The 58,247-nt window shown below is 33.2% G+C and overlaps 7 protein-coding genes and 2 long non-coding RNA genes across 9 annotated transcripts; 6 read left to right on the top strand and 3 right to left on the bottom strand.

Annotated features, from left to right (window-relative positions):
* Positions 1-3,411: 3,411 nt before the first annotated feature.
* Positions 3,412-3,956, top strand: LOC111831515 (glycine-rich RNA-binding protein GRP2A-like). The gene is made up of 3 exons (XM_023786131.1): positions 3,412-3,426; positions 3,596-3,681; positions 3,743-3,956. The coding sequence occupies exons 1-3, from the start codon at positions 3,412-3,414 to the stop codon at positions 3,954-3,956; spliced, it is 315 nt and encodes a 104-aa protein (XP_023641899.1).
* A 1,977-nt stretch (positions 3,957-5,933) lies between these two features.
* Positions 5,934-8,690, top strand: LOC17891898 (subtilisin-like protease SBT1.8). The gene is made up of 2 exons (XM_006296980.2): positions 5,934-7,542; positions 7,659-8,690. Exons 1-2 carry the CDS (start codon positions 5,934-5,936, stop codon positions 8,321-8,323), a joined length of 2,274 nt encoding a protein of 757 aa, XP_006297042.1. The 3' UTR covers positions 8,324-8,690.
* A 200-nt stretch (positions 8,691-8,890) lies between these two features.
* Positions 8,891-10,051, bottom strand: LOC17891737 (F-box protein ETP2). Its single transcript, XM_006299916.1, has one exon. The coding sequence runs from the start codon at positions 10,049-10,051 to the stop codon at positions 8,891-8,893; it is 1,161 nt and encodes a 386-aa protein (XP_006299978.1).
* A 4,502-nt stretch (positions 10,052-14,553) lies between these two features.
* LOC17891908 (protein LURP-one-related 6) lies at positions 14,554-15,902 on the top strand. Its single transcript, XM_006298449.2, has 2 exons — positions 14,554-14,772; positions 15,371-15,902. Exons 1-2 carry the CDS (start codon positions 14,554-14,556, stop codon positions 15,728-15,730), a joined length of 579 nt encoding a protein of 192 aa, XP_006298511.2. The 3' UTR covers positions 15,731-15,902.
* Positions 15,903-23,598: 7,696 nt separating this feature from the next.
* LOC111831503 lies at positions 23,599-25,099 on the top strand. The gene is made up of 2 exons (XR_002834630.1): positions 23,599-24,351; positions 24,556-25,099. It is a non-coding gene; the product is annotated as an uncharacterized LOC111831503 (long non-coding RNA).
* A 7,958-nt stretch (positions 25,100-33,057) lies between these two features.
* Positions 33,058-33,837, top strand: LOC17891062. Its single transcript, XM_006299926.1, has one exon. It carries the CDS (start codon positions 33,058-33,060, stop codon positions 33,835-33,837), a length of 780 nt encoding a protein of 259 aa, XP_006299988.1.
* Positions 33,838-38,990: 5,153 nt separating this feature from the next.
* LOC111831506 lies at positions 38,991-39,510 on the bottom strand. The gene is made up of 2 exons (XR_002834633.1): positions 39,293-39,510; positions 38,991-39,140 (listed from the first exon to the last, which is right to left on the bottom strand). It is a non-coding gene; the product is annotated as an uncharacterized LOC111831506 (long non-coding RNA).
* On the top strand, positions 39,136-42,255 carry LOC17892310 (armadillo repeat-containing protein 3). Its single transcript, XM_006297241.2, has 2 exons — positions 39,136-41,112; positions 41,845-42,255. Exon 1 carries the CDS (start codon positions 39,368-39,370, stop codon positions 41,108-41,110), a length of 1,743 nt encoding a protein of 580 aa, XP_006297303.1. The 5' UTR covers positions 39,136-39,367; the 3' UTR covers positions 41,111-41,112; positions 41,845-42,255.
* Positions 42,256-43,940: 1,685 nt separating this feature from the next.
* On the bottom strand, positions 43,941-45,315 carry LOC17893041 (putative F-box protein At3g29830). The gene is made up of 3 exons (XM_006299208.2): positions 44,808-45,315; positions 44,490-44,660; positions 43,941-44,377 (listed from the first exon to the last, which is right to left on the bottom strand). The coding sequence occupies exons 1-3, from the start codon at positions 45,297-45,299 to the stop codon at positions 44,078-44,080; spliced, it is 963 nt and encodes a 320-aa protein (XP_006299270.2). The 5' UTR covers positions 45,300-45,315; the 3' UTR covers positions 43,941-44,077.
* Positions 45,316-58,247: the final 12,932 nt, after the last annotated feature.

The following is a 58,247-nucleotide window of genomic DNA, read 5'->3' as shown; positions in this document are numbered from 1 at the left end:
CGACCATTACCGGTTGAACCACGACCACCGCGACCACGGCCACCGGAACCACGACCACCGTTATTCTTTTCAGCTCGCTCAATCCACCAGTCCGGGAAGCCGACGAGCTGCCAACATCCTTGTTTCTCGTGACCGGTACGACCACAATGAGAGCAGGTGACACGACCTTTTCCTACAACCGAATCGGATTTGTTTACCTCGGAACGAGCAAGAAAGCCCACAGCCTCCTCCTTTTGTTCACGGAGTCGACCAGAAGCCAACCGTTGCTCTTCTCTAATAACACGACTATAAGTCTCTTCAAGAGAAGGAAGAGGATCCAAGGCAATCAAAGAAGAACATAGACTACCAAATCGAGACTCATCAAGATTTAAGACGAACTGATGCACCTTTTCGTTTTCCCAGTCCTTTGATGGAGCCGACGTTGCTCCACAAGTACACAAGCCACAAGAACACACGGTGATAGGCTTGTAGATTAAATATTCCTCCCACAAGGAAGATAATCTGCCAAAATACTCATCCACGGGCTGACCATCCTGTCGACACGTCGCGATTTGAGCTTTGAGTTGATGAAGACGAACATTGTTTCCAACAGAGAAACGTTGCTTCAAGGCATTCCACAATTGATGAGCATTAGCGATGAACGTGACAGTGGATTTCACCTTGGAGTCAATGGAAGTCCTAATCCAACCAACGATCATGGAGTTAACTGTCATCCAATCTTCGAACTTCGAATCGTTAGGAGGTGGTTTAGGAATTGAACCGTTGATGAAACCAGTTTTGCGTTTAGCTTGGAGTGCGTTCTTCATCTCTGTTGCCCATTCATTATAATTGGGACCGGTTAACACAACCGATGAGATCATAGCCCCTGGATTGTCGGAGCTTGACAAGGTATAAGGAGACACCACTGATGTATCCGGTGGCTGCACTGCAGGACGTGACGATGATGAATCTTCAAGAGACATCGTTACTTGTCACACAAGAAAGAAAATTTTGAACAAAGAACAGAAACTTTGAAGTTGTTTTTAGTTAGATCTTTAGCTCTGATACCATGTAGAATTAGATATCGAACCAACTTGACTTTATTGATGTATGAACTTGTGTATTTATACAAGAGATATGACCTCTAAAATAAGCCCTAATCCTATACACTTTCGGGCTGCTAATCCTTATCACAATAAGAAGATAAACATAACATAATATACGAACTTATCCTCAATATGACACGTAATTGTCTTTGTTGGCAACTAAGCAACATATGTCTAGTGATGATACATAAGACTTAGTGTGCAAGTCTAGACTAAGCTAATATAATTACTCTTCACTAATGCACATGCAATCATTCACAAGTTCACACATGGCTATTTTAAAGCTTAAACTTTCTAAATATACGTTTTTTTTTAGCTAATTATACTTAAATAGTTATAGAAATGTATGCACATGAAATTAATTGAAACAAATTTATAATCTGAATGTAATATACATAATAAACACTTTCATAATTCTACAAAGTTTAAAGAAATTTCTACGAAATCTACGAGTGACAATACTATTTAACTGATATTCCAGAATTTCTTAGATATCAAGATTTTGATCCATAATAATTAAAAATTATTATATAATAAAAAATTGAAATAAATTGCAGTACCAATTCCAAATATAAAAATAAAATTCTACAAAAATGTCATATTTTCAACCTGATTATTTATAAGTAATATTTCAAACATAACTATTAGAATAGTTTAAAAACACAAGTTATTATGGGATTTGATCACATTTCTTTTTTTAAAAATGTATATTTATAAGTGGATCCAAATTAAACCTAAATATCATAATTTAAAAATATCCAGATTCAGATATAAAATTTTAGTTATTTTAATTATTGGATTAGACTGGATCCTAAATCACAGGTGTAAGACACCTTATATTTTGCTCATCTATCATGTTACTCCATTATATTTGGACAAAAAAGAACCATATGTAGTTTATTATGAACTTAAACAATGATTTGCTTCACTACTCCTCAAATTTTCTACACATTTAATCTTATTTCTCTTTAATCTTTCTTAAAAATCGGATTGTTTAATAGAAAGAAGTATGATGCAGTTTTTAATAGAGAATGCAATTTTTTCTTATGGAGCTACATTACTACTAGAGTTTGGTTCTCTTTGTTGTTGCACATGGTTGTAACTATTATTCGATTCCATTTATGTTTTGTAACATGTTTTTTCATATTTTTCTTTTGTTATATCTTAATTTTTGAAAATAAATATGAATATCATGATTCCCTAAAAACAAAACCATGATTCATAAATTAACCTTTTTAATATTTTGAAATTTGTATATAGTTTAATCTCACCACTAAAACATTAAAAGAATATCATATACGAGAATTAGACAATATATCCATTAAAAATAATAAAGTGATAAAATAGACGAAAACATTCATTTGATCCATTTCAAAACATTACATTAATTTTCATAAGCATGTATAAAATTAAAGAGTTAAAATTAAAAATTGTATTGCTAGAATTTGAAAACAAATATTGTAACAAAAAAATATATATATATAACTACCCACCAAAAACATATATATATATATATATATATATATATATATATATATATATATATATATATATATAACTAAACTAAATGATAGTTGATTAACGATTTTTGTAAGACCATCTAGTAGCATTTACGACCATTAAAAACTGCATAACTTAGTTTAATAATAACAAACACCTGATTTCAGCACTTATATAAATATTCACAATTTATACGATTTATAGGTGTTTGCTGCCTAGGCAGATTGATATAATCAAATATTTTTCACTTTTATAAGAAAACTCTAGGTGTGAGTAAATAAAATTATATCTAGATCGAACCGTTTTTTATGTACCATTTACTAATTGTGTACGTAGTGGTCGGTCTCAAAGAAAACAAAAAAAACTATAGACCAAGTACATACCGTTTTTATGTACAAACAGAGTTGAATCGGTGCGATTTGTTATCCGTCCTACAAATAAAGTGAACTAAACCGCCACAGATATGTCCACTCCAACCGCTCTAACCATTCACACCCTCTATATATGAACTATCGACATAGTTCTTTGTAACAAAGGTCTTGTCCCTGTCGATAATTTTTATACAGACCCAAAAACTTTACATGGAGTGGGTTACTTACACGGCTCGAGTAGCAAGAAAAGAGCATGTCACTTTTATCTCCATCGTCGATAAATCCAAATATTTCAATCAAAGAGAATAACCAAAGGGAATATTAACAAAATAGGCACTTTTCGATTCCTTTCTTTCGAAGAAGGACCTCAATACAGTAGTCACGTACAACTCAGCAAAAATCCTCTGTTCATGACATTTTTGCCCTTCTTGGCACTTACACACAAACATCAAGCCATGGCCGTATCACGAGTATGTAAGGAGATAAAAAAAACTATACCCTAGTAGCAACTTAATCAACCCAAACCAATTTTAAACAATTTGTCATATATTACAGTCCGTTTCAGTTTTTCTATATGCGTTTGTTCAACTTCGTTAGATTGTGTTGCTGATTTGATTTGTTTTCTCTATAGTTCAACAGATCATCATCGACCGTAAGATCGGAAGGTCAAAGAGATTCAGATTCGTGACCTTCAAGGATGAGAAATCAATGGACATAACATCACCGTCAACGAGGCTCAATCATGAGGAAGCGGTGGCGGAGGCAACTGTGGAGGTGATGGATCAGCAGAGGCGGTGGTGGTTACAACGGAGGAGGCGGTCGATACGGCGGTGGTGGTGGAAGACGCGAGGGAGGATACAACGGTGGTGGTGGCGAAGGTGGTTACTCGAGAGGAGGTGGCGGCGGAGGATACAACAGTGGTAGAAGACGTGAAGGAGAAGGAGGAGGATACGGTGGTGGTGAAGGAGGAGCATACGGAGGTGGAAGCGGTGGATTGTAATTCCTTTAATTAGTTCGGGGATTATTACACAGTTTTCCCTAATTTTTCTTCCTTGATCGCCGAAGACTGGGATCAAATGACATCATCTGAGAAGAGGACATAACAGACTTTTTACACTGATTAAATACCTGTTTTGGAAAGAATTGTTGAAAATACCTAAAACGAAATGATATGTCAAGAAAAGTGCCTTATTTGTAATTAACTCATAACCAAATGTTACTTTACTTTACTTATCAATGGAATTTTTCATCATTTCGAAAAGTATTTTACGTAACGACAGTTTTGCATTTCCTCAGATTCCAAAAAAAAAAAAAAATCAGAACTATGATCAAATGGTGAAAAAAGTAACAAAACGCATGAACAAAAGGTAACGTTACATACTTACATATTTGCACGCTTTCACGTACGACTTAGAGCATCCTAATTTGTTATTTTCTTTTATTTTTATTTTTCAAGCATGTAAATTTCACTAATAACTTAACGGTCAATTAGTAACAACAATTACTTTTGGCAGTAAAAAATTTTGGTGTAAAAACTTTGACTAGAAATTTGAGTGGTTGAAGTAATAATTGGTAATAACATAAGCTATTTTTGTTATTTTTGTAAAAACTTGACTAGAAATTTGAGTGGTTAAAGTAATAATGGATTTTTGTGGCAAATCATTAAAAAAATAATTTTTATTAAAATAATAATTTACAAAATTACAACTCGTGTTTCTGTATACTATCATTTTTAAAAAAAGTTTTGTGGAACTAACTTGTATTTTTTTTATATACATAAAAACATTGACAAAATAAAATTTATTAAAAATAAAAGTTAACAAATTTACAAGTCGTATTTCTGTATACTATAATTTAAATAAAAGTTTTGGAATTATTTTATATTATTTGAATATAAATAAAATGACAAAGAACTTTTTTTGTAAATTATTATTTCCATTATGAAAAGACATTTATTTATTTATTTGTTAGTTGTTATCCTTAAATGATCATAATTCTATTAAAAAAATAGTCGAACAACTTAATTAGTTACCCACTTACCCTTCAATGATCTTAATTCTCAACAACATTCATCAAAATATACAACAAAAATTTTTAAACCCCTGAGTCCCTGACACAATATACACACATAAATACATAAATCATGAGTAATTAATAATACAGCCAAAAAAAAAATTGTTTCAAGTGTAAACAAACTCTGATGCATCAATTCTAAAAAACCAAAAAAAAAAATCTCTTAAACCTATAAATAAGGGATTATTACAAAAACTTGCCATTTTTGGCTTACCATTTTTTAATTTTGCTATTTTTCCAAAACAAATTCAAAATATACCATTTTTTACAATTCAAAAAACTAAATTTTTTTTTTGTCAACTCAAAAAAACTAAATATATGAGAATTTGTTTTTAATAAAATACATACTTAATAACATATACTACACTCTAGAAGAATATACAACTAAACTAAATCAACCCAAATATTATATATGAAAAATGGTAAATTTGAATTTTTTTTTTTTGAGAAAATAGTAAAATATATAAATGTTAGTAACAAAAGTCCTAACTCGCAATTGATCATACGTATAAACAAATAAACAAATACATTACCAAAAAAAAACAAATGAATAAATAATACTAAAAATAAGAAGAAAAAGAAACAAAAAGAACGTTGTCAAAAAAAAAAAAGAACAAAAGAACGTTTGGTTGAGTAAACCAATAAAAAAAAAAAAGAATGGGCCAACACAACACAACAGAGCCAATGAAGAAAGTCTCAATCGTGTCTCCAGCTGTGTTTTCCCACACACACTCTTTTCAAAAACTCCCCCACCACCGACGATGGCATTTCCGTAATTACTCTCCTCCTAACGGTCACACGTCCCTTACGTGTCCACTTCTCTCTCTCTCTCTCTCTCTCTCTCCCTTTTATCTTCTTCTTCATCATCACTCCTCAAAATTCTCTCACTCTCTTCTCCACAGTCATGGCCTCCTCCTCCTCCTCCTCCTCCATCACCATCCTCCTCCTCCTCCTCCTCCTCCTCCACATCGCCGCCGCGAAAAAAACCTACATCGTCCGAGTCAAACACTCCGATAAACCAGAATCATTCCAATCTCACCACGATTGGTACTCATCCCAACTCAATTCCGAATCCTCTCTTCTCTACACTTACACAACCTCTTTCCATGGCTTCTCCGCTTACCTCACCTCCTCCGAAGCCGAATCACTCCTCCGCGACTCCGATTCAATCCTCGACGTCTTCGAAGATCCTCTCTACACACTTCACACAACACGTACACCGGAGTTCCTCGGTCTCAATTCCGAATTCGGCGTTTACACTAATCAAGATCTCGTCTCCGCTTCTAACGGCGTTATCATCGGAGTTTTGGATACTGGAGTTTGGCCTGAATCTAAGAGTTTTGATGATACTGATATGCCTGAGATCCCTTCTAAATGGAGAGGTGAATGTGAATCTGGTTCCGATTTCGATTCGAAATTGTGTAACAAGAAGCTAATCGGAGCTAGAAGCTTCTCCAAAGGGTTTCAAATGGCTTCAGGCGGTGGTGGTTTCTCGAGTAAACGTGAATCTGTTTCTCCTCGTGATGTTGATGGTCATGGAACTCATACTTCAACTACAGCTGCTGGATCTGCGGTTAGAAACGCTAGCTTCCTTGGTTACGCTGCTGGTACGGCGAGAGGTATGGCGACTCGTGCTCGTGTTGCTACTTATAAAGTTTGTTGGAGTACTGGTTGTTTTGGATCTGATATCTTAGCTGCTATGGATCGAGCTATACTTGATGGTGTTGATGTTCTTTCTTTATCTCTTGGTGGTGGCTCTGCTCCGTATTATCGAGATACGATTGCGATTGGATCGTTCTCGGCTATGGAGAAAGGTGTGTTTGTGTCTTGTTCAGCTGGTAATAGTGGTCCGACTAGAGCCTCGGTTGCGAATGTTGCGCCTTGGGTTATGACTGTTGGTGCTGGAACTTTGGATAGAGATTTTCCGGCTTTTGCGAATCTTGGTAACGGGAAAAGGCTTACCGGTGTTTCGCTTTATAGTGGTGTGGGAATGGGAACGAAGCCGCTTGAGTTGGTTTATAATCAAGGGAATAGTAGTTCTAGTAATCTTTGTTTGCCTGGTTCGCTTGATTCGAGTATTGTTCGTGGTAAGATTGTTGTTTGTGATAGAGGTGTGAATGCTAGAGTTGAGAAAGGTGCTGTGGTGAGAGATGCTGGTGGTTTGGGGATGATAATGGCGAATACTGCTGCGAGTGGTGAGGAGCTTGTGGCGGATAGTCATTTGCTTCCTGCTATTGCTGTAGGGAAGAAGACTGGTGATTTACTTAGGGAGTATGTTAAGTCGGATTCTAATCCGACTGCTGTTCTTGTTTTTAAAGGAACGGTTCTTGATGTTAAGCCGTCCCCTGTGGTTGCTGCTTTTAGCTCGAGAGGTCCTAATACTGTTACTCCTGAAATCTTGAAACCTGATGTTATTGGTCCTGGTGTTAATATCTTGGCTGGTTGGTCTGATGCTATTGGTCCTACTGGTCTTGAAAAGGACTCGAGGAGGACTCAGTTCAACATCATGTCAGGTATTATTACACTTCACGGGTTCAAGATTCTCGATTTTAACAATTGATTTTGATTGCATAATTCAGAATTGTTAATTAGTTTGGGAGACTGATGAAAAGTGTCTGATTTGTGTTAGGTACGTCAATGTCATGCCCACACATTAGTGGTTTAGCTGGTCTTTTGAAAGCAGCTCATCCGGAGTGGAGTCCGAGTGCTATCAAATCAGCTCTCATGACCACAGCTTACGTTCTTGACAACACCAACTCCCCTCTCCATGATGCTGCAGACAACAGCCTCTCTAACCCACATGCTCACGGCTCAGGCCATGTAGATCCCCAAAAGGCTCTCTCACCGGGTCTTGTCTACGACATCTCAACCGAGGAATACATCAGGTTCTTGTGCTCTCTAGAATACACAGTTGATCACATTGTTGCGATTGTGAAACGATCTAGCGTAAACTGCACAAAGAAGTTCTCTGATCCTGGTCAGCTCAACTACCCAAGTTTCTCTGTTTTGTTTGGGGGTAAAAGAGTTGTGCGGTACACTCGGGAAGTAACAAATGTCGGTGCAGCAAACTCGGTTTACAAAGTGATGGTTAATGGGGCTCCTACTGTTGAAATCTCGGTTAAACCATCAAAGCTTACGTTTAAAAGGGTTGGAGAGAAGAAGAGGTACACAGTCACGTTTGTTAGCAAGAAAGGAGTGAGTATGACTAACAAAGCTGAGTTTGGATCCATCACTTGGATCAATCCGCAACACGAAGTAAGAAGTCCCGTCGCATTCTCTTGGAACCGGTTTTGATTAAAAATCAACAACGAAACACAAATCTAACATCCCTAGTGATGTTTTTTTTTTTTCTTTCTATTTAAGTTGAGTTCCTAGTGATGATTTTGGTTTCTAGATGATTGGGTTTAGGCTAAACCAAAACCAATCCTTGAGCCGTAATGATGATAATCATCATGTAGTGGGGAAGTAAAGTGTTCTTGTTTGGTTTTTGAGTCATTGAGTGTGTAGGTAATGAAGAAGACCATCCCCAAAAAAAGAGAGTTCGGGATGGTAGTAGAAAAAAATGTTTCATTGTGTTGCTTCGAGTTTTCCATTTAACTATATTATACTGATGAAATTATGAAATTGTCTCTTTTATAAATAACCTAATGTTGTGACATCACTTCAGACATAAGAGTCTTTAGAGTTTACATACGTGCAAAGATTCATAGAACACGACCAAGATAACTTATCCAAAGATTCATAGAACACGACCAAAGATTCATAGAACACGGACAAAGATTCATAGAACACGACTTAGATAAGTTAAGAAAAACACAACCAAAAAGAACATGACCAAGATAAATTACATGTAGAGCTTGTTTAGTAGTTGACGTCAACTCTTTTCCTTTTGCCTTGATGTGGTTTGATTCGATCCAAACTTGGAACATAGTTAAGAATAGAAAGCCAACATACGTTCAAATCTTCTACTCCAAAATCCATTGTTGTGACTATGTTATCCTCCCCAACAATGTATATCACGTTTTTGATCAAGGGTTGATAATAAGTACCACACCATGTGCCACAATACACCAAGACTTTCTTCTCCTCGTCGAGCAAGAAACTTCCAAGATTCGACAACACAACATCAGGGCTCAAATCCAATGCTAAGACCTTGCTCCATGACACCACTTTGGTAGTCTCATCATCAATCTTATTCGTCACCCATACCTCAGTCTTGGATATTCTATCTCGCTGTAATAACACAGCAAGCTTCTCTTCTCTAACAACGGAAAGGCATGTAAGTCTAAAATCAATACAATCATCATAAGGAAGAGGCACAGGAACAGATTTCTCTGTCGTGTAATCAATCTTAAGCAATGATATGATTGAGGGCTTTTTGGTTTCATCTTCAGCAAACACGTAAGTGTTTCCCTTCAAAGACAGAGGAAAGAATAGCATGCGCCAGTCCGGAGTTATATTACCAAGACTCCTCCATGTATTAGAGTCAAACTCGTACATTCTGAAAACGTTGGTATCGCGATTAATACTCAAGACTTTGTAGCTCTTCTTCTTGTCCTTGTCTCCTTGGCTGTATCCCAGATGAAACATACATAATCTGTGGTTAGGTTCTTCGCTTTTGATCCATCTTTTTTCACCAGTTAAAGGGTTCCAAAGACATGTTATAGATTCTTTGTTGAAGTTGGCGCATAACAAGACTCCGTCACAATGTATGACTCTATTTGTTTTGAACTTAACTGGATAATTGTACCGAGGATCATTGAAGCTGTGCTCGATTTCAGTTTTTACCTCTACAGTTGTATTGAGATCGATGCTCACTGGGGCAATGTTGAAGTTCTTTGTCATGATGAGATACGTAAACTGCTTAGGGGATTCTTTGGAGTGTTTTCTTGCGAATCTCCAATCGTCGTTGAATAAACGGTTCCATAGTTTGCAAGTAGATCGTAATCGTTTCAGATGTGTAGCCGGAACGCGACTGAGTATCTCTTCTACCAAATCATCTGGTAGCTCTGGAATCGTCATTGACCTGACCTCTCTGATGGAATACAAACAATGTAGGGTTTTACGTATTATTCTCTGCAACCAATTTATTAAAAATCTATATATACTAGTATACCCGTCCTTATCTTTATTTAAAATTAAACTAAAATTAAAATATATTATCACTTATAAAAAAATTAATTTTCAATTTTTTTTCGAAAAAATAAGAGAAATTATTTTCATTTGGAAAAAGATTTTATTTGGTTTGAAGTATCAAATAAACGTGTATATATATATATCTTAAAATTGGTTATTAAACGTTAATTATAAAAATCAAGTAATGTCAAACTGACAATCACCAAAATATTTGGGAGCTATTTGGGAGCTATTCACCATTATTTATGATATTGTTATTTCTTAGCTTTCAATTTTTTAAAAAATCATTCTCAGACTATGAAAATTAATTAATTATTATTTAATATGATGGTAAAGTTCTTTCAAATTAACATCAATCTAAACTATGATGTTAAATAGAAATATAGTCATTTGTAAAGAAGTTCATATAAACAACGCAAATAAACAGAAAGATTCTAGAATAAATTATAGCATCGTTGAGGAAAATATTAAAAAATATTTCAAATTCGAATTATAAAAAACTACATATTAATTTTTAAAAATATTTTAAAATTACTATATTACAAATTATATTGAACTTTTGTTATCTTTAATTTAAGCTAAAAATATTATTTTCGAAAATCTTTTATTCACCTTAATTTTTAGACAATGAAATTGCTCAATGGCATAATACATTCATACATAAATTAAAAATTAAACAAATATAACATATTATAAAATAAAATCATGAATAAAAATATTTATTTAGTTAAACTCAAAATCTATTTTATTTTTAAAATGTAAATCTTAATTTTCCTTTATGAACCCAAACTGATAAATAACATTGTTTAATTGTAAAACCTAAATCTCACTCCTTTGTTATAAACCCAAACCAATAAATAATCTCGTTTAATTATAAAATCTAAACTATAATACGCATTTATAAAATCAAACCAACATATAACCCTTATAATTGTAAAATCTACAATTGGCAAAACCAAAAATAGGTTAATAGTTGAAAGAGAAATTTTGAGAAATACCCGTTTTGGTGTACTCTTTTTTTTTTGAAATACACCAGTTTTCTATTCATTTTTAAAAATACATTTTTTCAAGAGAATTTTTGAGAAATACCCTTTTTGGTGTACCCCTTTTTAAAAATACCCTCTTTATCTATCCATTTTCAAAAATACCCCTTTTTAAATATAAAAAATTATAAAGTTTTATATAGTTTATAAGATACTTCTATATAATACCTACTATAGGGAGATTCGATACAAATATTTTAAAATGTTTTAAATAGTTTTAAATCGTTTTTATAAGTTTTATAAGGTTTTTAAAAGGGTTTATACGGTTTTATAAGGTTTTTATAAGGTTTTATAATTTATTTTTACGCTATTTATGAAAGGTATATAAAGTTTTATACACATATAAAGGTAATTTGTGTATATATTTATAAGCTTACACACATATTTGGATAAATTTCAACATTTTTAGTGGGTTTTTGATAAAGTTTGAAAAGGGAGTATTTTTAAAAAGAGGTATATGAAAAGGGGTATTTTTGCAAATTCCCCCATTTTTCAAATATGAAAAAATTGTAAACTTCTATATAGTTTATAAGGTACATCTAGATCATCATTACTACTGCGAGATTCAATACAAATATTTATAAAGTTTTAAAAGGTTCTAAACGGCATTTATAAGACTTTTATAAGGTTTTTATAAGGTTTATAAAGTTTTTATATGGCTTTTAAATAACTTTTAAAAGGCATTTATACGATATTTATGAAATATAGATATAAATTTATACACATATGAAGATAATTTGTATCTATATATATAAGCTTACACATAATTTTTTGATAAATATCAATTTTTTTTACTTTTTAATTTATCAAAAATACCATTTTCCAGTACTACTTTTTTAAAATACCCCTTTTTGAAACTTTATCAAACAAACCACTAAAAATTTTGAAATTTATCCAAATATGTGTGTAAACTTATAAATATACACAAAAATTATCTTTATATATGTATAAATTTTTATATATCTTTCATAAATAGGGTAAAATAACTTATAAATACCTTTTAAAAACCTTATAAACCCTTTTAAAAACCTTATAAAACTTGTAAAAAAGAGTTAAAACCTTTTAAAACATTATAAAATATTTGTATCAAATTTCCAAGTAGTAGTTATTATATAGAAGTACCTTATAAACCACAAAAAAGTTTATAATTTTTCATATTTAAAGAGGGAGGTTTTTGAAAATGGATAGATAAAGGGGATATTTTTGAAAAGGGGTACACCAAAAGGGGTATTTCTTAAAAATTCTTTTATTTTTATAATTATTTTATCTATTTTATTTTTAATATTTTTTTAAAAATGTATTTTATCTTAATATTAACAAAATTAGATATATTATGTTGCGACATCTATGTTTTACTTGACATTTATCATGATCACTAGAGTTAGTAAATTTAAAAACCAAGTTTTGACATATAATCTCGTTTAATTGTTAAACTTAAACCATAATTTTAATTTACAATGATAGACCATAATTCTCATTTATCATTTATATACCCAAACCAACAAATAACATGTTTTGATTGTAAAACTAAATTTTAAACCTTAATCCTCTTATGTAAACAAAAACCGACATATATTCTTGTTAATTATAATTTTTAAATCCCTATCGTATTAATAAACCAAATTGACATAACTGAAATTAGGTTATTTGTTTAATTTTATTAATAATTTTGTATTATATAATTTTTTATAATTTTTATTTTATATATTTCTTTTTCGATAGGGTTAATAATATTTCTATTTTATCTAAATATTAGCAAAATTAGAATCGACACGTGTCAACATCTTATCGTTTATAATTGACACATGTCACGATCTTGTTAATGGCTGACTTTGAAAACTAAAGTTTATATAATAAGATATATATTGAAAAGAAGGGATTTATCGAAAAATCGTTATATATATAATATCTTTCCCTTTTATTATTTGGTTTTCTACTTTTATTCCCACCGGTATTTCTGGTTTTGTGGTAATTTGGTAATAGAGATTAACCATTATAGAAAATTTGTTTCGGTATTATTTGAATTCGGGTTGGTTCTAATAACTGGAATTACCGATCAATAACCGGATGTATTGATGTATTCTCATTTATAAAACTCATCTAAGCTATAGAGCCCGCTTTGAAAAGTTTATATTTTTGTTTTTGGTAATCTGCGGGTTATTTAAAAGATACTACAATCGAAAATGTCTTGGGTATGAAACCCCATTCGTATCCTCTAACAAAATCGAGTTAACCACATCCAGCATCGAGTTCAATAAATGAAAATCAAGAGGTAATGAAAACGCATAGTTAGCTAATCCATCCGCAAAACGCATGATTGTGGTTGATATAATATTTTTATTTACATTGATTGCAAAGAGATGCAAACTACTATTGTAATGAAAATATAATAGAATTAAATATACAGGCTTAAATTTGTGAACTCCTAAATTAACAAATTTCAAAGATTCATTTTCTTAAAGTCAATGAAAAGTCAAAATAACAACTAACATACAGTATCTTTGAACAATATATATCAATTTTCCTATTCAAAAAAAAAAAAAAAACATCAATTAGATGTATTTTGAACCACTTTAAACATAATATCCGTGTTTTAATTCTAGTCATATTGGCATCCACATTTTTAAGAAAATATTAGTAACTAGAACCACCTATACACAGTAAATGACTCATATATAATCTCTTAATTAAGTAGGTAAGTATAAACTCGTAAAACGTTTTAAATTAGACAATGATTATGTGACCAAATGAGAGTTTTTTTCTTACTATGAAAGTAAGATCATTATCTAGAAATGGGTAAGAGAGAATAAACAAAAGAAGATGAAAAAAGGGTAATTTGACTTACACACAACTATCCTCCTCCTTCACAAGTTATCAATCTCCCACACGAATACGCCATCTTATACACTGAAACATTTTCACATTTTCCACATGGAATATTTTGTTTTTTCCTATAATACCAATGAACTTCAAATATTTAGATTTGTGATTTTTATTTTATTTAATCAAGATTTGTAATTTTTTTGTCTCAAGAAACACACTATGATTTTTGATTCTCTCACAATAAAGAATTTATTAACAAATTATTGCATCATATTAATATTTTGATATTGAGTATTGTTTTGAGACGTGGTGCATGAAAAGTTTAAAAGTCAAAACGTAAGTCGCCGAACATTTGAAAAAAACTGACAAATGTAGTAAACCATTTCTTCTTCTTTTTTGCTTTCTTTAGAGTCAAGAAACTAAAATAATAAAAGAGAAAAAGTAAACCTATACCGCCAAACGAATATTTATATATATAAGTGTATATACAAGAGTTTAGTTTACATTAGTAGAGAAAAGAAAATGAAAGCAGTGGTGAGCAAGTTGCATTGTTCTTCAATGGAGGAGGTGATGGTGGTGAGACGTCGTCCACACGTTGTTAACGGTGGTGGCTTCGTGGTTTCAAATTGCAAAGATGATAAGATCGTTTTCAAGATCGATGGTTGTGGAGTTCTTGGTACAAAAGGAGAGTTAGTTCTTAGAGATGGTGATGGTAACGATTTGCTTCTCATCCACAAAAAGGTATCTTTATGTTTTCATCTCAACCAATCTCATCTTTATATATAGTCCAAATCTACACCGGAAAAAATGTCGAAAAAAAAATTATTTGTTTACTTACTTTTTCAATGAAAAACATAAATTTTTCTTTGGAGATGAAAAAATAGTTGAATGTTTTAAATGTCAATTAAATCTCAAAGTTTACCTAATTTTATGGTTGAATAGTGAAGTTTCGTTAACTTGACCATTTTGGGCAGGACGCTAAGTTTAACAAAGTTAACTTTCAAAATTTCCCATAAAAATATTGATTATATACTTTTAAATACAATGTTTTCCAAAAAAAAAAAGTTCTAAATACTAGAAAATAAATCTCAAATGCGTGATCTTTTTTTTTTTTTTTTTTTTTTTTTTGTATAAAGGTTACATAGTGGTAGCTATCTAAACAACGACAAGTGAATAATGATTATTACTTTATATAAAGCTGCTAAAGATATAGATGAACGTATGTTAAAGAAGTAATGCGTCAAGATAAAGCAACCCTTTTAATATATATTCCTTTAGAGGAGAAAAAGTTGAAATATGATTGGTTTATAGAATTATATATATGTGTTGATTGGTGTAGGGAGGAGTAGTGCAGGCTTTGAGCATTCATAACAAGTGGAGAGGTTATAGTTATGACTACCAAGGAAGTGTTAAACCGGTTTTCACATTGAGGGATCCTAAACACTCTTGCTTCTCCATAACCAGTTCGATTCGCATTTCGGTTGGACCGGGGAATTGTTACTTTGATGTGAGAGGGTATTTCCCGGATAGGGATTGTAGCATCATTGATTCAACGGGAAATGTTATTGCTAAGGTAAAAGAATGGGTTGGGAGTAGAGATATATATAAGGTGGTGATCAAACCAAGTGTGGATAAAGCTTTTGTTTTCGGAGTAATAGCTGTTCTTGACTATATCTATGGTGAATCTACAAGTTGTTGATCCGCCCATGGCTATTGTTTGCTAGACTCAGCCTTGGTTTTGTTGTTTCTTGTATAAGTTCAGAGACTATCGATGTTGTTTTTATGTAATAACTAGTTCATTAATTAACTATGTAATGGTTTTTATGTAAAAAATATAAGTGCATGGGTCTCTACTAACCATGTGATGAACCCATAACGTGGGATACTTTGGCCTAACCAAACAATAGTACTCCAAGCTGTTAAACGGCAATGAATTCTTAGCTGATCCCATGTGTGAGTGATTAGAAAAGATGGTCTAAACTTAATCTTCAAACAAGTGGTCCTAATGAAAGTTTTTCTACCAAGGCTTAAATAAGAACCCCTAGAAGCTGCAATACAGCTTGACCAATATTAACTTATTTTAAACTAGGGAAAATCTCACGCAACGCGTGAGTTATGTAACATTCCGACTGTTACTTCTCTAGGGTAATAAACAATGCGTTGCTTCAGAAATTAACAACTACCCCCTACACAAACCCTCATACTTTTTAGAATTTAAACATGTGATCGGTTTTATTTCGCAACGAGGACGTTGCGGCCTGTTACTGAGAGAGTTGACGGGCGGAGCGTTACAAGTTTTTATAATAAATTATAAAAAACTATGTAAGTAAATATATGTCGAGATAATAGGCATGGGCGTTCGGGTACCCGTTCGGCTTCGGGTCGGGTATTTCGGGTTTTCGGGTTTAGAGATATAGACTCCGTTTGGGTATTTCTTGATTTCGGGTTCGGATCGGGTTCGGATCGGATATTTCGGGTTTGGGTTCGGGTTACCCGGAATTCTCAAAATTCAAAATTTGAGTATCCAAATATGTTCAAACTAATAAAAATTTTCAAAACCTATATAATTTTTTACTTAAATTTATTTAAATAGGAGTATATAACTTTAAAACAATCCAAAATATACAAAAATGGATAATTTGACATTAGATTATTACAAGTACATATATATTATTAATAAATAATTATCATATATTTATATTATGGGTGTATTCGGATATCCGTTCGGGTTTTGGTTTGGGTCAGGTTCGGGTTTAGAGATATAGAACCCGTTCGGGTATTTCTAGATTTCGGGTTCGGGTTCGGATCGGGTTTTTTGATCGGGTTCGGGTCGGATTCTCGGGTCCGGGTATTTTGCCCAGGCTACTTGTATCAACCTCTGATAGCTTGTTTTTTAGGACCAATCTTCAACATATGAGATTTTTTATGAATTTTCTGTAAAATTGTTAATAAAGATCAAATTCGGATTGTTACTGGTAAAATATATCTATTTTCAATTTCAGTAATTAAAGATAATTTGACTAGCTAAAAATCATTATCATAACTCTCATTAATTCATGTAAGACTAAAAACTTTGACTAACCATGTAACGCCCGTGTTCCGGTTTGGGTGGTGGCGATCGACACCACTGAAGGGTGTCGCTCGACACCAGTGTGATTTCGGTTTGTTCGGGTCGATTTTAATTACGAAATTGTGTGGTTTTGGTTAGGGTTTAACCCTAGGTCACGTTTAAAAGAGAAAAGCTCGTGTTTTGTTCTGGGGTAGCCGCTTTTATTCTTCTCTAAAGTTTCTAAGTTCTCTGGAGAGGTTTTGGTGAGGTTTGAGGGTGTTTTGAGCCTTGTTCTTGGTGATTCTATCCTTGAGAAGAGAGATCTCGTAGCTGTGGTGTTAGGAGAGTCTTTGGTGGCTGTTGTTGAGTGCATATTGTCCTTGTTTCAATCCTTTTCGAAGGTGAGTGCAAGACCTAGGCTTATCTGAGTTGTTTGATTCATTTTTTTGGTGATTTCTATGATTGTTAATTGATTTTCCTTGTTGTATGCTTGTTTTATGTGTTATGGTACCTCTGGACGAGCCTTATGGAGTGGTTACACGGCCATGGAAGGCTAGGAAACGGCGGATTCGTTGATGAGAAGCGACTGGAGTGATATTAGGGTTTTGGTGTCGCTCGACACCAATGGTGTCGCTCAACACTACTCGTCTGATCGGATTGTGTTGTTATTGTTATGGCCTTTTTATGATTGATATGTGTTGCTGGAATGTGGATTATGCAGTTTGTGTGTATAGCCTGTTGTGGGGATGATTGCCTCACTAAGTATTTATAAAATACTTATATGCAGGTAAAGCTAAAGTATGATTTGTGGTATCATGGCGAGGAGAGGAGGATGATCTAGGCGCTCATTGGTGTTTTAGATTATTGTTGGATTTGTTAGGGTGTTAGAACGGAATTTAAAAGCATGTTAGGGTGCTTATGTTTCTGGAATAATGTTTTGTTGAATTTGTTGGTTTAATGGAATTATTTTCATGGATGGTGCTTAAGTCTTCTGCTGGTTATGTTATGTGTGGTTTAATCGATTTGAATTGATTTGGGGCTGGTCTAGGTGGTTTACAATTAGTTAGGTTAATCCGGTCTGCATGTTTAAAAAAAAAAAAAAACAGGATGGGTTTTTTCAAACCATAATGATTATGACAAGGAAAAAAACTTTGACTAACTAAAATTATAGTAGTTCAAGCAAAACTATTATTTATATGGTTTATAATATTGTTCATGTAATACCACATACATTTCTAGAACAAGTTCTTGAATATACAGTACTCACATGCAGTTTAACATATCTATTTTTGTTTAGTGAATAGAAGAATAAGTTTGTTCCTTACACATCAGATTTACAGTCTATTACTAATTTGCACTTCCAAATATTGCCTACATGGAAGTTAAGAAATGTGTTGTTGTGAATTTCTTGAAGACTCATACATTACATAATAAACAAAAAAAGTTAATTTACCTTTTTTTGTCACCAAATAAGCTTAAATTAACTCAAACGAGCCAACCAGTTGGGAAACTGTTTACAAACTTCATAGCATACGGACAAGCACGAGCTTTGCGTGCCAAATAATCTGCTTTTACATAATCCAAATAATCTGCTTTGTGTATCTAAAGGATATCAAGCAAGATAGGGAATAATTCTCATCATTTTCTTTATCTTTAATATCACAAAATGCAATTATTTACCTTGCTTGTATACAATAATAATGTATATATGTAAAATTGAAATATATTTTATTCATATAATATTGAGAGTTCATATTAAATCATAGGAGGATTAGACAAATGAGATTGTAGAGACTCAAAATTCAGTGTGCAGCAACAATAATCAATACCAGCAAATTGTCTACAATATCCTCCTTTCCTGCCAATATATTTACATGATGCATTGCATTCCGATGCGCCTACCCACCTCTCCTCCATCATACATGTAGGTCTTTTACCAATCACATGACATGTATGACCTGTTTGATTCATAAACATATAGATTAGTAATATTTCCATTAATTTCATAAATCATAGTAATTTTTGAATTGGAAATTCAAACACCTTTTCTGCAGCTAATGAATTACATTTTTAAATAAGAAAGCTTTTAATAAAATATAGATATTGACAAAAACAAAAAATAGGTTACCTGAAATTATTGGCATAAGGATGAGAGCAAAAACCATGAATAATAGAAGAGATGTAAACTTTATGACTGCCATTAGCACTCTCTTTTTTTCTTGAGGATTTCAAGAAGTCTTACAGAATATCGTAGCTATAAAATTAAAATAAAAGTTAATTTAAGAAGAAGTTTCGGTATAAAAAAATTGGGACAATGGTATAAAAAATAAATTTGAGTGATTGCTCCAAATTGTTTTCCCAGTTAGTTTGAGAAACAAATTATTTATCTCTTCATAAAAGATTTACATTTTTATGAAATTGAGCATATTTTTAATTTTATTTACCTTTTGTTTTTTTTTTGATATTTTGCTAGCTAGAGTTATTGAGGATTGATTGTGAGTATATATAGATTGTAATATCTTCTTTATAGAATAACATGTAATGATTTGACCAAAATATAAAAAAGAATAACATGTAAGGAATTTCCATTACATATATATTTGTTTTTAGTATTTTTTGGTAATTTGGACTATATATTTAATTTGGTCAAAGGTTTTCATCATCAGCTATAGTATTTTGGTAGCTTTTTTAACAAATAAATTCTGGAGTTTGAAAAACAAATTTAATTATGTCATATTGACTTCTCGGAGTATGTTTGTTGAATGTGATAGTATGACGAAAAGAAAACCTATTCTCTTTCTCATCGGTCAAATCATATTTAAGCAAAATTTGGATCAAACATAATTCGTGAAAAAATTAGGCAAAATTTGAAGTTGGTGATGAAAATAGGTTTGCAAATATCTCTTATATTAAAAACCATGTTGAAGATTCGAAGGCAAATTTTTCTTGGCATGAGGGAGATGATACAACGAAGATACAAGAAAAGATATAAAATTTCATCACCAACTTCGGATTATGAATTGATAAAATTGGATGAGGAAGAGGAATCAAATAAATAAGATAAAATGAGTGCAAAGGAAGATGGAGTGAGTGAAAAAAAAATGAAGTAGGTGAGGAAGAAGAAAGAAAGAAGGAAATGAGGAAATAAAGAAAGAGGGCAATGATAAAGCTCAATAGTTGATTGAGAGCTTGAAGACACTAATCCCTCCATAAGATAGAGGTTCAACCATTATCTAAGCCAGAGCGAGTGGAATGGATACAACCATTATGCCATGGGAAAGCTCGATCCTGAGTATCAGCTTGGAGAAAAGACCGAGGAGGGTACCCTATCCATGTTTGAGATATTTGATGGCAGTGCAGTTGAAGTTTGGGAGGGGAGAAAAAACATTTCTTTTCACTTTGAAGGATCGAAAGTTGGGAGTGAGAAACTTTGGGGTCTTATAAATTAGGCCGATGGAGAAGGGAAAAGGAAGAAGAAAGACGAAGAGGAGAAGGAGAAAAAGAAAGAAAGAGGAGGAGTAGAAGAAGAAGGAGAAGGAGGAGGAGGAGGAGGAGGAGAAGAAGAAGAAGAAGAAGAAGAAGAAGAAGAAGATCAGTGGCTAGACGAAGAAGAAGTAAAATGGTGGCCATAATTAGGGATTGTCCTTAGTATTAGTTTCTAATGTTCTATGTTTAAGTACTTATTTCTTTTGGTTTAGCTGGTTTAGCTATGGTTTAACCTTTGTTTTCTTTTGTATTTTAATTAACTAAATAACAAATCCCATTCAGTAAGGAAGAATAGATTTTATTAACCGCTGGTTCACAATGCTTTATTTAATTTATAAATATTCCATATTTTCAAATATTTCTTTTATTTCCATAAATCTTATTTTCCCCCTTTTTATAAAAAAACAAACTTTATATAGAAAAGTATTGTTCTTTTGAAATTGTTAAATAGTGAGATATCCAACCGTGATTGGTGGTTTTAAATCTCACGTGGACGATCTCATAACTTATAGCTTCGACTTTTATGTAGTATAGAACTTAAAAAACTATTTATAAGAATAATAGATCTTAAAATATTAGTAAAATCATAAATCCATATAACTACTGCAAAGAATGTGAGAAAAACATGAGTTGTTAAAAGAGAGTATAGAGATATAATATTCTTGAGAGCGGATGATATGAAACTATGGTTGTGATTTGATTGGAGAGAATAAGAAAAATGCTAAAATATATGGTTGTGATCTAACAACTAGTGCTGAGATTTAATGGCTTGCTTATTGTGTAAGTTGCCCAAAATTAAATGCAAAATAAGGTTGAAGAGCCCACAAGATGAATTAGGCACGAAAGCATCGCATAATCAACACGACGTGACACACTCTGGTTGGTCGATGAGTAAAATAGAAAAAGAAATTTCTTTTCTCATTTTTTTTCTTTTTTTCCGACAATCTCTCTTTTCTCTCTCTTCTTACAATCCCTCTCTCCTTTAATTTTAAGCACCTTTGATGGGGTGCTCTAGTGGAGATGGTCTTAGTTGTAAAACTTAAATAAACAAAATAGAATATATGGGTGTATATAGTCAACAAATGTTTATAATGTTCGATTTAGAAGAGCTATATTAACTAAAATGAACCAAAATAAGGTAGTCATAGACGTTATGTCTCACCCTAAATTTCTGATGTATCACAACAACAAAACTAATAAAATTCAATCAGAATGTCGTACGTGAAAAGACTGAGAATATTTCTGGATTTTGATTTTGTATTTATTTATTTGTTAGAAGTATATTATTAGGCGAAAAAAATAGTTTAACTGTCGTATATAATTCTTTATCTTTTCTTTTTTATTTAAACAAAATTTTAAACAGCATAAATGATACTCAAAATATAAAAAACTTTCTTTAGAAAAATCAAAACTAAAACGTTATAGTAATTTTGCATAGTTCCGAGTTCATGTGTTTTGAGGCTGATTCATGTCGGACCAGAAAGATTTAGGTCGCAAGTAAGGCGTATTTGGAAAGGAGATATTGTCAAGAATCATTAGCCGCTGACGGAGCTTGATTTGAGGTTATATTCGAGAAGTTATCAACGTTACTTTCTGGACAAGTAATTGCAGATCTGGTCATATTTAGAATCCTAGAAACAGTTTCGTCTTGGCTTCTTCGAAGCAACGTTTGGAAGTCCAAAAATAGTCTGATCGAGACAAAATTTGGTGGAGAGACTCATGGTAACCCATTTCCAACGGTAGGATAACGATTCTAACGGTTAGTTGTGGACTTATGCGTATGTTTACCTAACAGTTTTGTTAGGTGTTATTTGTAACGAAGATTATTGTTTGATTGGGGAACGAGCTAGGGTTGAGCTGTACCTTTGCAAGAGCGTTTAGGACTCCATGCATTAGTTCTTGGTTAATGGAGAACCAAGATGGAGTTCAATAGTATGCAGCTGAAGCATACTATTCATTGTCTAATTGTGTGTTTTCATCAAGTGGCTAAGGTGGATGTAATCTGCGGAAATTCGATTATAAGTCCTATTCTTATACTTCATGATTCTTTTGCATAGGATTAGATTTTCTTGTGAACTAGTGTTGTGTTGATAATTAGGAACTGATAATTTGATGGGTGATGAATGTTTTAAAGTGACCGAGATAATGTCTTAAGAAAAAACTAGTTTAAGATGTAAGATATGTGAAATAAGATTTACCATCTTTAAGGATGATGAAAGTGGAAATGGTCTACATTAAATTGACGGATTCTTTGTAGCTCAATAAAAAGCTGACGTGCCCAGTGGAACTAGATAGGTTCAAAGGCAACAAGAGATAATCGAACCTGGAAATGTTTTACATTAAATCATCGAATTCTTAGTAGCTCAATGAAACGCTGACGGGCCGAGTGGAACAAGATAGGTTCAAAGGTCATGAGAGATGATCGAACCTGGTATTGATGTGGAGATCTTGCTGATGGCAAGAAGTATTGGTGTGTTCTAGCTCAGCACAATGTTGCGGAGTAGTTGATTGTTGTGCCTTTTTCTATGTGATTGATGAGTGTGGTTTAAAGGTAGTTTCTTTTTTCGTATTTACTAGTGGGCGGAAATGATACTCTCACTGTGTAATTCATTTTGCTTCAGGAGTTATATGCAATATTTTTGTTTGTGGATGAAATTTGAAGAAACATTTTCTTGGAAGATCCAATGATTAACACGTCGTCTTAGTCTCTATGGTGGGATGGGTGTTACACAGTATACGGATTTTATCTCAAAAATTGTAAATATGGAAATTGAACATATATAACAAAAAGCCAATAAGTAACGTAAACAGAAGCCATATTGGGCATAAACTCATGATTAACATAATCCAGTACTTTTTTGTTTAAAAGCCCAAGTAAATGGAATCAACATATCCCACATCGGCTATGTAAACCGAAAGAGATGTAATTTTTTGCTATAAATAATATGACATTCTTCAACAATGATATCTTCAACAATTGGTGTGGGAGTTGAACTTGTCTTCTTAATGGGGAGGAAAATGCGCTTGTCACTCTCAGAGGAGGAACGATGAGTCAAAAGTTGGGGTCGTTAACTGCCACAACTACAAAGTGCATTTCCTTCCACTTAAGGAGATAAGTTCAACAACCATAAATGGAAAATTAATAGTCTTTATTATAATTTTCATGTTTCTGGTATGGGATTTGAATAGCCAATGCCCATGGCTGGTCCTAGTATTTTTGAAGCCTAAACGAAACTGGTAGATATGTGATCTTCACAAAAAAAAATATACAAGTTATATATGGTTCCTCTCTCTTGACCTAGCCGCCGAAGGAAAAAAAAAAATTCAGATGGAGGCTGGATTTTGGTGGCTTCCTCAGCACCAGATCCGGCCTCTCCCTCTTTAGCTCTATTCTTGTCTTAGTTTTTGTTCTCCTCGTTGTTAAAGCGTGGATTGGAGGTGTTATCTTGCCAATTTTGGTTGGGTTTTGGAACTAGCTGGTGGGTTGTGGTGGTTGGGCTCGTCTGTTGATGGAGCCTTACCCACTAGTTGCTGCTCCTTGGTTTCCCTTTGGTGGCTAATTGGTTTATGGTGATTTCGCTCCCTTACTCGTTGTGGTTATGTAACTCGGGTTTCTGAAATAAATCCTTCTCTTAGCAGTGGTGTTTCATCAAGGAAGTTGCTATTGAGGAGATTGTTTTGGATAGTGTTGGGTGCAGAGTTTGTATCCTTCGATTGGAGTGTTGATTATGTGCGTTAGAGATAGCGGATGGAGCGGCCAGTTCATTTGGTTTTGTGATTCCAGTGTAGGTCTCCTGCCCTTGAATTTGTTGTCGCTCTTGTTCTTTACTCCGTTTCTATGCCGTTAGGGTAGTGTGGGTGTGGGATTAGTTAGTTTCTTCCAGCCTATGCCTTTCTTTTCGCCTGATCTCCTCGTCTCGGCCTTTGGATTCCAATGAGTTCGATCCTTTTCTAAGCAGAAGATTCGTTTTGTTTGAATGTGATGGTAGGCTTCCAAGTCTGTGTGAGTTATCTTCTTCTTGCTGTTGTTCGTTGTGGGTGATAGCTCTCATGTTTTTTCATCGTTCGCTTTGAGATTGGTGATTCTTGAGTTACAGGCCTCGCTCCTTGTCCCTGCGTTCGAGATCTATTGAGGTCTGATCGCGTTTGGAAGGCTTCTAGTATGACGTTCTTTGCGTATCAATGTGTTCGTCGCTTCCGAAAGCTAGGTGCTTATCGGGTTTTGAAGTCCTTTGTTTCGAGAGATTGGCTCTCATCGTGATAGGAGGTGGTAGATGTTATCTTCGGTTTGGCCATGGGCATCCTCGGTAAATCTCTCTCACTTGTGTCTAACAAGAAGAAGTGCTTTGTGTTCTTGATTCTATTGTTTAGCTTAAGGCTTTATGGCCGGTTTCTTCTGTTCTAAGTTTATGGATTAGTATTCTTTCGATTTAGGTTCCAAATTTTCTGTTTTGTATCTCTTTTAGACTCCCTTCCATAGGGCTTAATGACTATGGGGACATCTTCATCGTCTGCCGGCTTATGTTTCCCTCTTTTGGGCTTTGTATTTCATCTTTGGTTTCACAACAATAATTAATAAAATTTCAGACGACAAAAAAAAAATGTGATCTTCACAAAAAAGAGTATTTTTGTTAATTTAATATATTTTTCATTTTTTAATATAAATTATAGGAAATCGAGGAAACACATGTTTGATAGGATATGGTCATCGTTTTGAGAGATGTTGGAATCAGCTAATTTCCACATAATTGAGGTTGACAATTTTTTTTTTTAAGTGAGTTTAGATTGGTCTTGGCATGGTATCAAAGTTTGGGTATAAAAGCACTGCCCTGATGAATGAATGAATGAGATTTAAAAGGTTTTTATTTAGTGAGGTGCATTATTAAATTTTCAACTTTTAGTAATTTATTTTAAACACTTTTGACTACAATTTTTTTGGCATTATCTACTATGCACTCATTGCTTTTCGACATCTATTTATTTTCTCTTTCTATTGGCTCACATATAACATATATTATGCTATAATTTCATTTTCAGAACATATTATAAATATTTTCTATTTAATTATTATCTTTCAATATTCAAATTTTCATGTTTGTGGGATGGGAATTGGAGACTAAATATCTTAGCCATAAATAGAAAAAAAAAAAATATCCTCGTTAAGAGAAAGTGTACCAACATATTTATTAGGGTAAAATAATATTAATTTCAAGGGTTAATCAAATTTTGTTATTTTCTAGGATTGTAGGAAAATTTTCTAAAAAGTATACCTGTCGAAAAACTTGATTAACATGTTATGTTTTTTTTGTATAAATGCAATTAACGATCCAATTTTCTATAGTTGATACGGCAAAACGAAGCTTTAACTTTTTGAATAAAAGTCCTCAAAATGTTTACAAAATCTAGTAAAAAAATAAAATATATTTTGTTTGATAAGATTCTTAAAACTTAGTCATAAACTTAGTTATCGTCGTTCCTGTTGTGGTTTGGCCACTACGGCGGTCTAACTTTGTTTTCTATAGCTCCGGTGGTGGTTTGTTTGGATTCCGACAGTCTTCTATTGTGGAGGCAAATCTAGGGGTTGTTTTTGAGTCCTCGTGATTTGTTCATTGCGGTTAGTGGCGTCATGGGTATTTTTTCTTGGTGGTCGACATCTCTCCTCCATTGATGTGCAGGTGAGGGTGGTAGCTTCTTCGGCCATGGTTATGGCTTCTCCATTTGGTTTGTCCCCTTCGCGTCGTCTCTGGTTTGCTTAAGGTGGAGTTTTGTTGTTCTTGGTGTTGTCGGTGTCGATTCAATTTGTGGAAGTGAGCAGTTGAGTGCTCCAATTAGGTGTCTCGGATTTTCAATATAGGCCGTGGATAGGTCTAAGTGGTGTGGCTTCCTCATTGAGCTCGTGTAGAAGTCTGCAGTTGCCTATGTGTTTTTGCGTTAGTTTTTGGAGAAGTTGTAGGCTTCTATATATTGCGAGGTTTTGAAGGCTAGCCTTAGATAGATCGGGTCGTAGTAACAAGAATGAGATTTCAAGTTCTTCAGAACTATGGCAACCACGCAAATTTCCGAGCTTCGCGAGCTTGGAATCGGTGTTTCTCCCCGCAACCTGGCGATGAGTACTCAATTGCAATCTGCAGCATTTTTGAGTAGTAATGATGTTTCTTATTTTTATTTTTCTGCAGCATGTTTTATCTGCTTCTAGTTTTCTCTTTAATTTCTGTCAAAAATTTCAAAAATGGTAAATTTAACCTTTTACCAAAAAAAAAGATTGGTACAAGTACTAAAGAAGCAGCGTACCATGCTTGGCTCGGGTATGACCACTCGGTTCGAGAAACTGGTAGAGATCTGGTAGAGATCTGAAAACATGTTAAACCTCTAACACCTCTAACAAACCATAGGAGATCCTATGGACTGGATGCGAGATCTGATTTGTTTTCACGTTTTTAAAATTGAACACTTAGGTTTTCTAAAAATAAAAGCTTTTCAGTTATAATTGGGTACAAATTTGTGAAAAAAAAAAACCTCAATAAAAACATTTGTTTAACTGAAGGTGTCAAAGTAAAAGAACCTTAGGTAAAAAAGAAGAAAGTATCGTTCCAACTTACCTCGAGAACAGTACCGTCGACGTAATTGATCAAGAAGACCTTTTGTGTCTTCATACCGAACCGAAACTATAAGTCAAAACAGAGCAACGATCATGACTTCGGTGATAGGAATGAACTCTACCATACAACGTAATTACAAAGAAGAAAGAAAGACAGAGAGATGAAACTTATCTTTGGTGAGAACTATATCTGACTCGGCTAGTGATCCGTTGTGGATTTTGAGATGAAACTTATCTTTGGTGAGAATAGCTATGATCAGTATATTCAATCTCGTAGTCACACTGTTGTGAACTCTCAAAATGTTCTGTCTTTTGATCCCTTTGGAGTTCTACACATAAGGGCTCCGAAGATCCCACTAAGTTATCATTTTTTTAGGCTTATATATAGTTGATTTGCTCCTTAAATCCCACCAAAAACCAAAATGTTCATCAGCAATTCCAAAGAGAGACTCTCCTAAAACATTAAAAGATGGATCTTTACCTTAGCACAACTAGTACATGGCGCGTCACATTGGATCCAAGTCAAGTCACTTCCAGTATCAACATCTAGACAAACCTATATACATGTCTGATGATCTCATCTCACAACTCACAACTCACTAAAAGGCAACGTTCCAAAGCAGCATGAGAGCTACGCCTATCACAGCATCGGTTTAACTTGTTAGTTTACAAAGAGAACCTCAATAACTGAAACCTAGTTAACACCTCTTCGCTCATTAGATTTTGTTTACAAAGAGCATAGTAAAACCTCTATAAATTAATATTCCATAAATTAATAAATTTCTATAAATTAATAATTTTTTAATGATACATTTTGATAAAATAATAAGATAATAATTATTTTGAAATCCTTTGTATAAATATGGTCCCGATACTACTATAAATTAATAACTATATAGAATTATCAAAATATATCTATATAAATGTAAAACATTTAGTGAAATATGACTGTTATGTTGTAATTTATTCTCAAATTTACATTAATTTTTGTTAGAGTTCAATTCTAAAAGATTTCAGGTATCAAAATTTTATAGTGTTTTATTCATTCATCATGATTGTTTTTTTTTTTTTGTAATTGATTCTTAAAAATATTAATGATATTTCTTAAAAATAGGTATTTGCATTTAAATATATTGATTACAATCTATTTTGATGTTTATTTTTTTTAATTACCATATTATAAAATCTCTCTATTATTTAAATTATTAATTTATCAATAAATTAATACCCCTATAAACTAATTAATTTTAACGGTCTCGATGATTAATTTATAGAGGTTTTTCTGTTTTTAAACTTCTGAATTATTGGCTGGGATTATTAGAACGCAAGCTATAATTTTTTTAAAATGAATTAGACATGTCTTTAATTTGTGCACAATGCAAATACCTATATTAAAAAAGTAGTTCAAAAACTACTTATTGTCTAGTGCTCGAATTACTTCCATGTCAGCATTGAGACTTACCAATTGTGTTATTTCTCAACTCTCAAATTTTTATTTTTTTTAAACATATAATAGATAGTTTGAATTGCGGTATTTTAATTAAAAAAATAAATTCCAATGACATCAAGATTAAAATAAGTGTTAAATAAATATAATATTCAAAAAATAAAGTTGTAATGTACTTCAAAACAACAATACATAATGTAATATATTGGAGAGAGAATTCATTAGTTTGAAACCTAATGTAATGTAGAGTATTGGAGAGAAATTTTAAAACATATTTAGAAATTAATTTTTTCATAAATATCAAATTCTCTTGTATAGCTAACAATGTATCGATTAATAGAAAAAGAAAATATATTATTTCTTAAATTAGAGTATAAGTTTATTTATTTTCGTCAAACTTATATGTTAGATATTACTATCATACAACTACATTTACATATTTGTGATAAGATAAAAATAACCTAACACTTATTACAATTCTATTTTCACCATATATATTATACAAACACACATTTCTTAATGGTTTTCAAAATAATAAGTTTTAATCATTAGTAACTACAAAATGCACTTTGTTGATGAATTTTTCCACTAATATCAAGGACAATCCAATCAATTTTAATAGAGATATTAATTAAAGAAAAATAGATATGGTCTAACTTTCACTTAATGGTACTTGTAGGTTTGAAAAATAAAAAAAATTCATTACAATATGATAGAGAAAATTAGATTTTAAAAAATTCCAAATAACTAAAAGTGTTTCCCAATAATTGTACTGAAAATGAGCATATTGTAATTAAAAGTAGTATATTATTTCAATTTATATGAAGTTAAGTTTAACATACCCCAGAAAATTTTAATATTACTTAAGTGATATTTTCTAATTGATTAAACACTTACAAATAACGTCTTTAGAAAATTAAAATATGAACTACAAATAACTTTTAAAAAAGCTTTAGTAAATGAGAAAGAAACAATTACATTAAAAATTTGAAAATAATTGAGATTTTTTTTTTCTTTTAAAATATATTATCCAATAATTTACAACCTTTTGGGAAGATAAGTTTCTATAAATATATTATCCAGAAATATATTCCATCTTTACCAAAAAAATAATAATGAAATTTGTAATTGAAAAATGTTTACCCAAGACAGCTGCAATATTATCTCCTCCGCCTATGCATCCGCCTATGCCTCCGCCTCCGCCTCTGACGTCTTCATCAGCCACCCACACCATCATCTCCGACACCATCAGTAGCGGTGAGAGTCAATGTCATACCTTCATTTGGAGGAATCACTATACTGAATCCTCCACCGGGGAGAAAACCAACCGCAAATCCTCCTGGAATGGCAGGAACGATTGGCTGAGCAACACCATTGAAGTTGAAGTTCATGTTCATCGTCGATCAAATTAGATTCTGAGGTGTAAAAATAGTCCCGGGCGAATGAATTCGCGTGAAAAGTGTTAAACAGTGTTTTTAGGTAAAAAAACAATGGTCTAATTAGAAATAAATTAGAAATTAATTTCTATAAATTAGATATCTATTAAAATGCGAGCTCCATTAAAATGCGAGTTCCACCACATTTTTCAGAATAAAACAAACATACAATACCATAAAGAAGCAGCAAATAACCTGAAAAAGAGCTCGTCATCCTCTTCTTGAGATTGCTTAAATCTACGCGAAGTCCCGTTAGAAGTTTCATCATTCTCGAGCGCAACCAACTTAGCTTCCTTGTTCTTCTTATATGCCTCATGAACTTCTTGAGCTTTCTTATCAACAAAAGTTCCATCCTTTTTGGTATGAGTCATGACGAAAACTTCACCAATAGTTGGAGGTCTTCCCAATTCCACTTCCTGAAATGATAACTAATGTAAAGCTGAGGACCAAGACCATCGAATGTAACATATCAACTCAAATTTAATGTTCTAATGTAACTTAGAAGCGACGAACTTGGAAGAGAAAAGACATTCGTGGGAGAATATAGTGTTGTGACGATCGAAGAAAAGACATTCGTGGCTTCCTCTGCTCATCTTTTTCTCAACGAAGATTTCACTAAGCAAAAACCAAAAACTATTCTTCTGAAATCAGAGTTTTCTAGTTTTTTGGGTTCTGTGATCTGTTAGAAAGAATATACAAGAAGAAAGCTTTCTCTGCCTTCAAAGACAGACAAAAAAAAAAAATCGCCCAGAGTTAGTAAACTCCTAATATACCCTTATGGCGTTTGAATGCTTTGTTTTCTGTATTGATTGATCTAAATTAGCTTTATAGGTGTTGTTTTGTTTGGCAGTCACAAAAAGCTTACAAATAAGTGTGCCAGAAAGTTATTTTTTTGGCAATCGCTAGGATTAAAATTTTTTATCAGATGAGAATACATCGACTGTGACACTCTGGTTTGCGGAGAGGTTTTAACGTATTAATTTAGCCACCTATGTCACTGAAGTGCACTTATCTTTTCCGTCAAGGGTGGTGAGAGAAGAACTCCACAGTTAAGTATGCGTACGCTGGTTACACAGGAGTAGTCCTAGTATGGGTGACTATCTGGGAAGCACTTGTCGAAACTGTGTGAGTGAGGCCAAAACACAGGGAAAGATCATGTGGTGATTTGTAGGGCTGGTAACAAGTCTTTAAGCCTTCCGCATGTAGCAAACATGCCGTCGGATATGAATCCATTAAGAGGTGGGTCTATGGGCTGAGAGTGGAGCCACTGAGTGAGATGACGGTCGGGGTGTTACAGCGATGCGAGTATTTTAATTACGATTAGTCGCAACGACCAGTCGCGCAACTACGTAAAAAACAACAATTCATGATTCATAATGTAGTCGCAATCGTAATCACACTTGCTTGTGAGTATGATACGAACATGATCAACTATTTTGTGAGAAGGTTGATCTGTCAATGGCTAATATTGGTAAAGTATTAAAGAAGAAGCGTACCATGCTTGGCTCGGGTATTATAACTTGGTTTGCGAAACTGGTGGAGAACAAACCACGCTGGCGGAGTCAGCTAACTGGTTTTGCCATTATATTGGTTTAGAGAAACCTCATACTTTATTTCGAAGAACCGCGGTTAAGATGGATCTTCAAGCAATTTCTTGTATTCCAATCCGAAAATAAACCGACACGGATTGGTAATTTAGATGTATCCTCGTTAAGAGAAGTGTATCAACATATTTATTATGGCAAAGCATAATATTAGTTTCAAGGGTTATCAAGTCTTGTTATTTTCTAGGATTGTAGGAAATTTTTAAAAAAATATGACTGTCAAAAAACTTGATCAACTTGTTGGGTTTTTTTTTGTATAAATGTAATTAACGAGTAAAATTTCTATAGTTAATTCGGCAAAATGAAGCTTCACTTTTTGATAAAAATCCTCAAAATTTAGTTAAATGAATGTTTACAAAATCTAGTTAAAAAGTATTTTTTTTTATAAGATTCTATAAAGAATACTAGTCCTAAATCCAAATAATAATTTTATTAAGAAAAATAAAAAACAAACTTAAGTATTAATTTACATTACATGAAAACATGTTAAACCTCCAACACATCTAACAAACCATATGAGATCCTATGGACCGGATTCGAGATCTAATTTGTTTTCATGTCTTATAAATTGAACACTAAAGTTTTCTAAAAATAAATGTAAAATTTTTGTATATCTATAAACGAAAACACCTTAGTAAAAAAAGAGGATGTGATAAAAAAGAAGAGAACAAGAACCGTACCGTCGTTGTATTTAAGCAAGAAGAACTTTTGTGTCTTCATCCAATCTGAAGCCACCAACACCGAACTGGAACATTAAGCCAAAACAGAGCAACGATCATGTCTTCGGTCATACCTTACCTAAGAAGATCCCAACAAAGAAAAACGAAAGAGAGAAAGAAACAGAGATATATAACTTGAGAACATGGGTCTGAGTCAGAGATTGGAGAGTCGTGAAGCCCAAGGTAGTCTTCAAATAACCATTGAAACCGGAGAGAGAGAGAGAGAGAGAGAGAGAGAGAGAGAGAGAGAGAGAGAGAGAGAGAAAGAGAGAGAGAGAGAGAGAGAGAGAGAGAATCCTAACGCCATCGGTTCACTGAACATAGATTCCTAACGCCATCGATTCACTGAACATAGATTAAGAACTGTGTTTTGTGAGTTTTACAAAGAGAATTCTAGGGTTTGATTTTATTAATGAAGAAGCAAAGCAAGGCGTAGTTAAAGAGAATGTGAGTTATGTTGTAAAACAAAATATTACCGTTATGTTAAATATTTTTAATTATTGCATCCCCTATAGTTCTTACTTCTTAACAAAGTTACCGTTGCATATGCAACGTTCTAATTTAGAAAACTATTTCACATATATTTTATTTAGAAGACTAGAAAGAAATAAACGATGTTAGATTGATTAATAGTTGTATTAATTAGTTAATTTCAAAAAATAACATCAATTTCTTGAGGAGAAAGCAATGTCACAAGGTTTCCTCGTTTCCATTGTCCGTATCAGAAAAAAACTGTTTCTTGATCATATGTTTGATTTGTTAGGTAAAATTTTAATTCCAGAACAGAGACGTAAGGCTATACCGCGGTTACTGTGGGGAATTTGGAAAAGCCGGAACTCTACTATCTTCTCTGCTAGAAACAATGATCATAACATACTTATTGCCTCAGCTCTGGAAGACTCTGAGGTTTGGTTTCATCAACAGAGTGTAATGATACAAGATACACAAGGCGTTGAGTGTAAGAGCAATCGTTTGGATACACGGTGGTTCAAACCTGTTCTTGGTCGACTCAAATGTAATCTCAATGCTTCGTGGGTGAAGGATTCTTTTTTCTGTGGAGGTGCTTGGATCATAAGGAATCATGAAGGCAATGCTTTATTTCACACAAGGGATGCTTTCGTTCCGCATATCAATAGAATCTCGGCTGAGCTTTCCTGCATTTTGTGGTGCCTTCGGAGTTTAAAAGATCTTCATATATTGTCTTGTGAAGTTTGGAGAGATTGCAACGCGGTTTTAGCGGCTTTGGAGTCACCATTGGAATGGCCGAAGTATAGAGCTCAGCTCGACAAGATTATACAAGTAAAATGTGGTATGGGGGAGATTTCATTTCACATGTCATCTACAAAAGCTAATTCTTTGGTTAGAGAGATCGCGAGCAGTGTAACCAGGGACGGACGCTTAACTTCATACTTAGCCTTAGGCGGGCCGGCGTGGCTGCAGGAACGACTTACCTTGGATAGCCATTGAAGCTGGAATGGCCACTTTGATTTAATCGGTTAACTTGGTTGCTCTGTTTTAAGTTTGTTTCCTTTGTTTTCTAAATTTTCTTCTCCTCTGTATTTCAAACTTCATTGGTCATTTTCATTCAATGGGAAAAAAAAAAAAAAACACTTACCAAATTAGATGGAGGGAATCATTCACAACTCTTACTCTTTCCAAATAAAATGTATAAGTATAATAATCCATACAATAAGGAACCATTAATCAATAACCTTTTAGCAATTTGCTCTATTGATATTGTGACATTTCGTTTTTACAATATTTAGTTAATTTTATCTTTTATAATGAAACCTAGAGAAACTATGTCATCAAAACACACTCCTTAATAGAGCCATACAAATCAACTAATGAAATAAAAAGTACTTCGATATTTTTATTTTGGTTATGTAATGCAAGATTTTTGTAGTGTGATTTAGCACAAAAATTGTAGATATAATTCCAAAAATACGTACTTATAAAAGGAGGATTGTATTTTGGTATAGTTATTGCTTCCTTTTTGATTTCCTAATGTATAACCAAATATAATCGCTAATTTCCTAATGCAAGACTTTTATTTAGTGCGATTTAGCACAAAAATGTAGAAATAATTCCAAAAATACATACTTATAAAAGGAGGATTGTAATTTGGTATAGTTATTGCTTCCCTTTTAATTTTCTAATGTATAACCAAATGTAATCGCTAATTTTATAAAAGAAATTGATCTTTGCCTAGTTATTCTCTTCAACCTTTCACAACTTAGAAAATGGAAAAAATCATTTGGAATTTAATTTTCATCAGTTTCTTTGTTAGTTGTTTGACGACACTTAATAATCTACAATATAAATATGTTTTCTGATGATTTGTTGAAATTTTTGTTTAAGATTTAACTATCATCAAAACATGTTACTTGATAGTCACAATACCTAGAGATCAGTTAAACAATAATGTAATCAATTTTTTTTTTTTTTATGTAAGATAAATTAATATGAGTTCAATTCAGTATATATATATTTGTTAGCACCAAAATCGATTTCAATAGACATATGAAACAACATGTCAACGACTGTTTTTCCCAAAACAAAATGCCATAAATGGTAAAATTCAAAGTAACTTTTTGTTCATTTATGGAGAAAGAAATCATAGAATCTTCATTAGTTTGGTCCAAAAGAAACGATTCTTCATTAGTAATCTCTAAATTTAAGGCATCCCATGATTTGAATATTACCCCTTTCTTTCATAACATATAACAAAAAGTAATCTCTAAATTTAAGGAAGATGTTGATCTCTATATAAACAACAAATATCATTTCTTGTCTTTCACTTTTTACATCATGGAAAAATCAAACAATTCGACTGGATTCTATTTTTCATCAATATCTATGTGTATGTTGTTTATCAATTTATATGCATGTTGTTTATCAACACTCAATAATTGACAATAATATCTTAGAATACTCTACAAATATATTTCATAAGTGTTTACTCATGAAATTTTATTTGAAGAGTATAACCAACATAATCACTAATTAAAAAAAAAAAAAACGTTGATCTCAACATAGAGTTATCAGTTCTATGACAACACAATAAAAAAATTAAGACAAAAATGTTGTAAATTTTGCATGAGTGAAATTATCAAACTTCACAGACAATCGTTAAGAAGAGAAAGCAAAGAACATAATTTCATATATATATTATTACTCGGATAATGGAAGCGGTAATGATTGTACATTGCTTGAAGTCTCCAATTGGGATTGTTGGAGAGTGTTTAATGGCCATATAACTTACATTACTCAAAAAGTTCTCAGAAATTAGATTTAAGAATAGAAGACCACAATTTTCAAGTGTTTGTAGTCATACTTTAAAATCATACATTTATCTACTACCAAGATACACATAAGATGAATGTAAAGCCATAGCACCGATTGTGAATTCCTTCTCATTTGGTTGCTTTAAGCTTGACAAAAGAGTTATTGTAACAAACCTGGATTTATTAGTATATAGCCTTTTTAGCACTTTTTATAGGCTGGAGTTTTCTAGGTTTTCTATAAGTTTTTTGGATCGAGACTTGGGATAAGGACACCAGTGGGAACTTTGTATATATTTTTTTGTGCTGGCCAAGTTGGCGGCGGATGATTGAGTTCTGAAGCAACATATGCAAAGCAGGATCATCTCTGGTCGGAGCAAGATCAGCGGAAGCAGACGTTGACAATGGTCCGGGACTATGGCGAAGCTCCAAAATATGTGAAATCTTTCCGGTTTGGGAAAGCATCACCCAAAAGAAATAATCGGTCATGACGTCTCTACCAGACATGGCGCATCTGACGGTCCAAGAGGTAGGCCTCCTACCATTAATGAAGTCCGGTGTGAGGGTTCTTCTACCATTTGGTTTGGGTAGGTTCATGTTATGTTTCTAAAATACCAGAACAATCAAAAACATTTTCAAGTATTTTGGGTATTTTTCAGTATTTTTTTTGCTTCATTTCTGTTTTGTTTATTTGTTCAGTTATTTAAGATATTTTTTAGATGTTTCGGGTATTTTCTTTTGTATATTTTTTTAAGTTATTCAAGTAATTTTTATTTATTCAGTCTTTAAATAACTTAGAATTTTTAATATATAATTATTTTTACATAACTAATCATCATGGTTCCATACCAGTTTTTGAGTTGAAGATCGATTACAATATTTATTCAGTCTGGGATTCAATAAATAAATTAATTTGTTGAAGTATTAGATAACTGATTAACTATTTTCTGTTTCATAAAAAGTATCATTTTAAAACATTCATTGACAATTCACACATATTAAGAAAATATATAATTATACATGTGTACTCCTATTTAATAAGGGATTAATGATTTAAATTCAGTAAAATTGACTTTTGAGTTTAGAGGTAAATTAAGAAATTTGATGTAAAAGTTACATTGAAATTGTAGAATGGCCCTCTTTGTAAAACAGTGGAATGTAGAGTGATACTCTTTGTAAAACAAGAAAATATCTCTAGAATGACTCTCATTGTGAAACAGATGAACTATATATTAATTTAGAAATTATTTAATTTGTTGAAAGATTAATTTATAGAAAGTTAATGGTGAAATACTTTGAACTGAAACAATCAAACTAAAAGTAATAATTTTCCAGATTTAACCGTAGATAGACTTTTTGCAATGTATGTAACTACAATGATACATTCTAAAACATTCATTCTTATTCAGTTTGTTATATAATTCCTCTCTTTTGTTTGTTGTATAATTTTAATGAACCATTTTTATACATGAGTTACTTAAAACATATATGTTTTTAAGGGGACATGAGATTCAGTGTGTCGTTTACAATGAACATGATGATTTTTTTGATGCTAATTGGAGGCATTCTGGTAGCAAACCAATGATAGCTGTGTTACGTTTTTGGAGAGCAAAGTACAAAGATGGAGGTATATTAATCTACTTATTCATTAGGCTGACTAATCTTCATAGTGTGACTCATTTATTTTCAATTCTTACAGAAAAAAATGGATCTGCTAAGTGTTTCAGGCGTTTCAACAATTCAGTTTGATCCACCATCTACTGAAGTTGTTGATTTCAAAAACCAGTATGTTATCATAATTTATAATTTGTGTATAAATATTTATAGTTTGAAACACTACCATAAGTTTAACTTGGCAATGGTTTTTGTTTTAAATAGTTTGGTCTTCAGCACGAACAATGATGATGAATACGACAATTAGAAGATTGTCATTAGCTATAATCCAAGAGGTCAAGGCTGCCCAAGTATGTCTATCATATGTTGATGATGAAGACTTTGATTATTCTGATTTATTTGTTGTCTTCCTACTTATTGAAACATTGCTTTCTCTCTTTTACTACTAAAACATATGGTGAATTTATGCGTTTTATTATTATTTTTGCCAAGTTTTTTTAATTGTTAGTTAACCTAATTCATAATTTAATATTTATTTAGGATAATTATATAAACTTTATGTGATGATACATAATACGGGATTTAAAAAAATTTAAAAGTTAATCAAAATAAATGGAATAATTAAATCTTAATGAGAATTAATTCATTAAAATTTAAAATACAAAAAATAACAGCTCAATTATACATAGATAGGTCGATTAAACCAAGAAAAGCAATACAATGATTTATGGGTTTCGATTTATGAGTTTTATTGTAGAAAACATGACTTACTCTGACACTCTAATTGGATTACACAACACTTATAGAGTCGACCAATTTAATCTCCTTCGACTCTTCAAACCCAGAAATCTGACAATTTTTTTTTTTTTTTTTTTCATTTTCTGACGATTGATTTACGTTTGGTTTATTCGACAATTTCATTCACTACAACCGGACACTTGAGAGTAAAACAAGAAAATAAAGAATAAATTAATGAGTAATGAAAGACAAAGACAACTATATAACTAACTAGCAGTTGACCCGCGCAGGTTTATAATTTTTTTGTTAACTTTTTATTCATATTGTGATATTTTATTTATTTTTAATTGATTTTCAAAACATATTATAGTTATGTTCTCTTGAATTATTATCTTTCAATATTTAAGTTTGGATTAAAAACATTTTCTTATTGATCATGTTATAAACTAATATTTCAATTTCAATTTTATTTTTTCCCTTTAAAAAATTTTATATATACAATTACATAAATGTTGTTTTTATTCTAGCATAAATTTAAAATTTACTTACATTCTTAAACTCAGTAACACATTAAAAATTTTAAACTATCATCAATTTAAAATGAAAGTTGAATTATATTAATACCACTAACTAATAAAAAATGAAAGTATTTCTTATTTAACATTTCATTTATTTACATAATTTATTTTAATATATATTAATTTTCTATTAATTAAATAAGTAGCATAAATATGCACTAAATGAATATTTTAAATTTATTTTAATATAAAAAATGTGGCTTATGTGGATGTTTAGGTGGCATCATGAGAAGAGAGAAAAAGCTAACTTTATATATATATATATTAGATTCGATTATAAAACTTAAACATTTGGGCTACCAAATTATTAAAATGAAATCCTTCTTTCTGAGGCCCAAACGAAATACAAACCAAGCAAAACCCAACAATACAAATAAAACAAACGAAAAAAAAAACAATTACAAAATTAAATTTGACCAAACTTATAAACACATAAAAAATACATTTTTTTTTTTTTTAAGGCTAACATAAACTCGAGTCACTAGTACATTCTTATTCAGTTTGTTATATAATTCCTCCGTGTTCCGTATATTACGCTTGTTTGACTCATTCACCGCTGTAACAAAAAAAAAAAAACACACACCAAACCATAAGCTTAAAAGACTGACACAAATTATGGCATCAATAGAGATTTGATGTCTTTGTTCATCAAAGTACACATCAACAAAAGCAAAACATAGACAAAAGAGAGAAAGAGAGAAGCTTTACCTTTCTCTATAAGGCAAAACAAAACCCTTTCTCCTCTCTCTCTCTTTCTTCATGTAACTTCACTCCCCTCCCTCCATGCATCACTCCTCCGCCGCCGTCTCCGGCGAACTAACAAAACCACAAACTGCAACCGCTCCACTCCAACCACTTCTTGACTTAATCACAAACGTCCTCTCTCTTCTCCTCCTCTCTTCACTCACCGTCCGTTCTTTCATCGGACGGTGGCAAATCCTCCGATCTAAACTCTTCTCTTTAACCACATCTCTCTCTTCTTTATCAGACTCACCTCATTGGTCACAAAACCCTCTCCTCCACACTCTTCTCCCTTCACTCCTCTCCAATCTCCAACGTCTCACTTCTCTCTCCGACCAATGCTCCTCCGCTTCATTCTCCGGTGGTAAACTCCTCATGCAAAGTGACTTAGACATTGCTTCATCTTCTCTTTCAACTCATATAAGTGACCTTGACCTCCTCCTCAGATCTGGTGTCCTTCACCAACAAAACGCTATCGTTTTATCACTCCCACCTCCTTCCTCTGATAAAGATGACATTGCTTTCTTCATCAAAGATCTCTTCACTCGTCTCCAAATCGGTGGAGCTGAATTCAAGAAAAAGTCTTTAGAATCTCTTCTTCAGCTACTTACAGATAATGAAAAAAACTCAAGAATCATTGCTAAAGAAGGTAACGTTGGTTACTTAGTAACTCTCCTTGATCTCCATCATCATCCCTTGATTCGTGAACATGCACTCGCCGCCGTATCGTTACTAACTTCATCAAGCGTCGATTCGAGAAAGACGGTGTTCGAAGAAGGCGGATTAGGTCCGTTACTAAGACTACTCGAAACCGGATCTCCACCGTTGAAAACAAGAGCCGCCGTTGCGATTGAAGCTATAACCACCGATCCAGAAACCGCTTGGGGTATCTCAGCTTACGGCGGAGTAACAATCTTAATCGAAGCTGTTAGATCAGGATCTAACGAAGTACAAGAACACATCGCCGGAGCTATAAGCAACATCGCCGCCGTTGAAGAAATCAGAACAAATCTAGCTGAAGAAGGAGCTGTTACGGTTCTTCTCCCACTCTTAATCTCATCTTCAACATCAACACAAGAGAAGACGGCGAGCTTCATCTCGTTAATCTCATCTTCCGGTGAGTATTTCAGAGATTTGATTGTTAGAGAAAGAGGATTACAGATTCTGATTCGTTTAGTTCAGGAATCATCAAATCCCGATACAATCGAACACGCTTTGCTTTCTCTTACTCAGATCTCCGCCATGGATACGGTTTCCAAGGTCTTATCATCATCAACAACGTTTATAATCAGATTAAGCGAATTGATAAAACACGGAAACGTGATTCTTCAACAGATCTCATCATCGCTTCTATCGAAACTTACGATTAGCGACGGAAACAAAAGAGCCGTCGCCGATTGTTTAACCTCGTTGATTAGGTTAATGGAATCGCCGAAACCGGCGGGGTTACAAGAAGCGGCGACGGAAGCGGTGAAGTCGTTGTTGACGGTTAGATCGAATCGGAAAGAGTTGATTAAAGACGAGAAGAGTGTGATTCGATTGGTGCAGATGTTAGATCCGAGGAACGAGAGGATGGGGAATAAAGAGCTTCCGGTGATGGTTGTTACGGCGGTTTTATCCGGCGGAAGTTACGCGGCGAGGACGAGGTTGATGAGTTTAGGAGCTGATCGGTATCTTCAATCTCTGGAGGAGATGGAAGTTTCCGGTGCTAAGAAAGCGTTACAGAGACTCGCCGCCGGTAATAGGCTTAAGAGTATCTTCACTAGAGCTTGGAAAGATCACTAAAGGTGCGTGGCGTTTTCGTAATTTGGCAATTTATATATGAAAAGACTAAATTGTCCTTGTTATACGAGTAGGACCAAAAATTTCATGTCTTTTTCTTTGTGTCACAAAACTTTTTTTTTTTGTTAATAGAGAATTTAATTGATTAGGAAAATGAAAATACAGTTGGGAAGATATTTCATAATTTAAGAGGTCCCCTAGTGTTTATGAAGTTTACATATATTTTTTTTTGGATAATTAAATTTTATATTAGCGGATAAATTAGCGCGGAGAATCATGTTTTACCGCATCTTATTTTATAAATTAGCGGATAAATTAGTGTGGACAACCAATGTTTTACCATATCTTATTTTATAAATTAGCGCGGATATTTTTCAAAAAATTTAAATTTATATATTGTTGCATTAAGATTGATATAGATTCAAATTAATTTTAAGTATGGGTTGGTTATGGTTTTTCGATTATAAAATTTAGGAATCATTCGGTTATTTTGTTGTTTCAGTTCGGTTCGGTTCGAGTATTTTGTCCAGGATTAGACTTAATTAACATGATTAATTAATAAGAAAATGGTATCTAGATTCATTGACTTGTCACCACATGTATTATGTACTCATGTGAGGCAATATGAATTATATAATGTTTAAGGTTTTTAATATAATGTGGAGTCTTTGGTTGAACAATGTGTTTTTAGGTAAGTTGAATTGGTAATTAACAAAAGTCTTATATCTTACACACAGGTGTGAAGGGATTCAAATGTGGAAGAGACCTGGAAAGTGGTGACTTCTACTTTTGACTACAAGTGAAGATTTTGATTTCATACAACACCACACATCAACAATCAATTTTTTTTTTCCTTCACTAAATATGAAAATCCTAATATTTTATTTTTAACTATTTATCAAAAGTCATGGATGCAGGTTTTTTTGTAGTATCCTCCTTCTATATTTTTCTTTTTGTTTTTTTTTTTTTTTTTCTTGAGGATGATCTCATGTGTAAGGTTCTGAGTGGAGAGCTTTTTTTTTGTTGTTGTTTCCACATTGTGTGATAATATATTGTAAATGACTCTTTGAGTTTTTGATATGTAGGAGTACTAAGTATTGTAATTGTCTATTTTGTGAGCAATCTTAAGAGTGTTGATCTTTCTTGTATTTATATTTGTTTGTAATCATGTCATAGTTTTCCATAATCTTTCTTTAGAGTCATACCAATTGATCATCTTGTTGTAACTTCTATGATTAGAGTAGAACATGTTCTCGATCACAAAATGAAATTAATATTTTATAATTCGAAGAAATCAAAATTTTAAGTAATCAAACTTTTTTGTTGAGCTATTAAATTCAATAATCAACACAGAAAATGTCATTTGCAAAGAAAAAAGGATTTAATCATAACTAAGTACTATTTTAAAGAATAGATCATATGTCAGCATATAGACATACTTATCTGGTTATTCACTGAATTAATCATACTATATGGTTTCTAAATACCAATGTTGATATAAGAAAAAACTTTAAAATCAAACTTCGATATTGTTCTTACACACAAATTAAAAAAACATAAAATTTCTCTAATTTCCATTAAAACATAATTAATTAAAATGATATCAACCAATTAAAAAATATGATGTAATATATGATTGCTCAAAAAGTATTGAAAATATGTAATTTTTGCATGGAAAATTGAAAACATCACTTAAAATAGAATAAATTTTTTGGGGTACAACATCAAATAATAAAGAAATTGAGGGAGTAATATTGATTCATTATTACAAGTGTAATATTTTTACAATAATTATAATTGATTAGTTATTAAAATAATATTTGTCTTTAAGAATTAGTAAGATATTGTATAATTTCCTTATAATAATCCTTAACATTTTAAAAAAAAATATTTAATTTTCATATTTATATAATTTTGTTTTATTCTGAGACTTGTCAAAATCTCTAATCGAGAGATTAACACGTGTCGTAATCATGTAAGTTAGTATCTTTTAAAACCAAGATTTATATATTTTGAAATATGTTTTTCTCATAATGTTTCCAATTATTTAATTTTACACATGTCAAATCTTACAATTTTAATATAATATATATTTTTTTTCTTTTCCAATTTGACAAAAAGGTTTCTTTTTCTTTTTTCTTCTTTTTTCTTTCTTTAAATTCATTCGTTATCCATTTCAGATAAACCGTTGACTAACTGACACATTAAAGATTAAAAATTATTTTTTTGGTTGAATAATATTTATTTGTTAAAAATCATATAAAATTTCATATTTTCTTTTCTAATTTGCTATAAGAAAAAACTAGTTTTGATTTTCCTTTCTTTTTGTAGTTAATGTTTCTTATCTTTAAATATGAATAGCTCTTGTTGTGAAACTTTTATGAATTTAATTTTTGTTTTTTTTAATTTGAAAAATAAGATTTACTTTTTATTATATTTTGATTCTTTTTTAATCAAATAATAAATGTAATTTGCTTTTGTTTTTCCTTTTTTCCCTTTCTTCTCATTTATTGATTTTCTTTATTCTTTAAAGATTAGTTTAATGAAAATGACATTTTATATTTCCTTACCTTTTTAATCTAAATATATATTAGATTTGAAATGTCCCATATTTATGTTAACATAATGTCAACATTTAATTGGTTGGAAGTTTTTTACACTTGTCAAAACAAATTTTTTTGTCAACAATTATATAGAAATTGACTCAAATCAGCCAACTTGTAGGAACACTTGTCAAAATTTTAGCGGAGACTTGACATTTGTTATGATCATCTGAGTTATATAGTAAATGATGAATTGTTTTTCAAATTTAGAAAACTAGGAAAATAAAAGCTTAATAATTAAACTACTCAACCAACATATCCAAATGAACACCTAAACACACACCCTTATTATGAAATAAAGCAAACTCGAAAGGATCACTAGACGAGTACATTGTTCAGATGGAAATAATACTCAACAATGCTTCAATCAAGCATTGTGTAAAGTAATTTGTAAATTCCTCGAAGCTCTCTTGAAATTCTGTTGAACCTCCTCAACGCTAGCCAATACCGAACTCTTTTGTTTATGATTCAATCCTTTTGCCTCATAAAGGTCAAGCCGTTCCATCACACGACCAGTACGAATAAGGTACTGAAGCACATGTAACTCGTTCGACCTGCCACGAAAGTTCTTAACCTTCACAACCTTAAGAGTTTTTTCCAAACACTCATAAGCATTGCTAGTAATCCAATACTTTGCAGGATCTATAACTAATGGCGAAGGAGCTCTCTGCAAAATCCAGTTAAATTTTAGCGTTTTACCATATAAAAAGATCTTGACAATATATATTGTAATAAAGACTATTGATTACTCCATGTTAGATATGAAATAAACAACTTACCGCTAAACGAGTAGTGAGTATATCGAAGGTTAGAGATTCCAGTTCCGGACAGCTCTTGAGAAATATACTCATTCCCATGAAGTCATTTGTGTGCAAATTTGTTTTCATCACTAAATGTCTAGTCTTCAACGGATCGTGCAAAGCCATAGGATCGTCACAATCTTTGAGCATCTTCTTCCAAGCAAAAAGAAAAACAATTTAGCATGTTATAAAGGATATATAATCTTTGTCACAATTGATACAATGTTCCCTAAATGAATGTTCTAGTGAAATGTTAATGTTGGTACGTATGAGAAAACAATGAAAAACTAGTTTTACCTGGAGGAGAAATGAGCAGACTGTTAAATCCCTAACATATAAGAAATTGAAGAAGAGATGGGAAACATCCAATTCGTTCTTCCGAGGATATATGCATCTGGATGCACGATCTCTTCGAGCCTGCAAGGCTAGACTTATGTTTTCTTGGGTAGGGTTTGAGAAATCAAGAACTAAGTTCTTGACTTGTCGGGAGGCAGCGAATTTGGTGAGAGACATGATATCTTCCTCGAATCCTATCGGTTGGGAGAGATGAAGTTCGAAATTTTCGATGACTTTACCAGTGAACCTTGAGACACATTCACGCATAACACGAACAAACAATAACGTATCAACCCTTGTGGGTTCTACTGTTTTTCTATTGAAAACAGGTTGTGTCATGAACTCGGATTCTTTGAAAACAAGGCTTGTTGTTTCGCGAAAAAGATACCTCCATTGCTTAGAAAGAACACTTGTTCGTACTGATTCTTTGAAAGGTAACTTCGAGATGATCATAACCAAGAGACAGAGAGGTAAGTTCGTTAAGGAATTTGGTTTTTTAGCTGAATCCATTATGAAAATGTGGTGATAATAAAAAATGAGATACAGAGAGAAAATGGTTTTTATGGGTTTTAACATATTAGAGAGTTATCTATTTATATGGTTATGAAAAGGTTGATTTTTTTGGTGATGTTACTTTTTAATCATTAAACTGTGTTAACCTTTGTTTAGCTTTTCTTATTAACTACTTTTCATTGAGTTTAGATTAAAGATATCATAGGTTTAGATTTGTACTTTGAGAAGAAGATAATGGGCGCGCTTTTTCAAAAAACTTGATTGTTAATGATATACACGCGCTTTTTCAAACTATTTTCTTAAAATACAGTTTCAAATTAAATAAACTTAAATCATTTATGTAATAAAACTTTATAGAAAGATAGATAAATATTAGATATACATACTTAACAAAAAAGATTTTCTTAATATATCTTAAAAAGTCCATTTCAGAAGAAACAAATTGTTAGCTGAAATTATGAGCCAATAAATCTTTGTTATGTTATAAGTTATAACATTACTTTTTTGAAAAGTAGAAAGTAACATTTCTTTTTTTTATGTTATTTATTTATTTTCTTAATGACAAATTTAAATTAGAAAACACCAGCAAAGATATGAGTTTCTATAAAACAGCCAAATGCATTGAATTGTTTTGACATTTATATTTTTACTTTTTGACAATACCTCAATAAATTTCTGTGTAATTAATTAAAATAATTTATATAACATGTGTCAAAATTTTAAACATAATTGTATATATATATATTGATAAGAACTACAGATATTGTAATATAAAAATATTGACATAAAGGAAACATATGTCACATATTCAATTACATTGAGATATATTTCCATTTTCAAATGATAGTATAACATACATGTACAAATCTAATATGTGGTGATTTCCTTGAAATATCTATTTTAAAATATTTTGGGTTGATTAATTGGTTTTCAAAATTTCGATTGTTGGAAATAGCTGTTGGATTAAACTGAATACATATGCTACGATTATACAAGTTTACAAGTTTATAATATCTTATTATATAAACTTTGGTTTTCAAAGTCAGCCATTAACAAGATCGTGACACGTGTCAATTATAAACGATAAGATGTTGACACGTGGCGTAACTAATTTTGTTAATATTTGGATAAAATAGAAATATTATTAATCCTATCGAAAAAGGAAATATATAAAATAATTATTATAAAGAATTATATATTAAAAATTATTAATAAAATTAAACAAATAACCTAATTTCAGTTATGTCAATTTGGTTTATTAATAAGATAGGGATTTAAAATTTATAATTTAACAAGAATATATGGCGGTTTTTGTTTACAGAAGAAAATTAAGGTTTAAACTTTAATTTTACAATTAAATCAGGTTATTTGTTGGTCTGGGTATATAAATGATAAATGATTTATCTTTATAAATTAAAATTATGGTTTAAGTTTAACAATTAAACGAGATTATATGTCGAAACCTGGTTTTTAAATTTACTAACAATTAAACAATTAAACGAGATTATATGGATAAATTTCAACATTTAAAGAGCTTTTTTTTTAAGTTTGAAATAGGGGTATTTTAAAAAAGTGGTATGGAAAAAGGGTATTTTTGTTAATTAAAAGTAAAAAAATTAATATTTATAAAAAAAAATGTGTAAGCTTATATATTTAGACACAAATTATCTTTCTATGTGTGTAAATTTAAATACCATATAAATATCTTTTAAAAACGTTTTAAAAATTATTTAAAAAACATATTAAAACTTTTTAAACCTTATAAAAACCTTATAAAAGTCTTATAAATGCCGTTTAGAACATTTTTAAAACTTTATAAATACTTGTATTGAGTCTCCCAATAGTAATGATGATCACAATGTACCTTATAAACTATATAGAAGTTTACAATTTTCATATTTGAGAAGGGATATTTTTAAAATGGATAGAAAATTGGTGTATTTTTAAAAAGGGGTACACCAAAAGGGGTATTTCTCAAAAATTATCTTTCAACTATTAACCTAATTTTTGGTTTTGCCAGTTGTAGGTTTTACAATTATAAAGGTTATATGTTGAGTTTATAAATCTGCATTATAGTTTAGATTTTATAATTAAACGAGATTATTTACCGGTTTGGGTTTATTAAAGAAGAGTGAGATTTAGGTTTTACAATTAAACAAGGTTATTTATCCGTCTGGGTTCATAAAGGAGAATTAGGATTTACAGTTTACAAATAATTAGATTTTGAGTTTAACTAAATACATAATTTTATTCATGATTTTTATTTATAATATGTTATATTTGTTTAATTTTTAATTTATGTATGAATGTATTATGCCATTGAGCAATTTCATTGTCTAAAACATAAGGGTGAATAAACATAAGGGCGAATAAAAGATTTTTGAAAATAATATTTTTAGCTTAAATTAAAGATAACAAAGTTCAATATAAATCGTAATATAGTAATTTTAAAATATTTTAAAAGAAAATATGTAGTTTTTTATAATTCGTATTTGAAAGATTTTTAATGTTTTCCTCAACGATGCTATAATTTATTTTAGAATCTTTATGTTTATTTATTTGCGTTGTTTATATGAATTTATTTATAAATGACTATATTTGTATTTAAAATCATATTTTAGATTGATGTTAATTTGAAAGAACTTTACCATCATATTAAATAATAATTAATTAATTTTCATAGTCTGTGAATGATTTTTTGAAAATTTAAAGTTAAGAAATAAAAATTTTTACAAAATGGTATAATCATGTTTTAGAGGATAATTGCTAAATTAAGATTTTTAAAAAATATTTTAGCAATATTATGAGTAATGGTGAATAGCTCCCAAATAGCTCCCAAATGTTTTGTTGATTGTCAATTTGACATTACTATATTTTTATAATTAACTAATAACGAATTTTAAGATATATATATATATATTTTAAGAGATATATATATATATATACACGTTTATTTGATACTTCAAACCAAATAAAATCTCTTTCCAAATGAAATTAATTTCTCTTATATTTACAAAAAAAAATTTTGGAAAATTAATTTTTTATAAATTATAATAAATTTTAATTTTAAATTAAAATAACCCGTCCATCGGACGGGTACTAAACTAGTCACCAATAAAACTTAACTAAAGATTACATGATTACATGATTTGGGCTTTGGTTGTTGGACTTTTTCAGTTTGGTTACATGATTTATTTATCATTATGAAAAGAACAAAAACCCAAATTTATTTCTATTTCGATTGTTTTGAACAGGATTAGAGAATTCAAAGACAAATAGACAAATAGAAAATTTGAACAAGATTGTCATTACATACCAATATATATGCTACGATTACAAGTTTATAATCACAGACTCACAATACACAGTATAACATTACAATTTTAATTACCAATAGAGAATGATTAGTACATAAGCTTTAATAGTTGCTAGGTTTGAACCCGCGGTATACCGCGGGTCTTTATTTTTGTAAATGTTTTTCCAATTTTACCTTTTTTATTTGATATTTTATAATATATAGTTATCGATTAAGTAGTTGATATTGATTACATATTTTTCGTGCGTTCCTTTGTGTTAAAATTTACAATAAATTTGTTTGACTAATTGTAGTTATTAATTATATTTTTTGTATTTATATTTACAACATAATTATAAGTGTGTTCAATTCGGGGGTGTGTGGGTAGTATATGGATGGGTTGGTTAAATATAAGTGTGAAAATAGTATAGTTATGCATAAGAATATAAATTCTTAATAATATACTAAGAAACTAATATTCACCTTCATTTTTTTTTTCTATAGACAATTCTATATTAAAACATTTGTATATCATTATAATTTGTTGGTTATTTTTATATAAGTATTCTTTTAGTATAAACCATGTGTCATATATTTACATTTGATCTTTTATTGAATATACCTAATTGTATCCCGCGGTGTACCGCGAGAATTTTTTCATTTTGTATTTTAGTTATTAATTTTAATTTCATAATTATATTTATCTCTGGGTAATATATAAGTTTTGTCATATTATAATTAACATAGTTGAAAATTTAATATTAGTTAGTTTTATTAAACTCGTGAATTGTCAAACTGGTTGATGACAAAAAAAAAAGAATTGTCAAAATGGATATAAACATACAAATTATATCTGATAACATTCAAACATATGGTGAATATAGTTCTCAGTTCCATTATGCCGCACAGTAATAATATAGAATGTTTCGTAATATATAGTTTTATATGGATATAATTATTGTAGATGTGTTAAAGCAATACACCTTATACAACAAGTCTCATTAGACTAAGATATTTTACATATTTAGGTGGATCAAACTGTAAAACCTGTCCTACCATATGACCCGAAAATATTTATTTATTTTATTTTTAATATTTGAGTAATAAAAAAAATCTTCTTTAAACTTTGAAACTACAACCAGCTTTTGGTTTTTCCAAAATTCTCTAAGTTCTTAGGTTTTTTCTATATTTTTTTAAGAAAGGGGAGTTTTTTTTTCTTATTTTCAGATTTTCTTTTGTTGTTTAAAAATTACTAAAATAAATACTTCCGAAAATCACTTCCCGGAAGGTCACCCATCCTTTGATTACTCCAGCATAAGCACGCTTATTTGTGGAGTTATCTCAGGATCTTTGACCGAAAATATAAGTGCACTTTGGTAACATAGGTGGCCAAATCAATTCATTTAAACCTCTCCGCACACTAGGGTCTCACAGTTCTCCCCCACTAACAGATCGCAACGTCCTCGTCGCCCATAACGACCGTCACCCCGTAACAGTGTAAGCCCACTTGATTTAACACTTGTCTGGGTTCAGTTCTGATACTACTTGTAACACCTCGACCGCCATCTCTCCAGTGGCTCCCATGTTTACCACCAGCTCATAGACCCACATCTCTTAATGGGCCTCACGTCCTCTTACTAGGCCCATGAGCCCATCAATATTCGACAGTTGTTTTTTCACGTCAAGGAGGCTTCAATTCTTGTTTACCGACCCTAAAAATCATCACATGAATTTTCCCTGTGTTTTGGCCTCACTCACAAAGTTCCGACAATCACTTCCCGGAACGTTACATATCCTTTGACTACTCCAGCATAAACACGCTTAACTGTGAAGTTCTCTCAATACTTTTGACCGAAAAGATAAGTGCACTTTGGTGACATAGGTGGCAAATCAATTTATTTAAACATCTCTGCAACTGGGGTCTCATAGCTCGTAACAACAAAGTGAATGCTTTGCTAATAGACTAATATTGTATACCCTTAAAACATTCAAATAATTTTAAATAAATAGTTTATGAATTCATATAATAACAAAAGATCCGCAGTAGCACATTGGTTAAAATTGAGAGCTATGTTTAAAAGAGCATTGCTCTGATTTCTGATAGGTCCCTCTTCAAAGCTAGAGAATTGCTCAATGAACAACAAGATCGATATTGTTTTGGGTTAATGAACTACCTCTTTTTTTCTTTTTCATTGATTTAAATAGAAGCAAATACAACTGCATATCGTAGTGCAAGAATAGGGAATAACAAAAGTGGTTGAATGGCTCGTTATAACGTGGAAGACCACTTCAACTTATTTGCAAACAAAAACAAACAAAATAAAGAACTAAAACAAAAGTCTCCAAATGTTTACTTCAATCAAGATACTTGCGGTTTGGTATCCTTGGTCAAACCGAGCGGCAAACCGGTTCCACATCTTCACTACTTTGCACCTCATCAATTTTTGGGTTTGAAGCCTAGCAGCGGAAAACATTTTTAATTTTTTTTTTGTTAACCCTAGAAACTCTATAATGTAGATCTTTTCTGATCAAGTCTTTCGTTTCTAAGAAGGCTCATAACAACAAAGTGAATGCTTTGCTAATAGACTAATATTATATTGTATACCCTTAAAATATTCAAATATTTATATATAAATAGTTTATGAATTCATATAATCACAAATGATCCGCTGTAGCACATTGGTTAAAATGCTATGTTTAAAAAAACATTGCTCTTATTTCCGTGTTCGAAGCCCGGCAGCGGAAAACGTTTTAAATTTTTTTTTGATAATTCTAAAAATTCTAGAATGTAGAACTTTTCTGATCAAGTCTTTCGTTTCTAAGAAGGCTCGTAACCACAAAGTGAATGCTTTGCTAATAGACTAATATTGTATACCCTTAAAATATTCAAATATTTATATATAAATAGTTTATGAATTCATATAATCACAAAAGATCCGCTGTAGCACATTGGTTAAAATGCTATGGTTAAAAAACATTGCTCTAATTTCCGGGTTCAAAGCCCGGCAGCGGAAAACGTTTTTTAATATTTTTTTTGTTAATTAGAAAAACTCTATAATGTAGCACTTTTCTTATCAAGTATTTCGTTTCTAAGAAGGCTCATGTAATGTCCCGACAGCCATCTCTCTAATGGGCCCCATGTTTACCACCAGCCCATTGCCCCACCTCTCTTAATGGCTTTCACGTCCTCTCACTAGGCCCCTGAGACAATCAATATCCGACGGTCGGTTTGTTACGTCCGGGAGGTTTATATACTTGTTTACCGATCCTACAAATCACCACATGATCTTTCCCTGTGTTTTGGCCTCATTCACACAGTTCCGACAATCACTTCCCGGAAGGTCACACATCCTTTGACTACTCCACCATAAGCACGCTAAACTGTTGAGTTCTCTCAGGATCTTTGACTAAAAATATAAGTGTAATTTGGTATTTTAGGTGGCCAAATCAATTCATTTAAACCTCTCAGAAAACTGGGGTCTCTTAATTCTCCCCCATTAACAGATCGCAACGTCCTCGCTGCGCACAACGACCGTCACCCCTGACAGTGTGAGCCCACGTGACTCCACACTTGTATAGGTTTGGCTCTGATACCACTTGTAACGCCCCGACTGCCATCTCTCCAGTGGCCTCCATGTTCACCACCAGCTCATGGGCCCACCTCTCTTAATGGGCGTCACTTCTTCTCACTAGGCCCAAAGCCCATCAATATCTGACGGTTGGTTTTTTTACGTTAAAGAGGCTTAAATACTTGTTTATCGACCCAACAAATCACCACATGATCTTTCCCTATGTTTTGGCCTTACTCACACAGTTCGACAATCACTTCCCAGAAGGATACATATCTTTTGACTACTTCAGCATAAGCACGCTTAACTGTGAAGTTCTCTTAGGACCTTTAACCGAAAAGATTAGTGCAGTTTGGTGACATAGGTGACCAAATCAATTCATTTAAACATCAACGCAAAATGGGGTCTCACAATTCTCCCCCATTAACAGATTACAACGTCCTCGTTGCGCACAACTAACGTCACCCCTTAACAAATTTGGCCCCACTTGACTCCACACTTGTCTGGGTTCGGGTTTGATACTACTTGTAACGCCCCGACCGCCATCTCTCCAGTGTCCCCCATGTTCACCACCAGCTTATGGGCCCACCTCTCTGAATGGGCCTCACGTCCTATCATTAGGCCCATGAGCCCATCTGTAACGCCCGCGATCCCAAATAGGATCGTTGGTCGAGACTTAGTTCGAGAATGAAGGGGAAAAACTCGAACAAGTCTAAACGGAGTTGACCATCAGCTCGAAATGTAGGAAAACGGAAAAGGAAGAAGTATTGATCGAACAATCCAGCTGAAAAGATCAGTTAAGCTAACTCGGCCAGCTGCCGGGTAGTGGTACCAGCTCGACCTCAGCTGCCCGGAAGTAACACCAGCTCGACCAGTTGCTTGGAAGCTCGACCAGTTGTACGGTAGTCGAAGAAGTTGTGATGTTCACTCACCGAACGAGCTAATTGGGCGGTTACCAGAGGAAGAGCGAACAGGTATCGGTGAAATGGTGCGAATGGAAGGATTCCAGCGAATCGGTGCGAGTGAAAGGTGCATCGAACAGGTGCCTTTTCGAACGGAAGGGTTTGGCCGAAACACTATAAATAGTGGGTCTCGCCCTCAGTTTTGGACACGTTCGGAAATCGGGAAATACTTATAATCTTGAAGTTATCTTCGAGAGAAACACTAAGGAGAGTCGGAATCCGATAAAAGGTTAATACCGGAGACCATAAGATCGGTTGTGGGGTGCATATGGGTTCGGTAGTTGCATGAGCATGATCATATGCATAACTTTGTCCGGAAGGATTGTTCGGAGAAAAGGGGACGCGGCTCGGCGAGTGGACTCATTGATGATACTCGACCGAACTGATGCGCGGACTACCTCTCTACCGAACATTCGAACGGGCAGAGTTGCTAGTGTAACTTGCATGCAAAACGATGGTGATTAAGTGAACATGTTACTGATTTCCTATGTGGTTTCAGGGAAAGAAGGTGATCGAGGGGATGAAAGGGCTTAGGCGCGAGGACTCAAGGCCGGGAAGATGAGTGGTGATGGATGCTGGGTAGTTAGATCGATTATACAACTTGTAATAGCCTATATGCAAACTCATAAGTTGTATCGAATCCTTACTTATTAATAAAGTATTTGAATGGTTATTTTACTCCCTATTTGCATATGACTCTAAGTAATGAATCTCAGAATTATTATAAATGGATTGTCTAAGGAATGGGCCCTAAAACTTGGTTAAGTATGGAAAGTTGTTATTAGTTCGAAAGTAACCTCTCCGGACTTAGATTATCCGGGATGGGGTCTTTCAAGTTGGTAGCAGAGCATGCTTGATTCTAGGACTAGTATGTGGGTTGGGGATCACCACTCATCGGCTTATTGGGAACTCGCGGTAGTTTTTCTTTGAACTCATTACGGTTTTGATATAATAACCATGACTTATTGATGAGTTTTTACAGATGGGTAAGAGCGGCAAGAAAGACAAAAAGAGCAAGGGGAAGGATGTTGTCGAAGAGACAATAAGAACTAGGAGAACGCGAGGAACCGAGGAAGCTGAGAACATGACAAGCTCTGATGAACAGAATCCAGCCGGACCTGTGGCTGGACAAAAACCCTCGGAAAATGCGAATCCGGAAAGTAGTGGGGTGTCTGTGGAGGAAAAGAATATGAATAGAGTACCCTCGGCTGAAGAACAGTGGGATACAATGAAAGCAATGATGTCACAGTTGGCTGTACTGACTAAAGCACTTGTACCGGATCCTGAGGTACAAGAAACAGTTAACAAGATTAATGTCGGAAGTACTGAGGAAGCGCCAACAACTCCTTTTAGGAAAAGGAGTGATTATCTGATTTTGCTTGACCACGTTACGAAGTTGGGAACCAAGCATTTTTCGGGAAGTTCGGATCCGATTGTGGCCGATGAATGGAGGAGTAGACTTATGAGAAATTTTAACTCCACTCGCTGTCCAGAGGACTACCGGAAGGACATTGCTGTGCACTTCCTCGAAGGTGATGCACATAATTGGTGGTTGTCTATTGAGAAACGCATAGGAGAAGAGATTCAGACCTTTGCGGATTTTGTTGAGGAATTCAACAAGAAATACTTTCCACCGGAAGCTTGGGACAGACTCGAATGTGCCTATCTGGATTTGGTTCAAGGAGATAAAACCGTCCGGGAATATGATGAAGAGTTCAACCGTCTTAGGCGATTTGTTGGAAAGGAGCTGGAGGATGAGCAGGCCCAAGTACGCCGATTCATTCGAGGATTACGAGTTGAGATTCGCACTCATTGTTTGATTCGCACATTCACTTCGGTGTCTGAATTGGTCGAGAAGGCGGCCATGATTGAAGTGGTGCTTGAGGAAGAGAAACAGTGGAAACGTGAGAAGCATTCGGCACGTTCCACTACCAAAACCACCGACAACAAAAGAAAGTGGGACAAGGTGGAGAATACAAAATCTGATACTAAGTATGGAGAATGTAAGACTTGTGGAAAGTATCATAGCGGAGTCTGCTGGAAGGCCGTTGGTGCATGCGGTCGATGCGGAAGCAGGGATCATGCGATTCAAAATTGTCCCCGGAATGATGTAGGAACTCCGAAAGAAAATGCGGGAGATCAAAAGTCTTGCTACTATTGCGGAAGAGCGGAACATTTCAAGAGGGAATGCCCTAAGTTTAAATCGGAGCATAATGGAAACAATGGTGGGAATGACTTACCACCACCACCTAAGAGGCAGGCTGTCGCACCACGGGTGTATGAGCTCTCCGAGGAAACTGATGATGGGAATTTCAGCTCGATCACTGGTACGTGAAAATTGTTATATGGTTTAATAATGCATTGCATGGCATCATAAGGCATAAAGGAAAGGGGTACTTAGCATTCTAGGGGAATGTGTAGGAACCTTAAATATAGGTGGGGTGGAAACTCACACATTATTCGATTCCGGAGCAACACATTGTTTTGTGAGTTCGGAAATGATTGGAAAAGGTGGGTTCAAGATAGAACCAAACACCGAATATGGAATGGTTCGAGCAGCCGGCGGACAAGCTATGTATCCGTCCGGTATTGTTCGGGGAATCTCGGTTGTGGTCAACGGTGTCAATATGCCTATCGACCTTATCGTCGTTCAACTTAAGAAACACGACGTTATCTTACGAATGAACTGGTTGGGGAAGTACAAGGCGCATATTGATTGTCACCGGGGACGAGTTCAATTTGAGAGGGAGGAAGGAAGGATAGAATTCCAAGGAATAAGATCAACATCGGGAATTTGGTCATCTCAGCAATCCAGGCAGAAAGGATGCTTGAGAAAGGTTGTGAGGCATATTTAGCCACAATCACAACAACGGAAGTTGGGGCAAATGCGGAACTTAATGATATTCCGGTTGCAAGGGACTTTTCGGACGTTTTCGAGACTGTGTGTGGATTACCGCCGGATCGGTCAGATCCATTCATAATCGAACTCGAGCCCGGAACGGCTCCTATATCTAAAGCTCCGTACCGGATGGCACCAGCAGAAATGGCGGAGTTAAAGAAACAACTAGGTGAGTTGTTGGAAAAAGGATTTATAAGACCAAGTACTTCACCATGGGGTGCACCAGTCTTGTTTGTCAAGAAGAAGAATGGCAGCTTTAGGCTGTGCATTGATTATCGAGGATTGAATAGGGTGACGGTGAAAAATAAATATCCATTACCCCGGATAGACGAGCTGTTGGACCAGCTACGAGGTGCAAAGTGGTTTTCAAAGATAGATTTGGCCTTAGGGTATCACCAAATCCCGATCGAACCATCAGACATTCGGAAAACAGCTTTTCGGACACGTTATGGCCACTACGAGTTTGTGGTCATGCCGTTTGGTCTAACCAACGCACCGGCAGCATTTATGAAGATGATGAATGGTGTTTTCCGGGAATTCTTAAATGAGTCGGTGATAATCTTTATTGATGACATCCTAGTGTTTTCAAAAGATAGGGAAACTCATCAAAAACATCTAAGGGAAGTTTTGGAGCTGTTAAGAGAACATAAACTTTTTGCAAAATTAAGCAAATGTTCGTTTTGGCAAAGGAATATTGGGTTTCTTGGTCATATTATCTCGGATCAAGGTGTATCGGTGGATCCGGAAAAGATCAAATCCATTAAGGACTGGCCACGTCCGAAGAATGCTACGGAGATTAGAAGCTTCCTCGAATTGGCAGGATACTATCGACGATTTGTGAAAGGTTTTGCGAGTACATCGCAACCTATGACAAAATTAACAGGGAAAGATACAAAATTCCAGTGGTCGGAGGCATGCGAAAAGAGTTTTAGGGAGTTAAAGGCTATGTTAACAAGTGCTCCGGTGTTGGTGTTACCGGAACAGATGAACCGTACGTGGTTTATACCGACGCCTCGATCACAGGATTAGGATGCGTCCTAATGCAAAGGGGTGGTGTGATTGCGTATGCCTCGAGGCAATTGCGTAAACATGAAGGGAATTACCCGACACACGACTTGGAGATGGCGGCGGTAGTGTTTGCTCTTAAGATTTGGCGAGCATATCTTTATGGGGCAAAAGTTCAAATCTTTACCGACCATAAAAGTTTAAAGTACATATTCACCCAGCCAGAATTAAATTTAAGGCAACGACAGTGGATGGAGTTTGTGGCTGACTATGATCTAGATATTGCCTATCATCCTGGAAAGGCAAATCAGGTGGCGGACGCATTAAGTCGGAGACGTTATGAAGTTGAGGCCGAGAGGAACCGGGAGGTGTTGGTTAATATGATGGGAACTTTGCACTTGAATGCATTATCTACGGAGTTGGAACAATTAGGTTTGGGTGCAGCCAACCAAGCGGATTTACTTAGTTGAATTCGGTTAGCTCAAGAAAATGACGAAGAGTTGAAAGTGTGGGCCGAGAATAACAAGACAGAGTTTCAAACTTCTAACAACGGGACCATTGTGGTGAATGGTCGGGTGTGCGTTCCGAAAAATATGGAGTTAAGAGAAGAAATTCTTAAGGAAGCTCACCAATCCAAATTCTCGATTCATCCGGGCTCAACAAAGATGTATCGTGACTTGAAAAGGTACTATCACTGGAAGGGAATGAAGAGGGACGTGGCTGAATGGGTTGCTAAGTGTGGAACATGTCAACTCGTTAAAGCCGAGCACCAAGTGCCGAGTGGGTTGGTGCAAACCTTACCAATGCTGGAGTGGAAATGGGATCATGTGACGATGGATTTTGTGACCGGATTGCCCAAAGGGAAATCTAAACATGATGCAGTTTGGGTAGTTGTGGATAGACTAACTAAATCTGCTCACTTTATGGCGATCTCAGAAACAGACGGAGCCGAAGAAATTGCAGCAAGATATATCGAAGAGATAGTACGGTTGCATGGAGTTCCGGCTAGCATCGTTTCCGACCGGGATACTCGTTTCACTTCGCATTTTTGGAAAGCATTCCAGAAGGCGTTAGGAACAAGGGTGAACTTGAGTACTGCATATCATCCACAAACTGATGGACAGTCCGAGAGAACTATTCAGACTCTTGAAGACATGT

The sequence above is a fragment of the Capsella rubella genome, unplaced genomic scaffold (genome assembly GCF_000375325.1).
Source record: "Capsella rubella cultivar Monte Gargano unplaced genomic scaffold, Caprub1_0 scaffold_3, whole genome shotgun sequence".
Lineage (NCBI taxonomy): Eukaryota > Viridiplantae > Streptophyta > Magnoliopsida > Brassicales > Brassicaceae > Capsella > Capsella rubella.
This window is presented reverse-complemented; position numbering and strand designations above follow the sequence as displayed.

Bases quoted from the DNA above. Each gene is read 5' to 3' on its own strand.
- LOC111831515 (XM_023786131.1), top strand. The intron at 3,682-3,742 runs GTCAACGAGGCT...GTGATGGATCAG, and splicing joins TCAATGGACATAACATCACC to CAGAGGCGGTGGTGGTTACA.
- LOC17891898 (XM_006296980.2), top strand. From the start codon at position 5,934: ATGGCCTCCTCCTCCTCCTCCTCCTCCATCACCATCCTCCTCCTCCTC. The intron at 7,543-7,658 runs GTATTATTACAC...GATTTGTGTTAG, and splicing joins TCAGTTCAACATCATGTCAG to GTACGTCAATGTCATGCCCA.
- LOC17891737 (XM_006299916.1), bottom strand. From the start codon at position 10,051: ATGACGATTCCAGAGCTACCAGATGATTTGGTAGAAGAGATACTCAGT.
- LOC17891908 (XM_006298449.2), top strand. From the start codon at position 14,554: ATGAAAGCAGTGGTGAGCAAGTTGCATTGTTCTTCAATGGAGGAGGTG. The intron at 14,773-15,370 runs GTATCTTTATGT...TGATTGGTGTAG, and splicing joins TGCTTCTCATCCACAAAAAG to GGAGGAGTAGTGCAGGCTTT.
- LOC17891062 (XM_006299926.1), top strand. From the start codon at position 33,058: ATGTCACAAGGTTTCCTCGTTTCCATTGTCCGTATCAGAAAAAAACTG.
- LOC17892310 (XM_006297241.2), top strand. From the start codon at position 39,368: ATGCATCACTCCTCCGCCGCCGTCTCCGGCGAACTAACAAAACCACAA.
- LOC17893041 (XM_006299208.2), bottom strand. From the start codon at position 45,299: ATGATCATCTCGAAGTTACCTTTCAAAGAATCAGTACGAACAAGTGTT. The intron at 44,661-44,807 runs GTAAAACTAGTT...GCTTGGAAGAAG, and splicing joins TCTGCTCATTTCTCCTCCAG to ATGCTCAAAGATTGTGACGA. The intron at 44,378-44,489 runs GTAAGTTGTTTA...TGGATTTTGCAG, and splicing joins TACTCACTACTCGTTTAGCG to AGAGCTCCTTCGCCATTAGT.